This window comes from Bradysia coprophila (assembly GCF_014529535.1).
Source record: "Bradysia coprophila strain Holo2 chromosome X unlocalized genomic scaffold, BU_Bcop_v1 contig_128, whole genome shotgun sequence".
Classification (NCBI taxonomy): domain Eukaryota; kingdom Metazoa; phylum Arthropoda; class Insecta; order Diptera; family Sciaridae; genus Bradysia; species Bradysia coprophila.
In genome coordinates this window covers 5,764,855-5,825,387 of record NW_023503295.1, presented here as the reverse complement: position 1 = coordinate 5,825,387, position 60,533 = coordinate 5,764,855, and the positions used below count along the sequence as shown (strand labels likewise).

Here is a 60,533-nt window from a genome sequence, read left to right as displayed (position 1 = left end):
CATTAAAAAGTAATGTAGACGAAAATTACTTTCAAGATAACTGATATCGCTAGAAACTCCAAAAAACTTACGAAAAGTTGACAAATACTGGCTTCTTACTGTGATAAACACTCTAAATGACCATGTTTTTCAAAATCTCTAATTACACCAACTTCTTTCTTTACTCCAAAACGAATATAGAGAGTGGTCCACATTTTTTAATTTTACCTTATTTAGATCCCTGAAGACCAATTTCATCCATCTTGAAGAAATGTTGAAAAATGGAGATTTGTTGAAAAATATTTATTTGTTATTGTAATAATAATCCTGATATATAATTAGCCGTATATTCAATGAAAGTAGTATATTGATATCTCTTTACTTTTAAAGTAATTGGCAGCAGTGAGTTTTTGGATTTTCGGGCTGTTGTACATCATTTGAACGGGATTTTTTGCGGGATGATACATCTCTGATTAAATCGTAGAAAATCTATATTAAATTAAAAATGTTAATTATATCAGTACAATATCTATAAATGTTTGTAGTTTTTAAAAATCGAATGTTAACGGTCTGTTTAAAAAAATTAGCAACAGAGTAATGATTTACATTTGCCCCATATCGAAACTTCGTTTTTTTACACGCTCCTACTGAGCAAAAATAAAAATTGACTATAGTTTACTTAGGTAGTTCGACCCAGATGCTACTAAAAAAGACATCCCTGTGAAACATTTCTCCATTAAATATTCAACGAACTGAAATATGAACTGCAAATATTGAATCGATGATAAAGAAAATTATTTATAGATATTTATGCTATAAAACTGTAAAACAGTGTCTCGGTTCGAGATACAAGTTCCAGTAGCATAATAGTTATAAACATTTGGTATTATTGTGGTGGTAGCATGCTGGTTTCCAAATTCTAGCACATCACGTGGTGATTTTTTTTATCGAACACACCATTTTTGTTTCCGGACGTTTATGGTGCTATCGATAGGGAATTTCAAGGTGATCATTTCGTAGAAGAAGTTTTTTTTAAACGACCTCTCCGGCTCGGGGCGACTTCAAGAAAATTTCAAAAATTTCAAAACCTTTTCAGAAAATTTTACCCCGGAATTAAACGACTCGGTCGATTTTGATCTAATGGTAGTTTGTAGAGAATTGACGGACCTTTCTAACAAAAGTATCGTTGGGTCGAAAGTCAGGGAGAGGCATCAAAGTCCAATTTTATTGTTTTGTCAATGAGCACCACAACCGATTTTTCATTTTATTGGCTTAAAATGATGGCTAGCACATCCCATTTAACCTATCAAAAAATTGGGAGGAGTTTTTCAATTTTTTCAAAAAATCCTAAAAAACTTTCTTATCCAGAGATTTTTTAAAGAAAATGTATGGGAAGTTCGACTAAAAATGAGGTTAATTGCTGTGTGCTGGTTGACTTTGGTATGCTGAACGATTAAACGCACTAAAAAGAAATTTAATATTTTTACTTTATGAATGTGGACAACTTTCACCGAGGGGTGACGCACTTCCATTTAATCCATTTAATCCATTAAATCCATTAAATCCATTTAATCCATTTAATCCAAAAAAAAATTTTTAGTTTTACCGAAATAATTAGGCTACCGACCTGAAAAATTTGTAAAGTAATTGCGAAAAATAGATTTGCACGATCCCCAACTCGTTTAAGTACTCGTGAGGTATAGGAAATTTTTTTTTGTGAAAAATGGTATTAAATTTATTTAATCCATTTAATCCATTTAATCCACTTTACACCAAAAACTCCTAAAAGTGGATTTTTTCGCTTTTTAACATTGTAGTATGAGTTGTAGTACGTGGTTCGATCAAAATCAACAATTTTTAAGACTTTTACAGTATTTGGTAAAATGAACTTTTTTCCTATTTAATCCATTTAATCCAATTTTTATTCCATTTAATCCATTAAATCCATTAAATCCATTTAATCCATTTAATCCATTTAATCCATTTAATACCATTTAATCCATTTAATCCATTTAATCTAGAAGTGAGTTACCCCTCGACTTTCACTGATTTTTTCACCATCGGGAGGCTTTCTGGTCATGTCTAGCTCATCTACCGCTGGGTATAACTTCAGTTGCTACTATATCTCATAGCCTGAGACCGCACCTTTCCGAAATCACCAAACTTGCCCTATTCGCTATCTGGCTGGTTATCTCTGCGAAGTCAAATATATAATACTCACCCTGACTTTCGACCCGACGATACTTTTATTAGAAAGGTCCGTCAATTATCTAAAAACTACCATTAGATCAAAATCGACCGGGTTGTTTAATTCCGGTGTAAAATTTTCTGAATTTTTTTTTTAATTTTTACATTTTCTTAGAGTCGCCCGAGCCGGAGAGGTCGTTTAAAAAAAAACTTCTTCTACGAAATGATCACCTTGAAGTTCCCTATCGATAGCACCATGAATGTCTGGAAACGTAAATGGTGTGTCCGATTCAAAAAAAAATTCACCACGTGGTCCACAATCGTGAACTTTAAGTTTCTTGAAGGTTTTCTGAGGTTTTTTTTTCATTTTGAACTTTTAGGATTATTGTGGTGGTATTATATTGCTTGGTCCACCATCTTTCAAGTTCTATTAGTTCAGAATTTTGAGAAATTTTGCAAACAAAAATTTTTTGGGTCCCTTCTGCACTTTTGGTATTATTGTGGTAGTAGGTTGATTCCTTAGATTTCCTAATAGATTTAGTGCGTCAAGTGATTTTTTTGCTAATTTTCATTTATTTGAAAGTTACTTCGAACGGGCTTTCGTAATTGCGTTGTGCGGAATTTTATAAGATGAACAATTTTTGTAAAAATTTTACTTTTTGCTCTTATATATAAAGGCAATAGAGGTACTGACTGAATAGGGTTGATCACGCACTAAGATTACGTACAGGGATCACGTACGAAATAGGTTTACGGGTCGTACGGGGTCAGTCGCAGCAAACGCTCCGCCTGTTTTGAGGGCTCGCTCTATTCGATTTTTGGGGTTTTCAGAATCTTCTGATTTCAGTTCTGTACTTTATTAAACATGGAAATGGGATTTCATAGCTCATGGTCCAACATCGCAATAGAAATGTTTAGTTTAAAAAGCTTTTGACTTATAGACTTTCTACTTATAATTTATATGACTTATGAGTTACGACTACCGATACCACAACTTAGAAATTAAAACTTATAAGTTATTTTATCGGTTATACGTCATTTGTGCAGTCTCTCTGATACTTTCTAAGAGATCTGTATGAATAATAATACAAAAAGACAGCTTAACGTTAAATCAAATTTATTTGTTAGAAACAATTATAAGAATATTTGCAAAAAGAAATAATTGGTGACATATGACTATTTCCAAGCAAAAGAACGAAAAAATGATTCACTTCAACATACGCATTTAACTATGTATACGTATGTACCTAACTATACATATAAATCAAAAAACGCAGAAAAAATTGAGGCGCTCCAAAAGTGTAAATTTTAAAATCAACTTTCTTTTGTTCATTGCTTTATTTATACTAGTTTATACCTAGTCTTATCGATAATTTATAACTTTCTATCGGGAAATTGTTATTATCTATTGGTCAATCATTTTTTTTATCGGACAACCCTTTTATTCTACTTTTATCACGAGTGACATAACAAACGACGTTGCACTTCCAGACTAAAATGAGACGAAAGAACAAAAACATAAACAAATATAACATTTGATCGCGTCCGAAATAGTATGTTGTGTTACAAGTATTGTATTGTTACTTTTTTCAGCACTGTGTGATAAAAAATATAATTACAATACGTGTAACACAACCAAATTTAAAGAATTTGCTGAACGCAAAACGAGGTTTCTCCATTTCATGTAACTAATTTAAAGAATTTATGCTTTGTGCCAACCAAGAATTGAAATAGACAAAAGCAAAAAAAAAAAAAAAATTTTCTTTGTAAACAATCACTCTTCAAATTTGATCGATCACATTGCTAAAACGAATGCTGTTATAACTCATATCAACACTGCGTTGAGTGTTGAAATATCCCATCTTTTCGATGTTTCAATCTAGTTATCGATATGGAAATCTGGCGTATTTCAATTCTCGGTGGCACAAAATATATTTCAATGCTAGGATTCGCTTCGCGTCGCTACAACTTTGGACGTTTTCACCAACTGGGTCGAAAACATACCTTTTTGATCCGAGTGATGAATACTATTTTCCATACTGGAGTACCAAAACCACATTCTGAACAAAACATGACAACAAAACGAAACTAATCATTTACGTCACAAGGACTGAAGCCCGTATGACGTATCGAGTTTTGTAGGCCTGCTAAGAGAAAGTAATTACATGTCTACTTTCGGTCCTCTCAGCAGGCCTTTAAAACTCATTGTAGCAGTTTAAAGGCAATCCGTATGAATTCCGAAACCAATCCTTATGAATGCATTGTCACAATACTATAAAAAAAAAATGATATTGGTGTGCAACATAGGATTGAAAATGACATAAGCGAGAATGAAAAAGTGAGAGAAAATAGCATGGTGGAATGTTGCTCTTTCGGTACTAAATTAGGTGAGAGAATTTGACGTTTTTGGTACTCCAGGATGACAAATATATATAAAAATCCATTATTTCGGCTGGAGAAGGTTATTTTTCGGCTGCAAATACCTCGCTTTGAGAGGTCCCAGAATATTGTACTTTTCGAAACTATTTGCGGTGTCGAGATACATCGAATGCCAAAACATTTTTTTTCTATCGGTTAATTATAAATTTCTATGGGTCATTAACTTTTTAATACCAGAGAGTTTTTTGTTTGCCTCGTTGTCTTCAATTTTTTGTCACTACAAATGACTCATTCCTTGGAACTATGAACGTCTTCTGAAGAATGTATTCGCTATTTGATATCCCAGAAATGGTCTCAGAAATATACAGTCGGGGCAGTCGAATGTGGCATTGACTTGATTCATTTGGAGCAGAGGAGCTAATAGAAGGGAAAAAATATGTCTTAAATGACCGCTCTTTTCTTTATCGAAAATTCTTTTCATTTAAGTAAATATTAATCCGCTTAAGTTGATCTGATATAAAGTTACCATGACTTACAGGCGTCCTACATAAATTGTGTGATACATAAACTTTTCCTGGTCAAAGCACGTAATGACAAGTGAAATCCGAAGCGATGTCGAGATTCACGACATATTATGTTACGAAATGTTTCAATTATCAAACATTTTTAGCTCTAGTGCAGTAGTTCACTGAATTATTAGCTTCCAAATATCATATGAAGATTTTAAACGAATTCGCAGTATTTCCTTGTGCTCCATATGTTTTGTGTATGAAAAAATCTTTGTAAAATTTCCTAAAACTAGTCAATCAATGCTATTTGCTGATTTTCATCAGTAATATTAATTAAATAACCACAAGGAAGTGATTTCACTGTGAGAAGTAATGATTTGACAAATGGAATAATAACATTAGACACATTACAGACAATGCCAATAACTGGAACCGAAAAGTCATATACTGAAAATTGTGGTCTATAACTAGAAAATCACGGTTTCTCAACTTAAAGATTTAATTAAAAAATAAATTTCATGAAATATATAATTGACAAATAGTATATACTAACTTACCGATAGAAAGTTATAAATTATCGATAAGAAATATGCCGATAGATAATAAAAAGTTATTGGTACTTTTGTTTATTTTTATCGGTATTTAGGATCACCGCTATCGGTAATTTGTTATTTCGCTAATGGTACCGAATATATTGGTCATTTATTATTTTTTATCGGTACAATTGAATAAATATATCGGTCGTTCATAAGTATCTCTTGTTTAAATGCCTTGCTCAAACAAGAGAATGTCGATTTTATAGTAGTTATACAGTAAAAAAAATCGACTAAAGTACAGATGTTACCTCATTTTCAAATACATTTTCTTTACGAATTAAAAAAAAAAATCCGAAAATCTAGACATTAAGCTTACACAGTAATATAATAAAAAGAGGAAAGAGAAAAACAAATTAACAAACAAATTTAAGTAATGCTAAGTGAACGCACATCTATCTATAATAGTGTACACTTAAGCTTGCGCCGTTTGCATTTATCTTTTGCTCGTCCAATTGTTGTCTTCGAATCCTCTGTCTTCCGTGATCGAATCTCACGCATCAAATCAAAAAACACCTGCAATGTGAGATTAGAAAACAAACAAAAAACAAACATTGTTTTAGATGTGTGTTAAAACCAATTTGAATGATGTTTTAATTTTAAAATATTTCTGTAAATAACAGTACAAAATTACAACAAAATAATAATACACACAAGGAATTTTGAAAACCGACACATTTTCTGTTTTTGTGTTTTACTTGAGTTTTTGATTTCTCCATATAAAAATACAGGTAAAATTCGCAAAAAAAAGCGTAAACCTCAAAACAGAAAATGTGTCGGTTGCCAAAATTCCATGAGTGTAAAAAAATTAAATGATAGTTATTTATGCAACAGTTTGTGAATGGTATTTAATTGCAAATATTGAATTTAGTTTACACAATATGGTAAACCATAATGGTTCTTAAGTGTGTCAATTTTACTAATTTTGATATTTGAAGCCCATACATTAAAAGTTTAAGAAATTAATTTACCTACGAACTTTACGAACCATAATTGTTTACCCTCAATAGGGGTGAGTATGGCAATTTCGTGAACTTTTCACAAAACTCTACGAAATCATCATACTCACGAATTTTACGAACCACACTGGTTTATCCCTAATATATCAATGAGTTAGTCTACCCATCACAAATTAATCATTTACATGTAAATTTACATATAGGCAGGTTTTTACGTAAATCGCGTTCAAAAGTACACCCGTAGATAGGTGTGCGAAAATTCTTGCCTTCCCTAGAACTCGAAAATTTTACTTAATCTATTTTGCGTAAGTCGTTAATTATTTTTTTTTTAACTTTTAAAATCGATTTTTTAACATCTAGGGAAGACAAGAATTATTGCTGGACCCATTCCGTTCCGATCCCCGAACCAGCGCACACCCACAATGCATAAAAATAGATATTTGTTAATTATATTTTTCAAGTGTTGACAATTGACTATTTTTGCTATTAGAAAAGTTTTTGAGGTTCGTTCAATTTTAGTAAAGACTTGTGCTAGCACAAGCAATATGTGCTGAAACAACTTTTTCATACCTAGGACAAGAAATGAAATACACAAACAACAAAACCAAATATAATACACGCCGTTCAATGTATAGAAGAAGAATGAGAATAAAAGCGAAACCGAAAATACGCGATATAAAGCCGAACGAGTTGATCGTTCGATGTGCATCACACTACTCGTTGATACGGAGAGTAAGCTCCGCCTTCGTATCAAATTTCTCTCTTTGACGAATAACATAAACAAACTCCATTAAGGAAAACATCGCCTGGATCCCTAGACCTGTTTGCAAGGTCTGCTGAGAGAGAACTAAAAAAGTGTGGTTTCCGATAACTTTTGACGCGTGATTTTCAGTGTTTTTATGGTTTGGCGAGTGTAAAATATTACTCGTACCACGGACTAAAAGTCTAAGACTAAAGCTTCTCACACCCTGAAAAAGACTTTTAGTCCTACGTACGAAATGTACTATTTTGCGCTTGAAGACTGAAATTAAACGGATTTCGACACACAAACTATGATCGAAACGTTGAATTTTTCGGTACTTCTATCGAAAAGGTATTTGCGGCCAAGAATAGTATGTTGTGTTACAAGTATTGTATGCTGATTTTTTCAGACCTAGACCCAAGTTTTCCATACGAGCGGAACTAAAACTGAACCAAACCAAAATTTTGTTTTACCACAAAATATTTTTGTTGGCACAAGTATTTGTGTTACAACGAAAAAACTGAAGTCTAAAAAGTTTTGCGCTAGTACAAAACTTGTCAACACAATAATTGTCACTATCTTCAACGGGATGTTGCCTTGACTGATTTGTTCGTCTAATTTAATGACTAAAATAACCATATTTAAATTACTCTTCTGCACTGCAGATTGCACGGAAAATATGTACCAAATTACTCATTTTAGGACTTTTTTATTTAAAACTACTAATTTAAAACTTATTCAGCACAAAATTGGCAAGCTATGTTATGTTATGGCTTCTTACAAGCCACAGGTTGCATAAATAACTATTTTTTTTAAATTTAAGACATGTTTAATGTTGATTACATGCATTGATACAACAGAGAGATGCTAATATGACGACTAATATACCCCACAGACTGAAGAGCTAAATCTAGGAATCATTGGAAAGAAATCTTTCATTGATTTGTTCAGAAACTTCTAAGCATCTAGAATGTCTTAAAATGACAACCAGAGCCTACTCTTAAGAGTTTAAAAGAATCTAATGAACCGTTTAAAGTACTGAAATCGATCAATTTGTATGCAACTTGAAAGATTTTTAGCTCGGCCAAATGAGCACCGAGTTTAACGTGTGATAAAATTAGGAAGTGTGCTGAAAAAATCCATTTCCTGTCGATGTATGTACGAACAACGTTTTGTGCATCGGACAGCTGAAAATATACACACTTCACATTCACCATATTACATTTGATCAATCGTATAGTCATGGAAAAATTCATGTAATTCCTTTCACGCACAATAATCGTAAAGAAATGCATTTTTTCCCGCACGATAAATCATTGCATAAAATCATGGCAAAATACGTCGAATTTCAGTTGTCCGGTGCACAATTTTTTTTTTCAACTCTCAGGGGTGACAATTTTTTGGAATCGGACACACCATTTTGGTGTGCTATTGATAGGGAATTTCGTAGAAGAAGTTTTTGATTTAAAACGACGTCTCCGGCTCGGGCGACTCTAAGAAAATTTCAAAATCATGACTTTTTCAGAAATTTTTACCCCGGAATTAAACGACCTTGTCGATTTTGATCTAATAGTAGTTTGTAGAGAATTGACAGACGTTTCTAATAAATGCATCGTCGGGTCGAAAGGTTGTAGCTGTGAGTCAGGGTGAGGCATCAAAGTCCAATTTTATTGTTTTGTCAATAAACACCCCAACCGATTTTTCATTTTTCATGGCTTTAAATGAAGGCTAGCACATCCCAAAATTGGGAGGGGTTTTTTCAATTTTTTCAAAAAATCTTAAAGAACTTTCTTTTGGGTGCGCAGATTCCTGAGATTTTTTAATGGAAATGTATGAAAAGTTCGACTAAAAATTAAATTAATTGCTATATACTGGTTGTCTCTGGTCTACCGAACAATTATTTGCACTAACAAGAAATTTAACACTTTTACTTTGTGAATGTGGACAACTTTCACTGATTTTTTCACAATCGCTTTCTGGTCATGTCTAGCTCATCCACTGCTTGGTATCGCTTCAGTTACTACTATATCTCATAACATGAGACCGCACCTTTCCAAAAATACCAAACTTGCACTATTCGCTATCTGGCTTGTATTCTTAACGATGTCAAATATGTGGGTAAGTCGACTTACTCGAAAGATTTTTGAGCCAGTTTTTTATTTCCAATTTTAACCGAAATAAAGTTACAAAATATGTCTTATAAGTTGTTTATGTACTCATTTAATGAAGTTCACATGCAAGGTCTGTTCTTTCTAATGATATCAAAGATACGTGGGCAGAGACCCAACGAATGCACATAATTAGTATACACACATATTAGTATACACAGTACGGGAGGAAAAATTGCAAAAAAAATCATTCCGAAAGCCTTAAACTTATTTCTTCGCATTGAACGTGATAATCAATCTAAAATAGTAAATTACTCTTCACATTATTCAACTTTGCTTTCACAAACAAATTTTCTTTAACATAATTGATGTAATGAACGAATGATTATTTACAAATGAAAAATAATCGTATTCTAAAGTATAGTTTCCACTTAAAAAGAGCACTCCGTTTAGCCTCCGTTTACATGACAGTTGTAAAATAGAACAAAAGAACTGTCACGCAAACGGAGTGGAAATTGAATTTATGATTTATGATTTATGACTAATTTTCCACCCAAAAAAAGTGTAAGTACCCCTTACGCTCTTTTTAGGATCAACAATTTTTTGTTTCCAAATAGTTGTTCAATACGTCACATCATTGTAAAATCATCTCAGGAACATTGTTTTCATAGATCACTTTGAGAATAAATAATTAATTCGGCAAATAACTGTACATTTTCGAAATATTAAAAATTTTGAAATTTTGGCGCCAAATTCAGGACCTGGTAGGCAAAAACTACATCTGATTATGTATAAATGCGGAGAGAATTTGAGCAATTAATTTGCTTGTGAAAGGATTAAAAATAAATCAAATAAAGTATGAGCATAGATGTCCTTTCTTGTGAGGAAAATATTACGTCTCCTTTCACCATTTCGGTGTTCGAAAGTGAATAACTTGTGATTGTAATATCATTTTGTGTGTTGCTCGTTTAACGTCCATATTGCTTTAAAAAAGGCGCGACACGGCAACTCCATTCCAAAAAAAAGTCAGAGTCAAATTTGTCAAAATAAGGTGCTATTTTGACTGCGTCAAAACGAAGTTTGGTTGCTAGAGAGGGTATTGCTCAAGACATGAGAGTTAAGTTTTCACAGTAAAACTATCTTAAGTATGCTAAATTGTGCGACGCATGCGAAATTCTAAGGTTGCTACTGAATTTGTAACCTAACCTTTAGCAGTACGGTGGAAGAAATATAAGAAGTTATATTTTTAACAATTACAATCCAATCGACGTTATTCATTCCACATGCGATTAGAACGTTATAATTCACGCCGTAAGTGTGTCAAAAATTAGAATTTCAAGTGAACGAGTCGACGAAAAAGTGAACCGAAAAAAACATTTCACCGCTTACTTGTATGAAAATGACTCTGTATTAGAAGGACTTGTGTTAAAAAGATTTTGAATATCGACCGCACTTACGGCGTGATACGTCAATACGTCAATGTCAACGTTGATAATGCATGTGGAATGAATAGGGTCGATTGTATTGTAACTTCTTATAATTCCGAGACTGTAATGCAAATTTTCTCAATTTTTTCCATTTTAGAAATTGTGAGTAAATCTGAGAAAAGTAACTCACTACCGCTAATTCTTAAAATAGTTGAAAAAAGTGAAAACGCAAGAGGACATACTCTCTTAGACTAAACTTTTAAACTTATGTCCTCTAAAAACTAAGTCGAACATCGAACATTAATTTGGCAGAAAATGTTTCCGCTCAAACAAAACCAATGTAACTGCGTCGGTGACGGCTATTTTCTTCCAGTTAAATATCACACTTAGTGGTTATATCGTCCAGAGGGCGCTCATAACACCCAGAGAGCGATAATAACATCTTCCTGAGAGTGTTAATTACGCCTCAGAGCTATACGCCTTTTACAAATATTTTCAAAAAAGCTAAATTTGTCCTTTTACGAAATTTTTTAAACAAACTTATTTAAGATGACTAATTCTGGGGTGATATTATGCAACTCAGCATCATAATATTCAAAATTTGCAAACTTTAGATGCCTCTGTGGCATAACCCGTTGTATGCAACTCGATGCAAAGTACTTTATTAGCCTCACGATGTATATTATAACACATGGCCTGCGGCCTATAATAATTACACATCTAGAGCCTAATAAAGTACTTTGCACCTCGATTGCATAAATAACTATATTAACACCCTCTGCTTGTTATTATCGTCTTCCGGGTGTTATTAACGCCTTCTGGGTGTTAAACTGATCTCATCATAAGAATGTAATTGTGGTGGGTTTCGTTTGTTTCTTTCGTTTTATTTGTTCCACACGTATTCCACCACATAGTAGTGTTTGTCTTTACGTTTTTCCAATTCCACACGTCCGTGTGAGTGAAACGACACTCTTTACGCTTCTTTTGATGACAACATGTAGAACGATGTGGAACAATTAAAACTGTAGAATGCTTACCAATTACAAACTTTAATTGAGTTTAATAACGTCCTGGGTGTTAAGAGCGCTCACCCCTTAGCAAATTTTTAGCCTACATTTGTGCGCAAAAATATTCGTTTTTTGATGATTTCTCTGAACCAAAATCTTTTTTTGAAAAAGTAAAATCATTAAATCATGCAAAAATGTGTTACTTTTAAAGGAAAAATTGGTTTGTGGTTGACGACTTATCCCACTTGGAGGAACATTTGCAAAATGTATAAAATACACATTTTGAAAAGGTTTCTCCAATGGGTAAGGTTATCATTCACAAACCAAATTTTCCTTTAAAAGTAACATATTTTTGCATGCTTTATTGGTTTTACTTTTTCAAAAAAATATTTTGGTTTAGAGAAATCATCAAAAAACGAATATTTTTGCGCACAAATGTAGGCTAAAAATTTTCCAAGGAGTGAGCTTAACTGAAAGAAAAAATACGTCATCCGTACAGATCAGTAAGAAAAGTGAAGTGACAGGAGGGACTTGTTGAGTAAGTGTTGAGATCGATCAAAAAACTCTCGTCAAGAGTGAAACTGGATTTTTTAACCACACACTTTTATAAGAGCAAAAGTGTCAAATAAGTCAAAAGCAAGAGGGTACTCACTTCTGAGTTTAGTAAATATAAGAAATCCAGCCAATTGCAAAAAAATGCAGTTCATCATATTTTATTGCTTTAAACATCTTGGTCACAAACTAGCCCAAATTAAGTCAATTTCGTCTGCGATTTTCTCTGATTTCCTGTGATTTGCTAAAGTCTGTACCTCACTATATGGAACTGACCTGGATTATGGTCCAATACATTTTTTGATATGAACTAAATAATCATATTAGTAATTTTATGACGAAATGCATTTGAGCTTTAGTTTCAAATCAGCATTTCTCTATTGTCTATTATCTACACAGTCAATATCGTCAGGAACGTTCGAAAATGTTTCACCCTGGACGATAATATCGTCTAAAATGTAAATTTTTAAAATATTGTCTTTCTCCTGAATCAGACCAGTTTTTATGGATAAATAGAGTAGAGTAACTTTTGTTAAGAATAGAAGCCACTACATGGGTGGAATTTGTTTCATATTCTGGTATTTAGGCTTATGAAAATGTATGAAATTTATGAAGTGGTTCTAGATTCGGTACGACGATACAAATTAACTGAAGATTGTGCTATCAATCGGCCCAATTATAACGATATGTGACACCCATACTGTGAGTAGTCGAATGAAGTGATTCATCAATACTTACATGTGTTGGAGATATAGTTATATATGAGCCGGTTGCAAAGGACGGTTCGAAATTGGAAATAAAAAAATTTTTGTTCAGTCCGGTGGTTCAGATCGTTGACCGCTTGCTTCATACGCAAGAGGTCTCGGGTTCGAATCTCATTAGGGCGCGTACAACAAAAATTTTATTTCCAAATTTCAATTTGATTTCTCATACTTTGCACTCTTCAATTTCAAAAATTAGTCTAACGATCGGTGTATCCGAAGCAATACAACATCCAGAATAAGTATGAAATTTATTTTTTCTGGACGATATTATCTTTCAAAAAACGATAATAGAGTTTTTTGGAGGATATTATTGTTTTTTGGACGATATTATCGTACTAAAAGCGATATTACCGTTTTTTTTTTGAATGATAATATCGTCCAGAAAAAGATAATTCCGTACATAAAACGAAAATATCGGCCTGGATGAGAAAATCCGCTGGACGATATTATCGTTATTTCCATTTTTTGTACGATTTTTCCGTTCTGTTGGACAATAATTTTTGCTACGATAATATTTATCGATTTTGATTTAGATGTTATCGTTCGAAAAACGATATTATCGTCTAGAAAACTACATTATCGTCCACATCGGAAACCTTGGTTGGCCCTTGGGTTGGCCTGTAGAAGCGCCTATTTTTTTTCAGTACTTCATTCTTTGCGCTCTATTTTCAGGTGATTAAGCTTCAATCTGATAAAATATCCAAGAAATGTTTTAGCTGTGACGTTGGTTCACAAAAAAATCGAGCGAAATGCACTAGTAAGAATAACGAATTATATGAAAAGCTATTACATTTGATGTTTAGTTTTCAAACAGCATTTCCCTATAAAAACTCTAAAGGTAGTGCAAAACTCACAGACCACAGGTGAATTTATGGTGAATATGTCGATATCGATATACCTTATGTGCTTGGTTCAGTGCTGGGAAGTAACATAATTCAATCTAAAAAGTTCATTCGATGTTGCTCAGATTCTTTTATTTGCCAGAAATTTTTCGACACTCAGTTCGAGGTCATCATCAGTGGCTTAGAATAAGACACTAAATTAATGAGTTTAATCTTCTATTAAACGTCGTCACTACAATGAAACATTGTTGGTCAGTGTAAACAAACAAATTGACTGACCAACAATGTTTCATTGTAGTGACGAGGTTTAATTGAAGATTAAACTCATTAATTTAATGTCTTATTCTAAGCCACCTTCTAGGTCAGGCTCAGCTTATGCTACAACAGTTAAGTGAAGAGGCAAGCAAAGTTGGCCTCAAGATGAACTTATCGAAAACAAAAGTCATGACCAACATCGGGGATGATAGAGAAATCAAAATTGGTGACACTGTCATTGAACGAGTCGACAGCTATGTATATCTAGGACATAACCTGAAGTTAGGTCTGGACAACCAAACTGCAGAAATAAGACGTAGGATTGGTCTTGCATGGGCAGCGTTCGGAAAACTCAGACTAATTTTCAAAAGCAAAATGAATAATTGTCTGAAACGCAAAGTTTTCGACACTTGTGTCCTTCCAGTGCTCACTTATGGAGCGGAAACGTTAACTTTAACGAAAGCATCCGAAGATAAATTGAGAGTGACACAAAGAGCCATGGAACGGAGTATGCTTGGAATAACACTCAGAGACAGAATGACGAATCAATGGATTCGACAACAAACCAGGTCGTTGATGTCGAGGAAAGAATAGCATCTCTGAAATGGAGCTGGGCGGGACATATTGCAAGAAGGACAGACGAACGTTGGACCAAAAAGATCATGAACTGGCGACCATATAAAAGACGAGCTATAGGTAGACCACCAGAGAGATGGACAAACGGAATTAAGAATATTGCAGGTACAAACTGGCAGCAAATTGGATCGTACGAAATGGAAAGAAGTTGGAGAGGCCTACATCCAGCAGTGGATAGAAACAGGCTGAAAAAGAAGAAGAAGAAAAAGACCTCGAACTGAGTGTCGAAAAATTTCTGGCAAATAAAAGAATCTGAGCAACCCCGAATAAACTTTTTAAATTCTTAATCTGCTCATCACTTCAATTCAATCTATTTGGTGTATATTTGTGACTAATTCTCAAGGACAGCTTTAATTGCTTATAAATTTTCAAAACGAATCGGTGCGAATACGAATATAATACGAATATGTGAAGAAGAATTGAACGCAATCGAAATACGTAAATACGTGTTAACAATTAATTGTCTTACCTTATCAACGTTTTCTCTTGTTTTTGCTGATGTTTCAACATAAGGCACACCCCATTGTTGGGCTCGACCTTGACATTCTGATAATGGTACTTTTCGTTTATCATGTAAATCGCACTTATTTCCTACCAATAGAAATGGTATACTTTCATCGTTTTTCACACGTAATATTTGTTCTCTGGCAAGTAAATGTAACTATTAATTTGCTGGTTTTGATAATACTTCAGATAGAACTAACCGAAATTCCTGCGACGCCTGAAAACTTTCATCGTCTGTAATTGAGAATACACATAAAAATCCTTCACCACTTCGAAAATAATTGTCACGTATTGCAGCATAATCTTCTTGGCCTGCAGTATCCAAGATATCTATTTGTACTTCTTCGCCATCTAAAACCACCTATTTTCGAGATAGATATATCATTTTGTTAAAAATACAGAGAAATGATAACAGATGGCGTTGCTGCCGCCTCACTGGCTCGGCCATTGCAGCGCCATCTGCTATCATTTCTGTAATTAAACAATGTCAAACAACAACACCATCCACAAACATGTACCTTTTTTCGATAGCTATCAGCTTTTGTGGGTTCATAATCTTCAACAAACTCATCGTACATAAATTGAAGTGTTAAGGCTGACTTTCCTACACCGCCACTTCCAACCATAATCACTTTATGTAAGGCCGGCCCAGAGGCAGGCTTTTTAGACATCTTAAATGTTTTTTTTTTGTTCAGCCAAAAGTATTTATTTTGTGACTGATGTTACACACCACTGAAATCAATTTAGTGACCTGAAAATATATAAATAGATGCAAAATGAAACATTTTCAAAATTTTAGGCGTTTTTTAATTTCAAAATTAAATCTAAATTTTTGCTAGGTAGAATTTTACAACAGTCAACCTAACTTCGTAAAATGTTGTTGAAATATGCAATTTCTATAATTACATTGAGTGAATCAAACTAGTAGCCTAGATAGGTCGTAGTGACTTAATGGCCTTAGCTAAGAGAAAAATTATGTTCAATCACTTTTCAATAAACAGCCGAACGACAAAAATGTGTTTTTTGTAAGTCCGGATATAAGTTCTATCCGAAATATGCTAGTCCTCCACTTCCAACAAATGTTTGATTAGGGTGGTCGAAAAATGTATGGTACGTTTCCTAACTAGCTTTAACTGTCATTTTCTCATGACCTTTTGATCACTCAAGTGAAGAAAATAAGATTAATAAGGCCCCCATAAGTTTTTACTTGGCTAGGATTCTAAAATTTTAATTGTTCCACATTAAACCACTTGTTGTCAACAAAAAGTCAAGCGCTACTTCTGTATGGTGGAATACGTGTGGAACTAGAACGCATAAAAATATTTACATTTTGTAGCGAAGCCTGGTACTACATTAATTTTATTATGAATTTCAATACAAAATTTCAACTGAACCAAAATTCACGCCATAAATGCGCTTGAGAATTTGAATTTTCGATGAATAGGTGGATGAACTAAAAAATAAATTTCAATGCATTCTCATATGAAAATAAAGCGAGATGACCAAACAGAACGCTGCCTTCGATTTGGTTGTGTGCGTTTCATTTCGAATTTGCAAGGGACTAATGGTGTGGAACTTGCTACAATTTAGTATGAAGATTACAGTACAGTTCAGTGGTTTTGTAGCGACAACGACCCCAGTGATCGACGTTAAAAGGGTTGAACCTTAGGTTTTCAGGTTCTATGTACCCATTCTTTTGGGTCCGTTTTGAACGTTCAGAATGAATTATTATGTTTTAAAAACTCTTTCATTTTATAAGACATCTAGAATAGTTATTTGTTATGAGGGCAGGAAAATTGGAAGTTGTTCCTCAGTTGTTCAGTTAAACACAATTTTTTACAATAAATGCTTCCGAATTTTCAGCCGAGGCGAGCGAAGAAAAAAAGTATTTTCTCGCCTATGTTGTGAAATAGCTATTTATGGAATATTAAAATACTTTACATCGAGTTGCATACAACGTTTTAGGCCACAGAGAAATCTAAAGTTTTCTAATTTTGCATATTATGATGCTGAGTGGCATAAATACTCTTTTTTTTCATAAAATCTATTAATTTGTGCTTAACGCAGTTTTTAGCCCCGAAATAGATCTTGATAAATTTCAATGGAGCACATTGTCCAAGGTAATCCAAAAAATAAAACATTTGGGATGTTCTAGTAAAAGCTTTAGATTCAAGTTACTAATCCGAAAATACGGTCGAACATCGTATCAGGAACATTTTTTAATCATGGAGGATGACTCTCTCTGGAAAATGACATAATTTTTCGTACAGAAGTGACGTCATCTTCTAGGGACCCACTGTGGGCGCCAACTTGAAAAAAAATCACAGTAACAGCTTAAAAAAATAATAGTCTAGTTGAGCTGGGAACACACTGTCAATTTTGAATTGCTGAAATCTACAATATTACGCTGCGTTTTCCATTGTAATCAGTTTCCACAACATGATGAACAACGGAGCAGCATAATTGTAGATATTAGCAATTCATTTACAGGCCCTGCGGGTATGACTCACTATTTCCAACACAAAAAAATCACACGTCATACAAATTCTTTATTGATACACTTTTGTACCAAAAAGTTGTGTTCCAGAATAACATTACTTGATCTCCCCCAGTTTACAGGACTGTAAACACTTGTCGTATCTATCCATTCGTTTCATTTCAACTAATTGTACGCTACATAAACAGACAATTTTGTTTACATTTACATCGCTATGTCGGTTAACAAAATGGTTTTTGTCGTAGCGAATGTAGCGTGATGCTTGGATAAAATCGAATTCACTATTCGTTTTTTTACTAACATTATAAAAAGGATTAAATTTTAGTTAAAACAATACTGAAAAACTCGATGTTATTGTTTGACAATTTCCGCTTGACACGTAAATTTTAACAAACAAATTGAATATGAATCATTACAAAAAAGAACTTAATGCATTTTTGTAATTCGTTTCAATCAGTAATGGAAGTACAATACAAGTACAATAACAATTTTGATTGTACTTCCAACAACTTTTCAGTTTTCCGGGTAATAAAATAACAACTGAAATATGAACATCTTACCGTAAAAATGGTTTTTCCTTTGGAAATAGCACATAAAACACAACAATAACTGGAAATGTTTAACACGAAAAACTAATGTCGGAGTGTTTATTCGTTGGAATAAGGGCGTCACCTCAAAGAAATTTTATTCAGCTTAATGACATATATTCTTTCAATCACTTCGTAATTTTTTGATCGAAAAATTTAAATGCACGTATGACACAGTAAATCTGAACTTTTATCTTTGGACAATTCCAAAAAAAAAAAAAATTCACGATCAATGTCAAACACTGTAGCTTGGTCAAGTCCAGGCGTGTGACACTTTGAACGAACTAGTAATAAAATCAATGGTACGCTTATTTCGGTTTTTTTATTTGGTCAAGTTGACTTTCAGTGTAGACACTGGCTAACACCGTAAATTACCAACCCATTTGATCGATTACCAGCTGGTCCATGGGATACAACTGAATTTCTTTAATTAAATTAATTAATTTCTGATTTTATTTTAAAAAAAACGAATAGAACAATTGTTGTGATCTGGAACTTCCAAGTTTATCCCAGAAATCGGTTAAATTGGCATTTAAAATGTCTATTTGACTGGGTTTGCGGAATGTAATCAAAATTCCACATCATACAGACTGTTCTGCTCGTTCGAAGGTTTATTTTTACAAAAAGAATCAGATTTTAATTATAATTAATTTGGAGAATTGGAAGCATATTCGATGTAAATTATAGGCACTGTACCAACCGCCACCGGCTCGAAAACATATCGGTACATTTTTCGGTATTGTCGGTAATGAGCTGAAAGGTATTACCGGTATTCGGTATTGCACAGTTTGTATATGGAATCTCAACCTTATAAAAACGAATAAATCTGTTAGTCGGTATACCAGATATACCAAAAAAATGTGACGATTATTTTCAACTTTGTTGAATTTTGATTTTATTCCATTCAATTTAAACAATGGAATAAAATCAAAATTCATCAAAGTTGAGTTTTGAAAATAATCGTCACTGAGACACGAAATTTCGGAAATATAGCACACATAGGAGTGCAAAAAATACGAATCACAACACAAAACGAAGAGATAAAGGAAATTGAGAAATGCAGAGTTTCAATTATTTTCAAATATTTGTATGACATTATTTCGCGCGCTTTCTCAAAACGTAAGTTACATTATCCTACCCTATATTATATCGATGGTCATTCGGTCGAGAAAAAACTATTAATTTCATTGTCATCATATCAGACAAAACATCAACAAAATGCAATTTTGTCAAAGCATTATTTTTGATCCGCGGGTTTATATAGAGTGACTCAAAGAGCCATGGAACGGAGTATGCTTGGAATAACACTCAGAGACAGAATGACGAATCAATGGATTCGACAACAAACCAGGGTCGTTGATGTCATGGAAAGAATAGCATCTCTGAAATGGAGCTGGGCGGGACATATTGCAAGAAGGACAGGCGAACGTTGGACCAAAAAGATCATGCACTGGCGACCATATAAAAGACGAGCTATAGGTAGACCACCAGAGAGATGGAAAAACGGAATTAAGAATATTGCAGGTACAAACTGGCAGCAAATGGCAATGGATCGTACGAAATGGAAAGAAGTTGGAGAGGCCTACATCCAGCAGTGGATAGAAACAGGCTGAAAAAGAAGAAGAAGAAGAAGGGTTTATATAGTCAAGTAGTCAAGTAAATAGTTGTAAACTCGAACTTAGACAACATAACCTACACGAATTGTCATACAAATATTGACACAGTTATGACTCTCAAGTCTCAAGAGTTTCTATGCGTCGATAACTTTGAAACGTTTCATTTGAAAAATGTATTTCTAAGCGGGCGATTACCCGACCCTCGTAATTTTCGCGAAAAAATGTGGAAAAAATGGTTGAGTACTTGAGTCCTCAAATACCTAGATCTCGGTAGACAGTTAATCTGTTTTGTGTTACAAAAATCGAAGTCGTTTTTGTGGTAGAGATATTCGAACCATAGTCCACAAACCCAATGAAACTTGTTAAGAAAATCTAGTATAAGATTTACGGCAACGTTTGTTGCATGTGTTTGCAGAGATCAGATTTCGAACTGACAAAAATATCATTTTGAATATGCAGCACTGACTACACGCACGGAATTTTAAAAAGCAAAACATTTTCGGTTTTTTTGAATTTTGCATGTATTGTTATATGGAGAAATCAAGAGCAGTAATCGTTTCCACGAGACATTTTACTTTTTATTTTATTCAACTTCATTCGCGGAATCTTTCGGTTGGGGCAGGCAATATTACTATACCACTGTAGTCGAAACGTAACGACGTAACGTACGGACAGCAGACACAACTTACCTGGTTTTCATTAGAAAAAGAAATAACTGAAAAATCGAAATAATACCTTAGTATTATCTTTATTTTATCATATCACTGTTTACATTTACAATAGTATTTTGTGTACCAAGTCAAGAAATGACGATTTTTTCAGCACCAGTCCTAAGTTTTATTTACGAGCGCAGCGAGGAAAATTTGAACATGTGCTGAAAAAACCCATTTCCTTAGACATAGGTCTAAGTTAAGTGACAAAACCAATTTCGTTCAGTACCAGTCCATTTTTTCTCAACGAAAAATCATGGTAAAATATGTCGTATTTCAGTTGTTCGATGCACAAAAAATAACTTAACAATATGTAACTAATCGATAGTTCCTTAATTCAAAATTTGAATATATTACCAATATCATCGATAACAAATACATCACAACTGACATCAACTATTGTTTCTGGAATGTTAAAGTCTAGAATAGATTCGCCCAAGAACGAATAATTCGATATCATCAATGCACTTTCTTTATCTCGAAACTCTACCAAACGAAGTGGATACTGTTTAGAAGTAATCACACGTGTCTTACCATTTTTAATGCAAATAACTTCACCGGAAGATATGTCAGTGTACTGATTAAACCATTTATGGTATGCTAAGATGATAGCTGAATTACGTTCAAAATAAGTTAAATCATTTCCCTTTTGATAATGAAAAAGGTCTAAATATCTATTGGTGTACCTCAACTTTGTCAGTCTTGGATCGCTATTCACGTTTACATTCAACTCCACTTTACTTGTTACACGTTTCGGTAGCTCTTGAGTTTGATTCGTGACCGTAAAGACTCTGTTAACGAAATCGAAACCGTTTCCCATAATTCCACTCTGTGTGTGTCCTAAGTCAAAAATGTGACCGATTTCATGACACACCGATCCCAAGGTTGTAGCAAAGCAACCACCAAACGTTTTTCTACTGTTACTATCATCCAAAAAGTTTCTTACGTCAACGATCTGCGCGTTTTCAAAACAATGCATTACTTCAGTGATAGATTTTGGCCAGGTATAAAGACATCCAGTTCCGAATAGGGCTAAGTCGCCGCCACCCAACGCAGCATTAGCCACCGTTTTCGCTTTAATATTTTCATGAGTGTAACTGTTATCAGAAATTCCTAGATATTCTGTACATCCAATAAAACCAACATATTTCGTGCAAATGTAGGATTTGCTTTCACTTGTGATAATCTCTCTCGCAAAAAAATTCCATAGACTGTTTTCGTCCATTCGCTTTGCTTCATCGACTGGCAGCTTACTGTAAAATGGAACACATGTGGAAATCAGCTCAAACGTCTTCCGACCAAAGCCTTGCTCCTGTAATTTATCACTAAATAATGTTTGAATTAATTTTACTCCTACTGTTGCCTTAGCACAGGCATCGTTGACATCATTTTCAGTTGATTTTGGACTTTGAAAACACCCATCATGATTTTTGCAAATAATATACAAAACTTTGACGATATATTTAATATTGTGTGGAGATTCACGTTTAAGAGTGATATTTTTTACTGCTTTACAATACGATACAATCAACCTGTTTTCTCCTTCCACCAAATCACCGACTATCACCTTAAATTTACCAGTGGTACGACAAAAACTACTCGAATACTCGATAGCACTTCTACTTGAAACGAGGACCTCAGCAGAGTTGCACGGTTTACTTATTGATCCCTTTAGAAGGTATAATGAACATACTAGCTTTTCACTTTCATTTACATTAAAAATAATAATTTCATGTGAATTACGACATAAATTATTCATTATGTTTAAAGTATTTTTACGTTGACAGTTCAACCCTCGTATGTGAATTTTCGAACGCAATAGTGGTAGACCATACCAACTTGCGGGAAGTGTCAAATGACGGGGAAATCTCTCAAGTAATCGTTTGACACTTCACGCAAGCTCTTAAATTAAAATCAAATTTCCCCTTAAAATCGTTGCCTTGTCAGTCTATAGCAGATTTTATCTCTTGCTCGGAGGAACTTCCGTTAAAATCAAGTCTAAGGTTATTAGAAATGTCAAAAGTCATCCACATATCCTAAAAATATGTGCAGCGAATTGAGCAGTTCACGTTTGAAAATAAATTCAAATAATTGAACCGTTTTCATGGTTTTCTTGTAAAATGATGATCTCACATATTTCAGCCATAAACAATTATAATTTCACTTTTTATTGTTTAGAAAACTATAAAATTTGACGTTGTTGTACCTAACAAAGCATAAAATTCCACTGAGTTGAGGTTAGGGTTCTCTATGGATGACGGCGTAGCTGTCAGTGTTCGGGTTTACAGTTACTTGGGCTTGATCTATACAAGCAGGAGGCGCTGTGATGACCCCGCAAGGTTATTTCATGCTCGCTCACGGCAAATAGGGTATTATGAAGAAACAGTTTTTACATGCTACATGCGTCGAAAACCGTACTTTTCATGTTTGAAGCACGTCTTTCGACGGCTTCGCCTCGGATCAACAAAATTCACACGAAAACTCTAATTTTATTCTTTTTATCCCTAGTCATGTAAAGGACTATTACGTATTACATGCTTTTGTTTTCCCTAGGGTCGAAAGTAGCACATTACACACCTAGGGAAAACAAGAAATTTGGTTTGGGTATGTAAACAAGCATGTAAATAACTATTTATTAAGTTGACATTTCACATAATCTGTAATGAGCGACTAATGGCTAGTTAAAGTACTAGAACTGGTACATTAATTATTAGAATCGTAAATCGTATAGGAATGAAATTTAATCTGAAATGAAAAATATTGGTTCATGTATGGGCCACGAACCCACAACTTTCAATTTCCGGGCTTATGGTCGAAGGTTGTGGATTCGTGGCCCATCCGTGAACAAAAATTTTTCATTTCCGATTTAATTTCATTCCTATACGCTTCACGTTGCTAATAATTAGTGTCTAAATTCAACTCAGAAGCGTTTTAATCTGTTTTTTCAGACGCTTGGAGCACTTAAACAGCAACATGAGCACTTAAACAGCAACATAGTTGCTTCCAAACCCTTATAAGACCCTATTGGCCCCAAACGAACATGAAAATAGAAATTCCCTCTATGTAACGTTAGTTATCCAAGCTGTCTATTGATGCCGGGTTGTGATCGTGATCTAAAATGCTCTAGTAGCAGGTAAACGAAAATTTTAAATGTATAAATTTCAAACTCATATGAGGCATCTATGGAAAGCTTGGATACACGACAGAGTAAAGTACAACCGGCAGGAGCAGATGACGCAAATACATTCAAAAGAGAGACCGAAATCCCGTTACAATCGTTTGCGTATCAAAGTCCTACTTATGAATTTAAATGCTCGTCGAATCCTAATTTGCCTGGTTTACTTTACTCTGCCGTGCTTGGATAACGTCCGTTACAGAGAGCATGTTAGTTGCGCATTAGCAGTCATCACAAACAACAAAGACCTGTCATAGATTTTACTCTTTTCACCCTTTTTACCCAACTTCCATTTTATCATTTCTTCTGACATATGAAATATTTCCTCCGATCCATACAAATTCTGACATTAGACCATACTTGTAAAGTATACTTTCATTGCGTAAAATGAGTTTAAAAACACCCATTTATCGCGCTTTGAAGATCTGCTACCAGCAACCAATATTGTGGTTATGCTTTTTGTTTACCCATTCCTACTGCAAGAGAGTGCGTTTCCTTCCGCGAAATGATGTCAAGAAAAATTAACTTGACATCACGAAATTCATTAAAATGTGGTAACTATTCTGAAGTGTCATCACCTTGTGTATCTGCGGTAAATTACGATATTACATTCTAGATAACAAATTTATTAGCTTGTTACCAAAAAAAAAAACATTAAGTGGATGTTCTAAAGATCTGATTTTAAGTACAAATTGATAAATTGAAAATAAGTGTATTACGAGAAAGAGAGGATTTCCCACAACAAAAAGTGAATGGGTTAACTCATTTAAATATTAGAAAAATAGTTGGTAAACAATGGATTACATTCCTATGAAAGTCTTTGTATGATTATAAAATCTATCAGTAATACTGATTCAGTATTCTAGTATCTTGTGACTGCAATTTTTCACTCCTTCCTAATCATTACGTCCTGATTACAGACCGCACACAAAATATTAAAATGGCCTATGATCAAAACAGTACAACAAAGGCCGAATACATAATCCAGCAATTAAATGCAACTAACGCGAAGAAGGTTGCTCTTCTGCTTGTAATCGGATTTATTTGTTATCATGGATTAATACATCTAAGATATGGTATGATTCACTGCTTTCTTTAAAGTATAAAATGCAATTAAATGTACTGCACAGGAACTGATTCCTGTAAATGGCTGTTATCGGATGGACGTTTTAAAGGCGATAGGGAGTGGCAACCGTACGGCTGTATGTTACACAAATATTCACTAACGTAATTGCATCACTACATTCCGAGGGAGAAACAACGCGAGCAAATACTGGGACAGGTGATATTTGCTATTGGTACCAATAGATGCCAATACACGCCAATAGACACCAATTGAAGGAAATTGAACGACTACACATATAGTTTCTATTGGTTAATCGCGATTTAGTTTCAATGTTGAATATCGGACATTGGTATGTACATACAAATTTTGCTCGCAACAAACGATTGACGCTCTGGATTCTATGTTAAAACGCGTCGAACCATTGTTGCAAATTGCCAGTTTGTGTAACATTTCCTTATCGGTATTGACATGTATTGTTGTCTATTGGTTACTATTGGCGCGACCAATAGACGCGAATATTCACAAACAGAAGTAGGTTGGACAAGATTTGCTCGCGTAATCCCGCTCGACATTCTTATATCATCTTTCTAACATAATTTTTATAATTTAGAGATACACGCCGATGTTTTCGCTATTTAGCATTTTGGGGGATCCAAAACTACGTTGTTTTCATTGGTGACACTCGCATACGTCTTCTATATAAATCGTTTCTACAGCACCTAGAACCTCACATTGAAGATAACGCCTCTAGCTTACCGGATGATCAACTATCTAATTTAGAATTTTTCGACTACAAACTTCGATTGCGTGTTAATTACATCTATGCTAATGAAGTCACCAAAACCATGGTCAATCAATTTGCAAAATGGGGTACCGAAGATAATGCACCGTCAGCAATTATTGCAAGCTGCACGTATTCCGGCTTTTTTAAAGGGAATGTTTCTGACGAGATCATAAACAAGTTTTCTTCGAATTTAACTCGACTGGTTCGTCCTATCGACGATTTGACAAAGAAAAAATCCAAAGTGTTGTGGAAGCTACAGGACTACATCAATGTAGATGATAAGGAATTGGCCGATGAATGGAAAAATATACAGAACGAAGATATTGATAAATTCAACCAAGCAATAAATGATATACTTGGTTACTCGGACATAAGGATTTGGTCATCGTCAAAATTAATTGCCCATGGCCTTTTATCGGAAATAAAGAATGGGTGGAAATTGAGTCCGTTAGCCTTACAACACGACATTCAATTGTTGCTGAATATGTACTGCAACGATTACATGAACTATAATGATGGTTCATGTTGCAGCAGCGCAGAATCCTACACAATTTTACAAGTAGTAACTTATGCCGTTTTCAGCGTATGGTAAGTTATAGTTTAAATTTCGCTTATGTAGTATGAGGCTTAAAGCTTTGCTGTGTATAATCTGACGAGTCTTGCCGAAATTTCTTGGTCTAGTAAGAGGGGACTGGACACGTCACCATAACTTAGAACATATTTTATTGTTGGCGATCAGAACACACTTGTTTTTTTTAGTAAATTTCGTCAAACTGTACGACCAATACCCTCTCTAGCAACCAAACGAGGAAAACCAAGGTGGTAAAACTGTACAGTGTATTCTTTCATAGAAAATTTTACACTTTTAAAAATAAATTGAATGAAGTTTGAGCAGCAATGTCATTTTTTGTGTTAAAAATATTACGTCTCGATTAACCATTTCGGTGTTTGAAAATGAATAATTTGTGATTGTGACGTGTTTTTTGTGTGTTGCTCCGTTATTTTGGTGTGAAAAAATGAAATAAAGTTTATAATTTGTCTTTTTCGTGTGACGTCGATGTTGCTTCAAAAAAGAGCGTGGCACGGCAACTCTATTACAAAAAAAGTCAGTGTCACATTTGTCAGAATAAGATGGTAAACAAAGTTTGGTTACTAGAGAGGGTATTGGTAAAAAATCGAATTCAGACTTAGTAAACAACGATTTATCTTATAAAATGTATCTATTGGCACTTTTTTCTCTTACGAATTTAAAAAATTATCAAAAATGTACTAAATAATGTTAAGTTGACCATGTGAATTTGTATGAAGAAAAAATCAATGAACGTCAACAGGCAACTCATGATACAATAAACATGATATTTGTATACATGGGACAACCGGACAACTCTCGATTCTTTGAATTTATATGAAATTGGGTCAACTTACGGTTCAGATGGGTCAGCTCTGAATTTTTAATAATTAATTAACTTTGTTAGACGAAATCGCCAATAATTAATAAAATTTATGTCAATTAAGTAAACAAAAGATAAATCTTTAAAATAACAGTAGTTCCTTACAGTGGAGGTGTGTGTGACGCAAGTTCTTTTATCCACTTACAAACGAACTGATATCGATAGGGGTGACGCTTACAGCTTCGCCCGCAAAAAGTAAAACAAAACTTTACCAAAAAAATTGTAGGAAAAAAAATTACCAAAAAATTTTGCGTCACAAAGTGGCTTTTTTCCGTTTTTCCTTTTATTCATGACGTATTTTTCGCTATTTTAACCATTTTCTTAACAGTACTTTTCTCAACATCTGTCACTTGCGAAGCAAAATTTTTTTGGAAGTTTTTTATCTAGAATTTTTTCGGTAAATTTTGCTTTTCTTTTTGCGAGCGAAGCTGTAAGCGTCACCCCCACCGATATATTCTTTTGTAAGTGGGTAATAGGACTTGTGTCAAACATCCACTGTAAGTGGTTTTTGGGCGATATCAGTTCTTTTGTAAGAAGATTTTTTTGAGAATTTGGTATAACGCAATAAAAACAGTGACTTTTTTGGAAAACCCTGAAACAATTGACGACTAAAATCTAAATCTCTATAAATTTGTTTTTAAAACTAACTTTCTATCTGCTGTACTTTCCGAGATATGGGTCACATAGCTCACAATTAAAACGCGCATAGCTCCCAAATGAGTGGTTTTTGAGATAAACCCTGAAATATGTGTCGACTAGAATCCAAAGCTCTATAACTTTGTCTTTTAGATGAACTTTCTATCTGCCATATTTTCCGAGTTATGGCTCGCACCTAAAACGCGAGTTCTGCGGCAAAATTTAGTTTAAAATTTTTCAGTGTGAACGGACTTGCGTCACGGCCCTTCACTAACGTAGAGCCATGATAATAGGTTTGTTCCAAGGCCATATGAATTGTCAAATTTCATCCGTAGAACCATAACCTCAATAATATCTCTGTGTAAATCGCGTAGGCGACGTTGCTCGATTGGCATGAAATATCACGTAAGCGACGTTGCTGTGGATGAAATTGTCGTTGTTCGGGTTGTCAAAGTTCGTGTTTACAGTTACTTGGAACAAACCTATATAGATCCAAAATCGCAGAGAAATTTAAGTTCAAAGTGGAGATTTGTCAAATTAGGACAACTCTCCATTATTTACCTTATTAATGTACTAACAATAAAATATGTTCTAACACAGCACTCCTAGCATGAACACTGAATTGACAAGTATCAAATTTAAAGGATTTAGTGATAAGAGCTACCGTTTAGAATTGTTTTTATTGTATGCGTATAATGCATTGAAACGAGCTATCTATTTTTATAAAAGAAACGCAGTGCTTACTGTGATTTCATCAGCCTCTGAATATTTTCTATGTTAATGCTAGAAACAGTGGTGTGATTCTAAGCAATGCTAAGCCCTGAATTGACAACCAAAAGGCCTCTGAAGAAAATGTCCAAAAGAAAAAAATTGACTGCAAAAACGAACACAAAAATATTAGAGATAAAAATTCTGTTCTTTTTTCAGTTTGACACTTGCGATGGGAATGCTATTAAAACGGTTCATATTACATCTTCGTGGTAATACTCTCTACAGTCGACTTCGTCAGAGTGAGACATCACCGGACACTACTTCAGACATTTCGCCGCCAATATTTGCCTTATCAATACTTGCTCTTATTATGGCATATTTCTATTTATGTGATCGAACGAATTTCTTCATGAAAGAAAACAAATACTACTCGGAATTCAGTTTTTGGATACCACTTGGCTATGTGTTTGCGCTGGGACTATTTTTTACGGAAGACAGTCGATTCACAAAAGTACTTCATCGGGACCAAACCAATGAACTGAAAGGGTGGATGATTATGGTAATCCTAATCTACAATATGACTGGTGCTGATCGTATAACACCCATATACATGTATATCAAAGTCTTGATCAGCGGATATTTGTTCTTGTCAGGATACGGACACTTTACGTTCGTCTGGCACACCGGTAACACTGGATTAACAAGATTTCTACAAGTACTATTTCGGTTGAATTTCATGACGATCGTGCTGTGTTTATGTATGAACCGACCATATCAGTTCTATTATTTTGTTCCATTGATTTCGTTTTGGTTTTGTATGATTTATTTTGTATTGGCCATGCCGCCACACATAACCGCTTTGGACGTAGAAAACAATCCGTATCAGTATTTATATCTGGTGCTAAAATTCGTTTGCCTCATGACGGTCATTACAATTTTGTATATGTCTGAGGTGTTTTTCGAACGAATTTTTGTGACACGACCATGGAAAGCATTGTTTGTGACGACAGATGATGATATTCACGAATGGTGGCACACATGGAAATTGGACCGATACACCATCTCTTATGGAATGGCATTTGCAGCAATTTTCCATATTTCCCAAAAGTACAATCTCATTGACGATAACAATTATGGCAATTTGTTTTCCCGGCGAGTTTCATTATTTGCAACATTGGCCGGTGTTATTAGTATCGGCTTTTATACGACATTTTCGTTTTTGTGTCGAAACAAGCAAGATTGCGAGGAAATTCATTCATATATCGTGTTTGTGCCGATAGTTGGCTATATCATTCTGAGAAACATCTCTGGCATGCTGAGAACCCGATTTTCATCGTTCTTTGCATGGTTCGGAAAAATTTCGTTGGAACTCTTTATTTGTCAGTATCATATTTGGCTGGCAGCTGATCGACATGGAGTGTTAGTTTTATTTCCAGGATTTCCAAATTTAAATGTGATAATTTCATCATTTATTTTTATTTGTGCTTCTCACGAGGTGCATAGACTGACTGAAGTGTTGTTACCATACGTTGTCCCGGCAGATTGGAAGTGTGCTTTACGTAATTTCTTAATTTTTTTACTTGTTCTGATACCTATTGGTCGCTACGACGGGATGTTTTAGAGGCTAAATGAAATTAAGATTTGAGTTATATCTGCTTAGGTTTCCATAAATTATTTTTTTATTTCAAAATTAAACTAGAAAGTATGTTTAAAATAAAATAAACAAAAGTCTGAAGAAAAAATTTTTTTTTTTTAAATCATGCCCGCACGTTAGTTAGCGGACATGACGCAAGTCCTCTACTTTTTATAATTGTCATCAAGAAATGAGTGAGGTCATCAACATTTTAACATATCAGTCGCGAACAGAGCAAAGCGTTTACAATCAGAATTGATTGTGTTTCTATGAAACAAGTCGTAATTACAACAGAAATAAAATAGAAATACCTATTAAAATAAGAAGAAGTACAAATCATGGAATTTAATAACAAAAACCAAATCCAACGAACAGCTTAGGCAACAGTGGCTCATCGTCAACATTCGGTCGATTTTTTCCATCACTCAGTATCACCACCAAACACAAAACTGAAAGATGAGATAATAAATAAGGATGAATAAAGATCAAGTTCCATAACAATAGTGACTTAACAAGCCGCTCACAAGCCGCCAGGTAATGACATTTTTCGTTTTAAAGCCACAGACAAAGCAACACCTCGAACGAAAAGAGAGTCATTGACTACGTTTCTGCCATTGCGTGGAAATATAAAATTAAGCGTTCTATTAGTAGACCTGCCAAAATTCAAACTATCAAAAATATACTCAAGCTCTTTCGATAAGATAACTTTATGCATGAGGACAGCAATGTCAAAATAAGTAAAGAGGCCATTTCCAAGCAGTCTGTTAGAATATTCAGACCCCGACTCATATCGACCAATTCCATAGACAAATCAAACGCAAACGTTGAAGACAGGACAACATTACGTGAGGTCAGGCAATAACAGTGACCTAACTAAAAGTTTACGCGTTTTTTAGGGAGTAAGCGACACTAGGCCACGAATTTCCCTACGCGCAGATCGAACAGCATGTAATTTTTGGACATATTCGTTCAACCAATAAATTCAGGTAACCTCACATTTGTAAATTCAGTGCGCCATTGGTTTAATGGATTGTATGTTGACGTGTAAACTTTCTCGTAACGGATTTTCTTTTTATTCGTTGGCGGCTTTCATTCCAAATTTCACGACAGCGGCAGATTGTGGAAATTGTTTTCGTCGCTCTCAGCGATGACACTGCCGTAGAGTTGGTCTTTTGAAACACATAATTTGAAAACCAAAATCATTTGTTAAGAAATTTAAATTTTTATCTACCTAGGTGAAATAATAGCAGTGAAAAAATGCTATTATTTCGCCGTCTTTAGATAAAATAGCGTATTCACCTCTGTCCAAATGTTTAGACCCGTACGAAGTACTGGGGTCTTATAGGTTTACGCATACGTTTGTAACACGTCGAATTGGACTCCCTGAGTAAGGGGAAACCTATTGTGGTTGTCTAGAGATGCCAAATCAGTGAAAAAAAAAATGTCCGTCTGTCCGTCTGTCTGTCTGCACGATAACTTGAGTAAAACGCATCCGATTTTGAAAATTCTTTTGAGTTGAGAAAATTCAATGGAGATTCGAAAAATTGGTTGTCGTTTTGGAGTCAATTTAAAGGAATCGACGAGGACACGTCAATGTCAGATGAAAATAAGTTTCAATACTTAATCCAGGCGATGGTCGAGAAGTCTTGTGCTCATGATTTAGTGACAAGCTTTTCACCAACAGCGGCGAACTATTCGAAGGCAATCGAATGTCTGAAATCACGTTTCGGAAATGATATTCTTCTCATTGAGGTGAGTGGTCTTTACAACAAGCTAGAGACACAGTTGCGCGGTTTAGAGTCTCTTGGCGTCACCAGTGATAAATATGCTGCGATGCTCTATCCACTGGTTGAGTCAGCATTGCCAGAGGAAGTGCTGAAAACTTGGCAACGAACGAGATGTCAAACTTCGGCCAATCAACCGGGAAATGCAAATGTTGAAGATAAGCTCAGTCCACTTATGAAGTTCTTGCGGAACGAGGTTGATTCGGAAATTCGACTTAAATTGGCCAATGCGGGAATCAACGGCAGTACTGAAAGTTTGAATAATTCCATTATGCAGAGCGTAGAAAGAAAAACGATTTGTTTTTTCTGCAAGAATCCTGGTCACAATAAACAGAATTGTCAGAAATACAAACGCTGGTTGGAAAAAGAAGTAAAGAGTAAGGCGGAATCACATTCAAAGCCTGAAACAGATACCTCATCACCCCAGAAGGAAGTAATATCGAAGAAGACGAACGATAAGGCAAATATGGTTCTGCAAAACAATGACTCGAGTGATGATGAAGAAAAAACCGATTTCCTGTTTTCAATTGGAGAAGCAAAGACTGACGATTGGAACTTGGATTCAGCGGCAACGCGTCATGTTTGCAATGATAAATCATTTTTTGATTGTTTGGATGAGTCATTGCAAGGAACAGTCAAAATGCCTAACGGTGAAAGGATCAAAGTCATGGGTATTGGTACAGGAAAATTATCTTTTCTGGATGGAAATGGCTACACACGTACTGCCAAAGTCAAAGAAGTTGTTTATGCTCTCAGTGTCAAAATTGACAAAATTAAATTATCGGGTGGAGTTCAGTAAGTCGAAGGCTGAAATTAAATACAAAAATAAGCGAATTGGTATTGCCGATTTGACGAAGAGTGGAATATTTCAGACACATCATGAACAGATTCACCATATTAAGGTTGATTGCATAAATTTTTGCAAACATCCGTGACTCTGACATATGCGAAGTGCTTTTTAACGTTACAATTGCGCAACGGACTATTTCTAACATTAGCACTATCCCACAGCGCGAAGCTATTATACTAATCGCGAGCCATTCGTCTGACGTATTTCGACAAATCAGAAAACAACGCAAAAAGGCCAAATCTCTGTCGTCGTTAAGTCAAAATCATGTTAAACCGATCACAATCAAATTGTCTAAGTCGCGTTATCCCTAAAGTACCTAGAGACACCGTTTCGTCCAGCTAATCTCAAAACTCACTAGTTCACTTCCATATAATTCCCGTGAATTTTATGTGGAAACAGAACACTGGGGGACTCGTCAGGAACGACAGTGTCGAGAGTTTTGTTATTGTATGCGTTCTACGGTAGGGAGGGTAAACTTTTTGCAAAAAATCAAGCAAACAAATGAAACCAAAAAGAAGAACAAAAATCAACATTTTAATGAAATAACAAATTCAAACCTCAATCCATCGGCTCACGCACAGATCCATTCACCCATTCATTCACTTTTGCACAAAAACTCACAACAGTAAACTTCACAAACATTTTCACTAAAACTGAAACTGAAAACTAGACAAACGGAAAATACTGACACTAACACTAACAAAAGCCATGGTCACTAATCTGAAAAAACAAAAAGGAACATTAGAACTAACGAAAAACAAAAACCAAAGAGAAGATCACCTAAGCACTCCACTAACACAGGGAGAAGTGTTAGCACGGCCCACAGCGCAATTCCTCGGTGTTTTCTTTTTTTCGAATTAAATGGTTAGTAGTGCTTGTCCGTCTGAGGAAGGTGGTCTGTAGATGAGAGAATGAATGCTCGCCGCAGGCAGAGTCCCCGTTCCAAAAGAATTCCAATGCAGTTTGCCAGAGTTCTATTAGAGAGGTCCATCCAACTAAGAATATGTTCTTAGTTTCTCTATTCTCGGAGCATGGAAGTGGATTCCAATAACTGAAAATCAAAATCTAAATGGGCGTCTAACGTTTGACAAATAGTCTCAACGAAATAATTTTTCAAGAATATTTCAGACACATCATGAACAGATTCACCATATTAAGGTTGATTGCATAAATTTTTGCAAACATCCGTGACTCTGACATATGCGAAGTGCTTTTTAACGTTACAATTGCGCAACGGACTATTTCTAACATTAGCACTATCCCACAGCGCGAAGCTATTATACTAATCGCGAGCCATTCGTCTGAGGCTGTCATAAATGGTTCATTCAATTTGAGGAGGAGGTGCGTTTCTTACGATTGAGGAGGAGAAAATTACAAGATTAAGGAGGAGTGTTGGAAATACCAAAGTAATCTTGTTTATTGATTTAATTTAGTTTTAACTTAGGAACTTTTCATTCTGATTTCAGTACCTCTATAATAAACAACGAAATTCTTCTTGTTCATCATTCAATAATTTATTCTTCAAAACGCTAGTTCCTGCAACTTCCAACACCAACGGCAACAAAATAAGGATCAATTAACAAAATGTTTATTTACCATCGGTGGAAATGGCATTGTCTTTTTTTATATACTTCTAAACAAAGCAATGTCTTAACCTGTTCTTTCAGAACCTTGGTTCAAAGTGCCATAGAGTCCATAGAGTGTTCCATTTCGGAGATGGTTCAAGTTTGTCCCTCGGCATCTTCATATAAAAAATACCGAAAGTGAATAGGTAACTCATTTTTTGTATGATGTCCCACGGCATAAAAGTTAACTTTATCCGAAATGGAACGCCCTATTAGTTTCGAACATGCTCGGCCGCACGTCTAAATGACATTTGTCATTATAAAATGTTATATTGTAGCGTTCAAAATGTCAGCTATAAAAACCTTTATACATTAATCATAGATGCCGCTGTAATCGCCAACGTCATTGATTGACACGTAGAGCTTCTGTTAAAAAATTTAGTTGGTCGCAAAATTTGTGAAAAAAAAACTTATTTAAAGTGTTCAACCTAAACACATTACAATGACCGAAGGACCGTGCTACACTATAATCAATTCACCTGAATTGAGTGAAGTTTACAATGAAATGAAATTGAAGAAAGATTTAGGTAATTTGGGAAACATGTCCAAGCAAAACAGTGTAGCTGCTATACAATTCATTCCACAGAACAACGCGAAGATGAAAATCTCCAAATCGAAACATTGAAAAAGGTTATCAAACTACTTCTAAACGGTGAACGCCTTCCTGGATTATTGATGACAATCATTAGGTTCGTAATGCCGTCATGCAATCATACCATCAAAAAATTACTTCTGATATTCTGGGAAATCGTACCGAAAACAACACCGGACGGCAAGTTGTTGCAAGAAATGATTCTTGTATGCGACGCATATCGGAAGGTATGTACTGACATCATCGGCTGTAAACATTGAACTTCATTCCCCGTTTATAATGTTCAATAAATGTTTTTAGGACTTGCAACATCCGAATGAATTTCTTCGTGGTTCGACTCTCCGATTTTTATGTAAATTAAAAGAACCAGAGCTTCTTGAGCCGTTGATGCCGGTAATTCGAGATTGTCTCGACCATCGTCATTCCTATGTGAGACGAAACGCTGTTTTGGCCATTTTTACGATATTCAAAAATTTCGAGTGGCTGGTTCCTGACGGTCCTGAATTAATAGCAAATTTTCTGGATTCGCAACAAGATATGTCATGCAAACGGAATGCATTTTTGATGTTACTCCATGCCGATCAAGAACGAGCCCTCAATTATCTGGCATCGTGTCTGGATCAGGTGAACAATTTTGGCGATATCTTACAACTGGTCATCGTTGAATTGATTTATAAAGTGTGTCACGCCAATCCTACCGAACGATCGAGATTTATCCGGTGCATATACAATTTGCTCAATTCATCATCAAATGCGGTTCGTTACGAAGCTGCCGGAACGTTGACAACATTGTCGGCGGTACCAACGGCTATTAAAGCGGCTGCCAGCTGCTACATTGAACTGATTGTGAAGGAGAGCGACAACAATGTTAAGCTTATCGTATTGGATCGACTGGTAGCAATGAAGGAGAATGAGAACATGGAACGAGTGATGCAAGATTTGGTTATGGACATTTTGAGAATACTTGCAGCACCTGACATTGAAGTTCGACGTAAAACACTAACCTTAGCGATGGACTTAGTATCATCACGGAATATCGAAGAAATGGTGCTGGTGTTGAAGAAGGAGGTATCGAAGACTCACAATATTGAGCATGAAGATACTGGAAAATATCGGCAGTTACTCGTCAAAACATTACATAGTTGCTGTATTCGGGTAACACGACTGGTCTTTATCTTTGTTCCCATTTTTTAATTCCGCGAACAGTTTCCAGATGTAGCAGCAACCGTAATTCCAGTGCTCGCTGAATTTTTGTCGGATTCCAATGAACAAGCGGCTTCTGATGTTCTCATTTTCATACGAGAAGCGATTCAGAAATTCCCAAGTCTCCGGGGATTGATTACGGAAAAACTAATCGAATCTTTCCCAGCAATTCGATCAGTCAAAGTACATCGAGCCGCTTTGTGGATTCTTGGAGAATATGTAAACACAGCAAAAGAAGTTCTGCAAGTTATAGAGGCAGTAAATCAAGCATTGGGAGAAGTACCAATTGTTGAAGCGGAGCAAAGGAAATTGTTGGGTGAAGCTGTTAACGACGAACACCGAGACGATTCAACAAAACCAGCGGTAACTAAAGTTACTTCGGATGGGACTTATGCTTCTCAGTCAGCATTTAGTGTTGTACCGTAAGTGATATTTATTTACTAGAAACGTATACGCTGATGCGTTCTTAGCACCGTAGAAATCGTTATAACCACGGGTATGAGATAGAGATGATCGGGACCCGACTGGTTTCGAGCTGGCGGGTCCTAAGGTATTTGGGTTGGCTTCGAATTCGGGTCGAGTTGGATTCGGGCGGATTTCCCTAACAAAAACCCAGCGTGACCTGAATCATTCAAAGTTTCATAAAAGGTGTCAAAATGAGATATTGAAACCGTGAAGGAACAACTGATTTTGTAATTCTGTAAATTCCCACCGAAACTTGAACTTAAATAGCTCGATGAAAAATTTTGATGGGTTTTATTATCGGGTTGGCTTCGAGTTAGATTTCGTCAAATTATTGCTGTCAATTAACTCTCGCATTCGTTGCGAGATTAAATTGGCTTGCGATAGTGTTCTTGACAATTGTTTTTCTTCTTCAAAATTCGTATATTTCCGATGGCATCCATCTGCAGCTTAATTCGAGTTCAAATCGTTCACATAAGAAATTTTAGTCTAACAAAAATTCTCATTAGAATTCAAACCAAATTTTTTTCCCGTGTAAATTGTACAAAAATAGGCATTCGTGTTAGAATTAAATTTCTTATGTGATCGATTTGAACTCGAATTAAGCTGAAAATGGATGCCAGCATTTGATCCGAAATATACGAATTTTGAAAAATGAAATCTTGGTTTTAGTGTGTCTCTGTCTCTACCGGCTTCTCTTGCACACATGGGACCCAATTTTTGCTATTAGAATTCCAACCACTACCGATTGAAACTCCAACCAGCAGGCCTCCCAAACCTCCTAACCGCTTATGCGCGCACACATAGAGTGAGACAACTAGCGTAATGTGCACGGAGTGTGTGTGTGCAATACATTGATAGAAAAAACAACCAAACACATGAATTTCTTGCTATCTCATCTGCGATTACTATATGTCCAAAATTGAGAGTTTTTTTTGGTAACTTTGGATGAGACTAGAATTTTTCTAGATACTTTCCACGTAGGAAATCGAAGGATGTTACAAGTAATAGACTTCTTAGAAATAAGCACTGTAAAAGGAAAAATATGCGTTTTATACAAAAAAACATAGCTAACGCCGACCCGTACGAAACACCTATTCGTATCAAAAGCCTTTAATGTGAAACTCTTCATTTCTCTTACTTCATTTTCTCCTCTGCTGAAAAACTATTCTCCCTTTAAAATCACTTACATTATCCACTCTTTGTCTTGTTATCATATACAACTAAATTGCCGGAGGCAATATAGACAGCCACGTACGAAGACAAATTTCATAAATTCCTATTTAAACAGCTATATACCGCTATATTTAACTATATTTCACTATAAATAAACATTTCACAGAGGAATATATGCTATTATATAGCTCTATATGCCTGTATATAGCTCAATATAGCTGTATATGGGTATATATAGATGTCCATATATGGAATCCCTGAAACCCCTCACACTTAACACATTATTTCCATGTTAACAGAAACTCTCTAAGTATCATTTTTCCCAAGATATTTCTATTTTAATAAAATCCAATATGGCCGCCGGCAGCCATTTTGTTAGGAGACTGGAAATAGCACTGACGCTTTACATTCGTTAATACCTTTCAAACAAAAAAAAAATCATGAAATTCGGTCAAAATTTACTCGAGATATTGACAAAATACTCCACGTTCACTGTACGGCCGAGTAGCCAGATAAGAGCTCACTCCAAGAGACCTAGCTCACGCTCCGGAGAACATAATTTCATAAAAAAAATTTTCCCTGATTGGTACGGTCAATACCTATCTAATAAAGCTAAAACAGACGAAATATGTTCAAATGTGGCCGACCTACAAGCAAAAACTGCTTGCCGCCCTGTGCCTGTTCCACACCAAGGGGTCTAACTCACGAGTCGGTCATCCGATTTCCATAAACTTTTTTTTAGTCGATTGGTATTGTAAATACCTTTTATTTGACGTATCACTTACAAGTTTAACGTTTAAATGTCCGGAGATATCTTCGAAAAACCGTAAAGCACTTATTGGGCCACAGCTCGGGAGGGGTCGATCCAAAATCACTCATCTTCGAACTTAGCCTGTCTTTTGACATTACCAAACGGGAAAAAAAAGAATTTTCAAAATCGGATGCGTTTTACTCAAGTTATCGTGCAGACAGACGGACAGACGGACATTTTTTTTTTTCGCGGATTTGGCATCTCTAGACAACCACAATAGGTTTCCCCTTACTCAGGGAGTCCAATTCGACGTGTTACAAACGTATGCGTAAACCCATAAGACCCCAGTACTTCGTACGGGTCTAATAAGGACTTATCAGCAATCCTACAATGATTAATTTTTGACGAAAGCTCTTAAAAACGTGCATGGAAATAATGCGGTATCCTGGTATCCTAGATACCGGGAAGTCGTTGGGGCGAAAAATTGGATACCGGGAAATTTAGCCTTCACTGAAGGCGATTTTCTTTTTTTTACTGTAAAAAGTAGACCTCACCGGAAAATCTCTATAAGTAGGAAGAATTCAGAACTAACCGGGAAATAGCTGTCACCGGGAGATCGGAAATAGCTATCACTGGGAAGAACTCACACCGAAAAATATCTATCAGCGGGAAGTACTCACTGGGAAATATCTATCAGCGGGAAGAAATCAGAACTAACCGGGAAATAGCTGTTACCGGGAGATGGGAGATAGCTATCACTGGGAAGAACTCACCGTGAAATTTTATCAGCGGGAAGAACTTATCGAGAAGTTTCTACAGACGGGTGAAGAACTTATTGGGAAATTTCTGTTAGCGGGAAGTCTATCAGCGAGAAATTTTTTTCTTGTCACTGTTCAGCTAGCGGGAAGTCTCTATCATCAGGAAGTACTCATCGGGAAGTTTTTATTAGCGAAAAGAACTTATCGATAAGTTTCTACCAACGGAAAGAACTCACTGGGCTAACGGGGAATTTTATCAGCGGCAATTTTTATTTTGTTAGTGAACAATGTTAAGTCTCTATCAACGGGAAGTACTCCTCGGGAATTTTTTATCAACGGGAAGAGCTTATCAAGATGTTCTCGTCACTATCAGCAGGAAGTTTGTATAAGCGGGAAGACGCTGATAGAAACTTCCCGTTGAGTTCTTCCCGCTGATAAAGTGATGAAAACTTCCAGGTGAATCCTTCACGTAAAAGTTCTTCAGGAATGCTCTTCCATCGGCAGGTCTCCACCATCGGGAAGTCTCTGCCATTGGAAAGTCTCTATCGGTGGGAAGAAGTTACTTGTATGTACTTATGGGGAAGTTATGATATTATTATTATTATTATGGTGACTCATACTTCCCGAACCCGATGAATTATTCTCTTCAACGAACTAAACTTTTGATGAGTTACTACTTCTGGTGAAACAGTTCCTAATAGGATGCATAGACCCAAGAATTTAAAAACTTCACCTGCGGCGCTTTTGCTCAAATTAAAGTTTCACTTAGAATTTTGAATTTGTACAGTATCAAAGAATGGTACTATTTTTACACCATCAAAAATCAATCTTCAAAAAATTTAGCTCGCTCCGCTCGCGAATTTCTATTTTTATAATTAAGTACATTAAGGCAGAATTTCCGAACATATCTGGCATATTAGAACAGAAGATAATATTCCGATGAGTTTATATCTGTTTTATCAAAGGATGGGCTCGTGGAGTTAGCATCTTTACAAACATTCTCATCTACAAATTAATTAGTGAAAATTCATGCAGATGAAAGTCACGAAAAGGATATAGCATTGTAAAGACTAATGTTAGAATTAAAATCTGCACAAAAAGACTAGAAAGAGCTTGGCAAATAATATTCGCGCCACCGGGAAGTCAATTGCGACTCACCTGGAAATTTTTGTCACAATTTTCGGATACCGGGAAGTTTTTACTTGGTTACCGGGAAGAAAACATTATTTCCATGCACGCTTAAAAGGCTAAACGAAAGCTCCTAAAAAGCTAAACGAAAGCTCCTAGGGCCTAAGACTTCAAACCTGCCAAAACTCCTAAAATAGGAGGATTTTTAAAGCGTGAGCGGCCTGAGCCAGTTTTCAACCAGTCTTTGTTCAACTCTACTATGTTCCACTGTCACTTTGATGAAAATCAAAAATTTTTATGGAACCTTGTTCAGGGCTACAATTAACCAAAAATATCAAAAGTGCATCCAAATGCTTAATTAAAGTTCATTTTTTTGGTACTATGAATGGATGGAATTTCTTCGGTGGTGTATTGCTGGTCGGATGGTTAGAATTGGACACTTGTAACAGATGTTGTGGTCTCAAGTCCTTGTGTTCCTCACTTTTCTCGACAAAAAAATAAAAAATAAAAACAACTTTTGTGTTTGTTGTTTGCCTTGCATTCGACCTGAGTCATCTTCATGGCTGCAAATAGGAACAATAAACTGTACACTTCGGTTGTTATAAAATTTGCTTACTTTCTAACTTACGCAATCAATAAATTCAGATCACAGTCACCAAATTCTAATTTTTGTTAATTCAACCGAATCAAGAGCAACATATTTTACTTTCAGGATTGTTAAAAAAGAGAAGAACCCACCCATACGCCAGTATTTAATGGACGGTGACTTTTTCATTGGTGCTGCATTGGCTGCAAGCCTAACAAAACTTGTCCTGAAGTATACTGCGCTTGAATCAGACAACGTCTCCCGCAACCGTATCTGTGCGTCGGTTATGCTTACTTTAAGTTCAATTGTTCATCTGGGCCGATCTGGATTTGCAACAAAACCAATAACCAATGATGATGCCGATCGGATTTTCGTTTGTTTACGTACATTGAGTGAACGGTCACCAGAAATAACCGAAATATTCGAAAAATCTTGTCGTGATGCTTTAGCTAAGATGTTGGAAGCTCATTATGAGGAAGATCAACAAACACAAAAGGATAAGCGGAACAAAAGTGCCAAAATCCAACCAGATGATCCAATTTCATTCGCACAACTATCAAATGGAAAGGAAAATGTATTGGGTGAAAATTTGTTCGAGTCTAGCTTAAATCAGGCTTTAGCAGGAACCAAACGTAAGTATCGAAACTACTCAGTGATTTGGTATAAAAGAATTTTCAGCATGACCGCTAGTGATGAGCGGGTTAGCCCAAAAATTAGCTCGATCTGGTTTTGGGCGGGCGGGTTGTGAGTACTTCAGGTTAGCACTGAGTCGGGTTTAAACACGAGCCATCAGAACAGTCGGAGCGTTTGCTGCGACTGAGCCCCGTACAAACCCGTATATCTATTGCGTACGTGACCCTAGTGCGTCTGTCACCCTACTTTGACCGTAAGCCTATTGCGCCGGTTAATGTAGTTAAAGTAAAATTATTATGGAATGTGTACATCGTACAAATTGCGCATAGCGCAATTACGAAGCCCCGTACGACGTTCCTTTCAAATGAAACAAAAATTTCAAATCGCCCTAAAATTTTATTTTTTTGAAGGGCCTAGTATCGGCCTCAGTCCGAGGACCCAAATTTAAAATTTTTTTCAACTACATTCTATTCGGCCTTTGATTACCTCCCAAATGAAACAAAAATTACGAAAAACGGATGAAATTTGCTCGAGTTATATATAAAATACACATAGGGCCCTAGTATCGGCCTCAGTCCGAGGACCCAAATTTAAATTTTTTTTCAACTACATTCTATTCGGCCTTTGATTACCTTCCAAATGAAACAAAAATTACGAAAAACGGATGAAATTTGCTCGAGTTATATGTTAAATACACATAGGGCCCTAGTATCGGCCTCAGTCCGAGGACCCAAATTTAAATTTTTTTCAACTACATTCTATTCGGCCTTTGATTACCTCCCAAATGAAACAAAAATTACGAAAAACGGATGAAATTTGCTCGAGTTATCTGTAAAATACACATAGGGCCCTAGTATCGGCCTCAGTCCGAGGACCCAAATTTAATTTTTTTTTCAACAACATTCTATTCGGCCTTTGATTACCTTCCAAATGAAACAAAAATTACGAAAAACGAATGAAATTTACTCGAGTTCTATGTAAAATACCCTTAGGGCCTAGTAGCATTTCACTTCTAAGGCCCTAACTCACGGTCCACTCACCCGATTTAAAAAAAAAACTTTTTTTTCCTGGATTGGTATTGACAATACCTATCATTTGCCGTGTCATTTACATTTCCATCGTTTATTTTGCCATAAATATCACCAAAAGACCTTAAATAACTTAGGTGGCCCTAACTCACGAAGGGCCGACCCGAATAAGCCCATCTTCGAACTTAACCTCACTATTTTGACTATCTTTCAGGGAAAAAAAAATTTGAAATCGGATTTGATTTACTCAAGATATCGACGTGACGGACAGACGGACAGACAAAATTTTGATTGCAGATTCGTCATCTATGAACATAGGCAAACACTTTGCCCTTACCGTCTGCTTCGAATTCCATCAATTACACACGGCATCGTAATCCTATAAGCCCCTTCGTACTTCGTACGGGGCTAAAAAAATATTTTCTGGTTTCGCCAGATTTGTGCGGGTTTTTAAATCAAAGCCCGAATCAACCCGACATATTTGAAACAACTATAGTTTAGTTCAGTTCCGAAGTAATCGTAGATCCTCGTCGATCGTCGGGAATAATCCCTGTGTAATCAGAATTCACAGCAAATCGGAATTCCTAGAAAATCGAAATTTTTAGCGAGTAGGAATTCCTATTGAATTCTTCTGGAATCATAATTTGTTGGGAAGCTAGTTGAACCCAACTGTAACAATCTTTCTGTTTTATTATGTAGAAGATAAACGAGTTGGGCCGGGTTAAAAATCTATTGGGTTTCGACCCGTTATAAGTTTTTGAAACTCGATATTTCAAAAACGTATAACGGGTCGTGTTCGCGCGGGATTTAACCTCAACTTCTTTCTCCTTCATTTATACCGTTGCTTGTGTAACATCGAACTAGCCTTCAACCAATTATAACTTGGACATTCTTTTTAGCGACTACACTACTTGACATCGCATCTCCTAACAATAAATTGAACAAAGTGACTCAATTAACAGGATTTTGTGATCCCGTATATGCTGAAGCGTACGTTCATGTCAATCAATACGATATCGTCCTAGATGTGCTTATAGTCAACCAAACTGGTAATAGATACGTGTAAAAATCATTTAATAATATTCATTTATCATGCTGGCATTTTCAGGTGACACTCTTCAAAATTGTACGTTAGAATTAGCCACACTCGGCGACTTGAAGCTAGTAGAAAGACCTCATGCAGTCGTCTTGGCCCCTCACGATTTTTGTAATATTAAAGCTAATGTAAAAGTATCGTCTACTGAGAATGGAATAATCTTTGGAAACATCGGTAAAATTTACTTGAATATTAGTCCGGAAAATTTCATTGTATTTGTTTTTTACAGTTTACGATACATCAAGTACGAACAATGTTGTTGTACTGAACACAATACACATTGACATAATGGATTATATCATTCCGGCCACGTGCACTGACACTGAGTTTAGGCAGATGTGGCAAGAGTTTGAATGGGAAAATAAGGTTTTGAATAACAAAATGTTCATTGTCATACTGATACTGACGGGATATTTCTGTATTTTCATAGGTTTCTGTAAATACTACCATAACCGATCTTCATGATTATCTAAAACATTTACTGAAATCCACGAATATGAAATGTTTGACACCAGAAAAAGCACTTTCGGGTCAATGTGGCTTTATGGCCGCTAATATGTACGCCAGGTAAGTTTTCGTTGGACAAAATGTTAAAACTTTATTTTGAAATTCGCAAGCTCGCAAACGCACTCCAAAAGTTTTGTTAATTTACCGCTACACGATAGATTGCCGTACCATCTGAACACATGTTGGGCTATATTTTCGGGCTGACCGAATTTTTTTGACAATCCATCGTGAGACCCAATTTGTCTGCCAAACTATTACATTCCATTCCATCCATTTCTCTTTAATTCCTTTTTTTTTAAATTGTGGTCGTGACTTTAAAGATTGTTGTGTATGAAGACAAGCTCACACAACGGCTATCTACCAGTTTCCGTTCGGAAAAAGCGTCATGCCTCTAGAAAAGTCTCGTTTGAAAATATTTTGAAATTTGTCTTTTCAAGAAGTTTATTGTCCGTCAACGACGAAACACAAAATCGTATCAAACGCCAAGTAGAAATTTCGTCAATAAATTGATTGTGGTACCGATTTGCACCTGTTCCGAGTCTTAATTTCGAATTTATCTGGACTTCTCATGAAACTGATTGTTCACACTTTCAATGTCTGTTGAAAAGTAATTGTTCTGAGAAAAATCACCGCTTGAACCTAAGCTAAGGCTGCTTAATTCGATCGATCAATTATTTGATTGAAGGTTTTATTTCTTTTTATTGAAGTTCATCCAGCCCGAATCCTTTTGTTTTTCAACCCCGAGCCCGACTAATTTTTAAAGCCCGCATACTCACTTTGTTTCATGAACGACCTTTGAATAATTTGGTGCGATAAATCCAAATTTACTCCTGATTTTCCACTTCATAATTACTTCTCCTTATTTTTCCACAAAAACCACCTAAATTCCTTAAAAAGGTGCGTGATTTCGCGTGGGCTATGGTTTTTGACTTTTTTCATTGAATTTATCTAAGGCTCGGAACGGGTCGGGTTCGGTCAGACCGGAACCCGAACCTGATCTTGACCCGAACCGGAACTACGACTTCGGGTTCAACCCGAACTTGACCCGAACCTAAATTTTCGATTTCGGGTTCCAACCGAACCCGACCCGAACCCGAAGTTATTCAACCCTTACTTGACCCGAACCCGAATTTCCATTTCGGGTTTGACCCGAACCTGACCTGAACCCGAGATCTTCAAATAAATCAGGTCCGGTTCGGGTTAACCCGAAATTTTTGGCATTTTTTAGTGTAAAATTTTCGGGTCACCCGAACCGGACCTGATTTATTTGAAAATTTCGGGTTCAGATCAGGTTCGGGTCAAACCCGAAATGAAAATTCGGGTTCGGGTCAAGTACGGGTTGAATAACTTTGGGTTCGGGTCGGGTTCGGTTTGAACACGAAATCGAAAATTCGGGTTCGGGTCAAGTTCGGGTTGAATCCGAAGTCTTAGTTCCGGTTCGGGTCTAAGACCGGTTCGGGTCATAACCTGAACTGATCAGGTCAGCCCGAACCCGTTCCGAGCCTTAAATTTATCATGAGTCACTTGTAATTTTCAATTGTTACGAAAATAATTGTATTTTGTTATTCCAATAGATCTATATTCGGTGAAGATGCGCTGGCCAATTTAAGCATTGAAAAATCTTTGGATGCACCTGACGCTACCGTAACAGGTCACATTCGAATTCGTGCTAAAAGTCAGGTAATGAAAAAGAATATTAAAATAAGACTTTTCTTAAATATTCTCGTGCTGTATACTTCGCAATCGCTAAACACGCCGTTTAGAATGAGGGATCATTCATGTAACGCTTTTTCAGTGCTGTCATTAAAATTAACTCCTAAAAATCTGTGAAGCTGAAACTATGTTACATTTCCCCGCTGAGGGTGGATATTGGGAGGTAGTTTTAACGTCACAGGCCACGTATGTCTCGAGTTATTTAAGATTTAGGTTTGATGACAGCACTGAAAAAGCGTTACATAATTTATGAATGATCCCTAAGTTAGAAACAACATTTTGTCTATTTTGCTTGAAATGAGCGACGACGTCGAAATATTTCAGCACTGGGCAGACATAAAATAAAATCATTCCTTTGATAGTTTGATAGTACTCTGGAAAGGCAACCTTCTCATTGCTTAGAAAATTAAAACATTTTCATTGTGCACTAAATGCAACATTTTCATGCAAAATTTTCATTGAACAGTAACACTGAATTGTACTAAATTTGTTTTTGTTGACTTTCGTCTAAGCATAGGCAAATAAAATTTGCCGCAAATATTCGAATTTTTGGAATGAATCCTCGATTTTCCTCAAATATATTTTTTATTGTGTCTTACAGTGAACGACATCTCAAATGTCTCACTGTCAAATTTTTCTGAGAATTTTATTGTGTCATTGCAAATTCACAATGACATTCTCTGAAAAAAAATTACAGTGAGACATTTGAGCTGTCGTTCACTGTAGCTTTTCTTGTATTAGAAGTTCACATTGTATACAATAAATACATAGCCTAATATTGAGAATTATTTCGCCAAATTTCACTAAAAGTTCGCTAAATTTGGAGATTAGTATAACATTGAACTATTATTGTTCCATTGGCTGAAAGTCTTGCAGATGATAAACGCTGGCTGTTGGTTCGGGGCTGGGATCTGCACTGCATTTGAGTTACTGCATCTGCTGGGATTGACAGGAAAATCGGCTAGACCAAACTTGATGGACAGTGATTTCATTTTGTCTGAATGGTGAACGGGTATTGTCGTTCTTTCCTGAGTGATTGTTGTCCATGTTAATGAATGATCACTGTGATGGTCAATTGATTGAATCCGTATTGTGCGAAGTGCGAAGTTAGGTGTAAGTTCTCTCATCGCGATATTTTTTGTGTGTTTGCTGTTTGTTGAAGGTGAAAAGCATAACTTTGTTATGTTCGTACTTGTAGATGAAGTCTAGAAGTTTAAGAAGCAAAATGTGTTCGTGTGGGAACCTATAGTTGCCACATAAGCGAACTGTGTGTACTTTTGACACAATTCGACTGATCTGTAATTTGATCTTGCAAAAGCGTGCGGTCAAGACGGGGGAATAATAGAAAAGCATGTGCACTCTTTTTACAAATATTTTATTTTCATATCATTCCTAAACTGGTATTAATTTTGATTTAATTGGATGATGCTTAAGCTAAACTAAACAATGGAATCAACAATTTTTTTTACAAATTAAGTCGTTCCTAAAGTGGTCTTTGATTGATGTAATGCGTCCGAACTGAAGTATCGACCAAAAATTCAGGTGCTTAGAAGAGCAAAATGGGCACAATTTCACCATACTGCCAGAGTGCCGAAGAAACATACAATTCGATTGCTTCAAGATATTGTACCTTTAGTCTACCGTTCGATTGTTTCATCCGTCATCAAACTGTAAGGTCTCAGACTTCGTTCCTATAGGATATATACTACAAGATTTCAACCTGCACTTGAAGTATCTCTACATAACGAGACCCATACGGCGGCGTACTCATTTAAAGTTGACATTCGATTTTTTTCGTTACGTTAGCTGATCGCTTTTCTGTAAAATACTATTACATGACTAGGGATAAAAAGATGAAAAGTAGAGTGTTCATGTAAATTTTTTTGATCAGAGGCGTAGCCGAAGTCAATAAACACACGAAAACGAGACCTTTCATCTTTTTATCACGAGTTATGAAATGTATTTCCATGCTGAGGGCGTCGAAAGTAGTGATTGAAACATGATAAATACTCTTTCTCAGCTGAACTGTAATCAGAGAGTTTAATTTGAAATCATTAGCTGCTAGCGTCTGCTATGTTCTTCATTCGTTTTTAGACCCGTACGAAGTACTGGGGTCTCATGCGTTTACGCATACATCCGTAACACGTCGAATTGGACTCCCTGAGTAAGGGGAAACTTATTGTGGTTGTCTAGAGATGCCAAATCAGTGAAAAAAAAAATGTCCGTCTGTCTGTCTGTCCGTCTGCACGATAACTTGAGTAAAACGCATCCGATTTTGAAAATTCTTTTTTTTCCCGTTTGGTAATGTCAAAAGACAGGCTAAGTTCGAAGATGAATGATTTTAGATCGACCCCTCCCGAGCTGTGGCCCAATAAGTGCTTTACGGTTTTTCGAAGATATCTCCGGGCATTCAAACGTTACACTTGTAACTGATACGTCAAATAAAAGGTATTTACAATACCGATTGACAAAAAAAAAGTTTATGGAAATCGGATGACCGACTCGTGAGTTAGAGCCCTTGGTATGAAACAGGCACAGGGCGGCAAGCAGTTTTTGCTTGTAGGTCGGTCACATTTGAACATATTTCGTATCTTTTAGCTTTAATAGATAGGTATGGACTGTACCAATCAGGGAAAAAAAAGTTTATGAAATTATGTCCTCCGGAGCGTGAGCTAGGTCTCTTGGAGTGAGCTCTTATCTAGCTACTCGGCCGTACAGTGAACGTGGAGTATTTTGTCAATATCTCGAGTAAATTTTGACCGAATTTCATGATTTTTTTTTGTTTGAAAGGTATTAACGAATGTAAAGCGTCGGTAAAATTTCCGGTCTCCTAAGAAAATGGCTGCCGGTGGCCATATTGGATTTTAATAAAAGTGATATAAAGTGGGAAAAATTGTACTTAGAGTGTTTCTGTTAACATAGAAATAATTTGTTATGTGTGTGGGGTGTTTCAGGCATTCCATATATAGACATCTATATATATATCTATATTCACCTATATTGAGCTATATACAGGCATATAGAGCTATATAGTAGCATATTCATCTGTGAAATGTTTATTTATAGGAAAATATAGGTAAATATAGCGGTATATAGCTGTTTAAATAGGAATTTATGAAAGTTGACTTCGTACGGGGCTGTCTATATTGCTTCCGGCAATTTATTTGTATATGCTAACAAGGCAAAGAAAGATAATGTAAGTGATTTTAAAGGGCGAATAGCTTTTCAGTAGAGAATGAAGTAAAAGAAATGAAGAGTTTCACAGTAAAGGCTTTTGATACGAATAGGTGTTTCGTACGGGTCGGCGTTAGCTATGTTTTTTTTATTAGTGTGGTCAATACCTTCCATTAGCTTCAATAGTAAAAGTTTTGCGCTCTCTACTTCCGTGGATATATATGCGAAAAACTTTTTGTTAGCACTCCAAAATAACACTCAACCATATGAAAAAATAGTAAGAAAATATTGTTGATCCCTGGATTTTGGGGGTTCGATTTGATTTTTCTAGCACTGTTCAATTTCGATCAATTTTTTTTTTAAGAGCTCTGATTGTTTTCGGCATAAGCAACCTACTCCTGCTCTCATGATAGTTCCTGAATTGAAGGGGATTGATTTATCATTACGAATTTTCGGGTCACATAGACTGGAGAGCGTCTTACTAAAATGTTTTTGAATTGTAATTTATGTGACAATGTTAATAACGTAAACAAAAGAAAGATTTTTCATTAGGTCAATCCTGTGTCATCCCATGATTTACCGTATAAATATTTATACTTTTTTTTATTTCGTTTCAGGGCATGGCACTGAGTCTGGGCGATAAAATTAACACTACCCAAAAAGCCGCACAGCAAAAAGTTACAGCTGCATAAATAACAATTTATTACATTCTGTTGAGTTTCCGTATTTTAATCGTAGATTTGTACTCATCATTTAAAACCAATAAATTTAGTTAGAAAATAGCGGTAAAATGAGCGTTTTTTTAAATTGTGTAATGTGCAAAAAATCTTCTAAAAATTAATTAGAGAATGAAGTGGATTACACAAGCTGTAGATAAAAGTGAAGCTGATCCAAAAGGCTTTTGTTGAACATGGTCTTAAGATTCATCCATTCTTAGTTTTGGAATAGTTGTGGATAGAGAAAGCGGAGCTTTTTATAAAAGATGTCTTTATTGTATGACGAACTTGTACAGAGTGAATGCTTTGATCAATTTTACATTAATTCATTAACACGAATACTATGATCAAATTAGTAAACCAACAGCCCCTCTTAATTTGATATCCGCATTTGACCATTAATTGTTAAGGCAGAGATTGTTTCGATGATTAGTGAAGAGAGTGCTACGCAAACTTCTCGCCACTAGATTTTCGCCCGGACTGTCGATATTCGTTGGTGAATGCATCATAGACCGTTTTACTTCCGTTTGTGTTTGTGAATTGTTCGACTCCATCGCCCTTTTCCATTTGAACCAGTCACCACGATCATTTTCATTGTCTACTGAAACCGAATCTTTCTGAACGTACTCTTGTGCAGTCATCGATGAATGTATCGGTCTCGTTGCCCATGCAACATATCGATCAGGTTGATGTCGGTTTCGATTACTTCTCAGTGTGCGATTGTCCTCCACATCTTCCTGTTGGAAGTTTACAACGCTTGCATTATGATTACCTTCGGTGCTACGCCCAATTTCTTTGCCGTCGTTTTCCATTTCTGAATCACTTATCTCAACAGTACTTGGAAGATCTTGAATTTCTCGCGACCAATGACTAGCCTATCGTTTTCAATGTCCCATAAACGATAACTGAATTTGGACGATGCATACCCAAGCATGATGCACTTTGTTGCCTTTGATCGTTTCTCTGCCGATGCGTAATTGTAGCAAATTGACCCAAATACTTTGATGTGTGATAAGTCCGGTTTTGACCTGTACCAAATTTCCACCGGTGTTTTATTCTTGAATTGTTCATCGTACGCATTGATTGGACTTCGATTCTTTATGTAGTTCGCTGTGATGACAGCCTCATTCCAGAAATGCTTCCCCAAATTACTGGCCAACAGCATTGCCCGTGCTTTTTCGGCTAACGTTCGGTTAAGCATTTTTGCAACGCCATTTGTTTCCGGATCGTACGTTTGAATAATTTGAATTCCACGTTTCTTGCAAAACGTCTTCAATTCGTTCGATATATATTCCCCTTCGCCACGATTGTCAGCCTTCAGTTTTGTGATCGAGCTGCAATCCAATTGTTTCACCTGCTTGCAATGTAACGCCTCAGCCATCGCAACGAATTCTTGAAACTTTTCAAGAACTTGGTTTTTCGATTCCATGCAATAGACCATCGACGCTCTTGAGTAATCGTCCGTGAATATGACGAAATATCTTGAGCCGTCCCATGCTGCTTCGGATACTGGACCATACACATCGGAGTGAATAAGTTCTAGCACTCGACCAGATCGAATGACTTCCTTCTTTGAAAACGGTTGATTCGACTCCTTGTCCATTATGCAAGGTTCACAGAACTTTTCACCTCTGTCCGTTTTGATTTTCTCCATGCCAGTAACCATGTTCTGAGAGATCAACTTCTTCATGTCGAACACATTCAAATGACAAAGACGTTGATGCCATAAACTTTGTGCTTCTCTCTTATTGATCTCTTCATCTGCAACGCCACAGAACGCGTCCTTTTCGACTTGAAACTCTACCTCATATATGTTTCCGTTCCTGTTCGCAGTGAATTGCTCTCGGCCATCTTTTGAGATTCTTGCTCCGTGCTTCGTGAAAGTGACTTCGTAACCTTTATCGCATAGCTTCCCAATCGACATAAGATTGCACCTTAAGCCCTTGACGAACAGTACGTTCGACATAATTCGATTCGTACTTTCACCTTCCTGGATGGTTTTCACAGATATGTTACCGCTCTCCTTAGCGACCAACGTTTCGCCATCCTTTGCAACTGTAATTTCGATCGGATCTATTTGATTCAAATCATGGAAATACGATTTGCTGTTCACCATGTAATCCGTGGATCCTGAGTCCAACACGAATTTCAGATTTCCATCGTTACCGGTCCTACGCTGGGTTTCTTGTGTTTCTTGCTTCGATTTCACCATTCAACGTATTCGATTTCGCTGCTACATTGGCTTGACCAACGTTACTGCTGTTATTGCCACTCGTTTCATCCTTCTTAGGTGCCCAACACTCGGATTGAAAATGTCCAGGCTTTCCGCAGTTGAAACATTTTCCCTTCGGCCTATTTCTGCCAGCATTCATTGCAACAGAATCTGCATTCTTAGTTGCAACGCCACTCGTACAACGTTTCTGATACTCGTCCAGTATACGACTTTTAACGAAATCGATTGTAAGATTGACCGGATCGATCGTTTCGATTGCAGTGACTAAGTTGTCGAAACTCGTTGGTAAAGTCAAAAGCAAATGGCAAACGATATCGGTTTCTTCCATAGTCGCTCCAATGGACTTTAGATCACGAACGCATTTGTCGAACTTCAGAAAATGTTTTGCCATTTCTTCTCCATCGGCATACTTCATTGTTAACAGTCGTTTTCGGAGTAATAGCTGTCCCGCTACGCTCTTTCGCTCAAACACTGCCGTCAATGCATCGAATATACCTTTGGCTTCCGTTTTATCTTTTATGTACTCCAATTGGCTATCGTGAATGCACTGGACTAATATTGATTTGCACTTCTTTTCACGCAGCCTCAATTTGTTCTCTTCCTCCACAGTATCCACGGTGTCTACAAGATCCTCCAGCGGTGTTTCAATGAATTCGAGTAAGTCTTTTTCCTCCAAGAGAACTCCCATGCGGAACTTCCAATTGTTGAAATTGGTTCCGTCAAACTGGATATATTTATTAAATTGACGATCTTCAGTAGCCATTCTAGCGTTAAACTGGGCCGATAACCTCTTAGTTTTGGAATAGTTGTGGATAGAGAAAGCGGAGCTTTTTATAAAAGATGTCTTTATTGTATGACGAACTTGTACAGAGTGAATGCTTTGATCAATTTTACATTAATTCATTAACACGAATACTATGATCAAATTAGTAAACCAACATCCATGGCCAAAGTGTTTCAACTGAAGCTAACGAACCAAAACATTAGCTTAAAATGTGCAGGCAAGTATAAATTATAGCCACTTCCATTATGTAAATGTAACACATAAACAATTGATTTGGCTCTGTTTAAATTACATGCAAATCACTACTGATGTTGTTTTATTATAAAGATGAATTTTTTTGAATAAAATGATACAAATAAAAATTTGGTGTGATAAAAAAGTATTTCGCCGAATTTTCCTTTTTTCCTGGAACTGGGTTTTTTCTGCTGGAAGAGAAAACGTACTAAAACGTTAAAAGCTGTCAAAAGAGGTGACAGAAGGATAAGCTAAATATACTTAAATCACACATTTTTAATTCGTTATCGACTGTAATTGATAAATTGATTAATTCCAGAATGCGTCACTAAAACTGATATCAAATGTTTTGGAAGCTTAATTTAAAGGACTTGCGTCACCTCTTCCTCTTTTGAGGTTTTTGTAGGATTTAACTTCATGTTAAAAATGAAAAACTTTAATTGTCGAAATGTTGTGATGGTGCTAAAGCCGCCAGTCGTCAACTATCTATAGATGTAAAAGTTTTAATCTGAGTTCTTTTGAAAAGAAAACTTTTTAGTATTCTGTTTAGCTTGAAGCGAGCCTCAACTGCAACCACGAAAAAAATGTAAACCAATTGTTTAAAATAGTATATATAACTAGGAACAAAAAGCTTCGCTCCGCTCAATTGTCAGACAAAGATTAGTGTTTGTGTAACAACAACAATTGGATGAAGGATGTAAAAAATTCGTCCAATAAATTGAAGTACGCAATATAGCCCATAAAAGTTGTCCATAAAAGTCAAATATCTTAGAACTACACAGCAACACTACACTAATAGCTATTTATCACATCAGCGCCCGGTAAGTTGTGTTTGCTGTGTCTGATACCACTTTCCGTAGCAACATCTTTACACTATCATTCTGACTGTGATGTTGCAGTACTTTACCGTCACAGGTACCACAGGTATTCAGTGACAGCTGGCAATCATTTTCAAGATGTTCTTCTCTTCTAAAAAGCCCTTCACACCATAAGTCCGCTGCAAATTCAAAATGAAACGCATAACAAGCAAATCAAAGGCAGCCTTGTATTTGTTCAACTCGCTTTATTTTCATATAAGAATGCGTTGAAATTTATTTTTTAATTAATTGGCGCACTTGTGATGTGAATTAAGAGCTCGGGAATTTGTTTCTGGAAGCTCAGTTTTTCATCTAAATATATATCCCCAGATACATATCTGATGTCTCGAACATCCCAGCACGGACAGGGCCGGCCTTTATTAAAAAATTCTCGAGTCATGTCGGTCGGGTTCGGGTCTTAAATTTAAGACTGGGTCGGGCTTTGAAAATACATCGGCCTGCACATCTCGACAGGCAGGACTTGACTCCTCTTTTTCTCTTCTTTTTACCACATAAAAAGTGTAAACTTTATCAACCGGCGTTTCGCCACAATGTAAGAAGTTCATCCTTTCACCAAATGCAAAACGGTAATTTATCTTAGCGAATCTACGAGGCAAAAATAAATTTTTCTTCCTGTAGTACCAAAACCGTCACATTCATTCACCAAATTTAGTACCGAAAGAGCAACATTCTCCCCTACTATTTTCTCTCAATTTTCATTCCCGCTTATGTCATTTTCGATCCTATCTTTATTCTTTCCCAAATGTGTCAAGTTGTTGTATGTACGCGAATGTAATGTTTTTAGTGTTTTGTGACAATGCATTCATAAGGATTGCTTTCAGCATTCATACTTAGTCTCCGCTCCGCTTCGCGTCGCTCCATCCCTGGACGTTTTCACCACCTGGGTCTAAAACACACCTTTTTGATCCTTGGTATGTAACATACTATTCCTGATACCAGCAATATTTTTTTCACAACATAGGCGAGAAAATAGTCATTTTCTCTCCTCCGCTGAAATTTCGGAAGCCTTTGTTGTGAAAACCTTGTGTTTAACTTCCGTTGAACAAATAACTATTGCTGATTGATGGAAATGTTCTTCGCCCCATGGTATGAACATAAGACTTGAGGAAATAACGAAAGAACGTCAACAAAACGCTTCTAACCGCATTCGAGGGGAGAAAATTAAAGGATAAGCTTATCACGTCGCACGGATGAAAAAAAATTTTACTCCTGCTTTTGTTGCCAAAAAATAAAATTTGCTGACAAAAATAGATGCCGTTTTGCTTTTTCATATGTCTCGTCTCAAGTGAATTTGATTCTAAAAGCTTCACTAATTTCACCAATATTTTCCCCCTCCCATATCCATATTATACCTATATGCATGATTATTAGTTAGTTTTATACAGTGCTCACGAATGGCTTACACGTTTTTTCAACGATATCCTACGATCGAAAAATGTCCCACCAGCATTCAAGAAGTCAAAAATCGTGGCTATTTTGAAACCAGGTAAAACGTCTGACTTGCCTGAAAATTACCGTCCAATCTCGTTACTATCCGTCACGTACAAACTGTTGGAAAGAGTCATCTACAATCGATTAAGTCCAACAATTTTCGAACACACTCAAAAGGAACAGGCAGGTTTCAAACCAAAACGAAGCACAACCGAACAAGTGCTTGCACTCACAACATTCATTGAGGCAGGATTCGAGCGAAATTTGAAAACGGGATTGGCATTGATCGATTTATCTTCAGCTTACGATACCGTGTGGCGGCACGGTATGTTATATAAGTTCATTTCCATCATCCCCTGCAAATCTATGTACACCCTGCTGAATAACATGCTAAGCAACCGACATTTTTATGTGTATTTGGACAGTGATGTTAGCCGGCAAAGGACTCTAAACGATGGACTACCGCAAGGAGCTGTTCTCTCGTGCTTGCTATTCCTGCTATATGTGGGAGACGTACCAGAACTTCAAAGCAGAAAATTCATTTTTGCAGACGATTTTGCTCTAGCAGTACAAGCAAAAACGTTCATAGAGTTGAATTTCGCACTCTCTCGCGATCTGGACATTATGCGTCGTTATTTCGAAAAGTGGAGGTTACGACCAAATACCAGCAAAACAATTGTTTCGGCTTTCCATCTATGCAACGTTCGAGCGAAAAGAAAACTTCGAGTAATTTTCAACGGTGTAGTATTAGAACACGACTTCTTCCCGAAGTACCTGGGAGTAACGTTAGATAGATCGCTGACGTACAAAGTTAGTTAGTTAGTTAGTTTATTTATTTATGTCATAATATGAGTAAGGCCTGTGAGCCTTTTTTAGTACATATTACAGTAGGATGTCAATCAACGCAAGATTAATAATTAAATATAAGGAAAAATTCGGACTGCAAGTTCATAACTACAGGCAGTAAATCTAGCCAAAGTACGATAACAAACCGCTTAAGTCAAATAATAATAAACACAGTTGGGAAAGAGCTACAATAGAATCACATACAAGCATCGACACATTATTCGTGGACGTAGGCAAATAACTGAGTCACTGAAACGATGAAATAACGAAATGGGTACAACACATGAATCTTAGACACAAAAATGGTCCCTGCATGCAACCTTAAAGCCAGTTAACGATTTAATTTTTTTTAATATTCGGTGGCAATGAGTTATAAGTCGAGACCCCACCCGCGAAAAAAGACCGCGACATTATGTCTCCTCTCACTCTCGGCATAACCAGATTAAAAGTTCGCGTATTTGAGGTGGGGGTTATGCGTTCATACAGGTAACGAGGCTCTTTAAGGAGTAATGTCTTATGCATTAGCACGCATGATAAGAAATCGAAATATGAGAACAAGTCGCAGCCAAGAAGCACATTGCTGGCTGCTGCGGTGGAGTCATAACGGCCCAAGCCACAAACGAACCTAATGCAACCCTTAAATGCCTTCTCTAGAACCTTCTTCGTCAAAGCCTGCAACCTTCCCATGACTTGCGAGCAGTACGTGAAATGAGGCATCAGAAGAGACTTGACTAGAGTCAGCTTGACGGATCTAGGAAGGTAGCCAGCATGAGGCCATAAGCATCGGAGTCCAGCAAAGACTTTCGACGAGACCGAAAGGGCATGAGCTCGCCAGTTCATCAGATTATCAATCAGAATCCCTAGATCCTTGACCGTGTCACTATAGCCGATGTGAGTCCCATTCAGCTCCACCTGAGGGATAGTTGACGACCAATTCCCAGTGCAGATCCTGATTGCCTGCGTTTTACTAGCATTAAGTACCAGACCGTTTGCTCCCGCCCAGAACGAAATAGCCCTAAGATCAGCGTTGAGGTTATTCACGTCTTCCCTGACATTTTCCTTACGCACAGACAAGTAGAGTTGTACATCATCGGCGAAAAGGTGCACACGGGAAAACTTTACTGTCGCTGGAAGATCGTTTATAAACACTGAAAAAAGTAACGGACCGAGAACCGAGCCTTGCGGGAGCCCGACCAATATGTCCGAGAAGCTGGAGCTGCATCCATTAATCATTACCTTCTGCTGCCTATTACTCAGGTAGCTCCAAATGAAATTAAGTGCAGAAGAGGAGAACGTCAGATTTTGGTCAAGTTTATTAAGCAAAAGACCGTGCCTAACTGTATCGAAGGCCTTAGAAAAGTCGAGTAACAAGAGGACCGTGGCTAATCCACCGTCAAGATCCACCCTTATATCATCCGTAATCTTCAGTAAGGCCGTAGCAGTACCATGGTTTGAGCGAAACCCAGACTGAAATCTATGTAACAGTCCAAATTCAGCTATGTACTCATTCATTTGACCCTTCATAAGCTTCTCTAAAGCCTTAGACAACGCCGGAAGTATACTAATCGGGCGGTAGTCCCGCAATTGTTTATCACGCGTATTCTTATGCCTCGGCAAGACCTTAGACAGCTTCCATGACTTCGGAAATACAGATTTAGTTAATGCTGCATTGAAAATGGTCGTAATCACTGGCAGAACAGCTGGTAGGATTAGTTTGATAAATGAAATCGGGATGCCGTCGAGGCCCTCAGAATTTGATTTAATGCTAACAATGGCCTTGCATACTTCATGGCTGGTAACGTTACGAAAAGAAAACTGTCTACGGGACGTTGCGGAGTTCCCGGTCAATAGCCGTGGGGTATTCGACAAATTAATAAAAACTGGGAAGTCTGAATAAATGCCTTGAGTGAAATGGACGTTGAATTCCTCTGGCGTATACGGGGCCACGGCATCACCAGAGCCCCTTAAAAGACCCAACCCACGTAAGCTGCTCCACAGTTTCGTCGTAGGTATCAAAGACCCGAACTTACGCGTGTAGTAGCGACGCTTAGCTAGTCGGATGATCTGTGAGGCTGCATTCCTCAGTCTTTTAAAATGAACAAAGTTACCGTCGGTCCTATGACGTTTCCATGCTTCATATGCTAAATCCCTGTCAATCAGTGCCTTGCTAACGTCATAGCAGAACCACGGTGCTGAAGACTCTCGTGCTTGCATCGGTTCTAAAGGAGCATGAAAGTTCAGCAGACGCAGCAGCTCTACTTCGAGGTTACTCACTGATTCATCGACATCGTTACTCATCATGATACTGGTCCAGTCAACTGACATCGCATCTGAAACCAACTTCTCACCGTCAATACGATGAATCCTACGCCTCAATGTGACCCCAGAGTCAATGCACGACATATCACATTGTACTGACATGAAAATCATGTCATGTTTAGAAATTCCCCCAGACTAACCTGAGAGAAACGAGCAACATCACTAATAGAGTTAGTCAGAAAGTGGTCAATGCACGTAGAAGAAGTCTTCGAAAAATGTGTAGGTTCCGTCGAAACCAGTTCCATTGACAATGAACGGACCGCATCAATGTACCTAATCGTCTTGGCTGAACGAGAAATCAAGTCCTCATTAAAATCCCCCGCAACTATAACATTCGAATACCTGGAACTCAGATCTTGCATGATGTCTTCGAACACATCAATGTCATCGATCCCAGGCGGCTTGTACATCACGCCGAACAGTACCTTATGCGACACGCAACTTAGTTCGACAAAGAGGTACTCAAGTGTCCCTATTCGGCTAACACTTTTTAGAACTACTTTCGAAGCAACACTTTTCTTCACATAGAGTGCCACTCCTCCATACCGGCGAAGTTCCCTGTCATTTCGGTGAAGTACAAAACCTCGCAGCTCGACCGACTTGTCTGACATATAAGACTTGAAGTGGGTCTCCGATATAGCAACACAGTGCAGATTTGCTCCCTTAATGACCTCCCGAAACTCATCAATCTTTGGACGAAGACCGTCTGGGTTGAGATGAGCAACATTCAGAGTAGGACTAGTCGCTGGGAATGCCGATTTAAGTACTACATTCTGTATCGCGATTGGAATCTCCGCAGGGTTAGGTCTCACACTTTGGGTCATTGCCATTTTCAAAAACGATAGAGGTGATGCAGAGGAACCCGCAGTGAATGATTCAAATGATGTATGACAGTGATGATATGATGAATGAATGAAATCAGTGGTACTTACGTCAATGACAGTGTCCAAAAGTAATGTGGATGATGCGATGTTTAATCGTATACTTTCCGTGTTTGTTATCGTGTACAAATAGAAAGAAAAGACCTTCAAAATTCAGCCAAAATCCTATCCTCGTTTTAGTAATCAGAAGCTTGACAAAAATGGTAATGAAAATGTGAAAATTAAGTTTATGACAGATAAAACAATGAGAAATGAGATATAATTCAGTATACTTGTCTTTGAATCGAGCATAACGATGACCAAGCGAAATTAACTAACGGTGGAATGCATGACGATGACTAATCGAAAAAATCAGTCGGTGGTAGCGGTTGTAGTTGTTGCAGTTGTATCCATTGTCGACTGTAATGATTCCGAATCGAATTGTTCTGTTGCTGCTTGAAGTGCTGCCCAGGAATTACGATTTCCATTTGACTCACATTCCATCGACTGTTGCGGAATTGCGTTCGATCGACACGTTGGATCCAATCTGCGCTTTTTGGTTTTCCTCTTAGTTACCGCAGGTTTATCATGACCACCCACGTCGTTGGGTCTTTTAGGTCGAGCAATTGCATTACTACCGCCGATCAAATCATGGAGGGCGTCAATTGAGTGTACCATAGTCGGTTTGCCATTAGGTTGAAGGGCAACATAGCAGACTCCATCTCTGGTAAACAGCTTGCTTACTAGGCCAGTTCTCTTTGCACTTTCACATTCTTGGAAAATCTTGTGGTTGGACGGTGTCAGGTTTTCTTTCACGTAAATGCGCTGAGTGGATGAAAATCCGATGTCCTTAAGGC

The 60,533-nt window shown here is 36.6% G+C and overlaps 4 protein-coding genes across 10 annotated transcripts; 2 read left to right on the top strand and 2 right to left on the bottom strand.

Annotated features, from left to right (window-relative positions):
- Positions 1-267: 267 nt before the first annotated feature.
- Positions 268-18,804, bottom strand: LOC119067814 (ras-related protein Ral-a). Of its 4 annotated transcripts, none has more exons than XM_037170969.1 (6): positions 18,501-18,804; positions 15,962-16,194; positions 15,644-15,804; positions 15,409-15,583; positions 6,041-6,163; positions 335-468 (listed from the first exon to the last, which is right to left on the bottom strand). In XM_037170969.1, exons 2-5 carry the CDS (start codon positions 16,112-16,114, stop codon positions 6,047-6,049), a joined length of 606 nt encoding a protein of 201 aa, XP_037026864.1. In that variant the 5' UTR covers positions 16,115-16,194; positions 18,501-18,804; the 3' UTR covers positions 335-468; positions 6,041-6,046. The 4 variants fall into 4 exon arrangements, with proteins under 4 accessions (XP_037026867.1, XP_037026864.1, XP_037026865.1 ...); XM_037170970.1 differs by having other exon boundaries at positions 18,613-18,804; XM_037170973.1 differs by lacking the exon at positions 18,501-18,804 and adding an exon at positions 17,954-18,111.
- Positions 18,805-20,875: 2,071 nt separating this feature from the next.
- Positions 20,876-22,557, bottom strand: LOC119067813. Of its 3 annotated transcripts, none has more exons than XM_037170968.1 (2): positions 22,421-22,557; positions 20,876-22,106 (listed from the first exon to the last, which is right to left on the bottom strand). In XM_037170968.1, the coding sequence occupies exon 2, from the start codon at positions 22,076-22,078 to the stop codon at positions 21,191-21,193; it is 888 nt and encodes a 295-aa protein (XP_037026863.1). In that variant the 5' UTR covers positions 22,079-22,106; positions 22,421-22,557; the 3' UTR covers positions 20,876-21,190. The 3 variants fall into 3 exon arrangements, with proteins under 3 accessions (XP_037026863.1, XP_037026862.1, XP_037026861.1); XM_037170967.1 differs by having other exon boundaries at positions 20,876-22,178; positions 22,432-22,546; XM_037170966.1 differs by having other exon boundaries at positions 20,876-22,178; positions 22,421-22,526.
- Positions 22,558-24,535: 1,978 nt separating this feature from the next.
- On the top strand, positions 24,536-30,417 carry LOC119067830 (N-acetylneuraminate 9-O-acetyltransferase). 2 transcript variants are annotated; one of them, XM_037171004.1, is made up of 5 exons: positions 24,536-24,620; positions 24,949-25,104; positions 25,159-25,255; positions 25,705-26,466; positions 28,893-30,417. In XM_037171004.1, the coding sequence occupies exons 2-5, from the start codon at positions 24,969-24,971 to the stop codon at positions 30,295-30,297; spliced, it is 2,400 nt and encodes a 799-aa protein (XP_037026899.1). In that variant the 5' UTR covers positions 24,536-24,620; positions 24,949-24,968; the 3' UTR covers positions 30,298-30,417. The 2 variants fall into 2 exon arrangements, with proteins under 2 accessions (XP_037026899.1, XP_037026898.1); XM_037171003.1 differs by lacking the exon at positions 24,536-24,620 and adding an exon at positions 24,627-24,816.
- A 4,469-nt stretch (positions 30,418-34,886) lies between these two features.
- LOC119067815 (coatomer subunit beta) lies at positions 34,887-50,166 on the top strand. The gene is made up of 11 exons (XM_037170974.1): positions 34,887-35,095; positions 35,155-35,387; positions 35,461-36,315; positions 36,367-36,785; positions 41,351-41,856; positions 43,785-43,934; positions 43,994-44,155; positions 44,211-44,347; positions 44,412-44,548; positions 46,063-46,168; positions 49,993-50,166. The coding sequence occupies exons 1-11, from the start codon at positions 35,011-35,013 to the stop codon at positions 50,065-50,067; spliced, it is 2,865 nt and encodes a 954-aa protein (XP_037026869.1). The 5' UTR covers positions 34,887-35,010; the 3' UTR covers positions 50,068-50,166.
- Positions 50,167-60,533: the final 10,367 nt, after the last annotated feature.

Coding starts and splice junctions, on each gene's coding strand:
- LOC119067814 (XM_037170969.1), bottom strand. CDS start 16,114: ATGTCTAAAAAGCCTGCCTCTGGGCCGGCCTTACATAAAGTGATTATG. Junction 15,584..15,643: donor CAGGCGTCGCAGGAATTTCG/GTTAGTTCTATC, acceptor TTTACTTGCCAG/AGAACAAATATTACGTGTGA. Junction 6,164..15,408: donor CAAGAGAAAACGTTGATAAG/GTAAGACAATTA, acceptor CTCACATTGCAG/GTGTTTTTTGATTTGATGCG.
- LOC119067813 (XM_037170968.1), bottom strand. CDS start 22,078: ATGGACGAAAACAGTCTATGGAATTTTTTTGCGAGAGAGATTATCACA.
- LOC119067830 (XM_037171004.1), top strand. CDS start 24,969: ATGGCCTATGATCAAAACAGTACAACAAAGGCCGAATACATAATCCAG. Junction 25,256..25,704: donor TTACACAAATATTCACTAAC/GTAATTGCATCA, acceptor TTTATAATTTAG/AGATACACGCCGATGTTTTC. Junction 26,467..28,892: donor TATGCCGTTTTCAGCGTATG/GTAAGTTATAGT, acceptor TTCTTTTTTCAG/TTTGACACTTGCGATGGGAA.
- LOC119067815 (XM_037170974.1), top strand. CDS start 35,011: ATGACCGAAGGACCGTGCTACACTATAATCAATTCACCTGAATTGAGT. Junction 35,388..35,460: donor TATGCGACGCATATCGGAAG/GTATGTACTGAC, acceptor AAATGTTTTTAG/GACTTGCAACATCCGAATGA. Junction 36,316..36,366: donor TACATAGTTGCTGTATTCGG/GTAACACGACTG, acceptor TTCCGCGAACAG/TTTCCAGATGTAGCAGCAAC.